General features: G+C 37.4%; 1 protein-coding gene across 4 annotated transcripts; it reads right to left on the reverse strand.

Annotated features, from left to right (window-relative positions):
- Positions 1–9,503: 9,503 nt before the first annotated feature.
- U2SURP (U2 snRNP associated SURP domain containing) lies at positions 9,504–56,973 on the reverse strand. Of its 4 annotated transcripts, none has more exons than XM_054700756.1 (28): positions 56,843–56,973; positions 47,781–47,825; positions 46,110–46,241; positions 43,647–43,745; positions 41,605–41,719; positions 41,041–41,171; positions 38,082–38,149; positions 37,118–37,212; positions 37,002–37,037; positions 36,831–36,913; positions 35,688–35,853; positions 35,296–35,507; positions 34,321–34,364; positions 31,106–31,210; positions 29,666–29,732; positions 29,396–29,559; positions 27,946–28,108; positions 27,479–27,558; positions 26,216–26,303; positions 25,103–25,225; positions 23,581–23,737; positions 22,275–22,370; positions 21,549–21,615; positions 17,916–18,075; positions 14,550–14,660; positions 12,523–12,641; positions 11,182–11,358; positions 9,504–10,042 (listed from the first exon to the last, which is right to left on the reverse strand). In XM_054700756.1, the coding sequence occupies exons 1-28, from the start codon at positions 56,885–56,887 to the stop codon at positions 9,904–9,906; spliced, it is 3,087 nt and encodes a 1,028-aa protein (XP_054556731.1). In that variant the 5' UTR covers positions 56,888–56,973; the 3' UTR covers positions 9,504–9,903. The 4 variants fall into 4 exon arrangements, with proteins under 4 accessions (XP_054556731.1, XP_054556729.1, XP_037381735.1 ...); XM_054700754.1 differs by having other exon boundaries at positions 37,005–37,037; positions 41,041–41,174; XM_037525838.2 differs by having other exon boundaries at positions 41,041–41,174.
- Between the last annotated feature and the right edge of the window lie 15,116 nt (positions 56,974–72,089).

Consider the following 72,089-nt stretch of genomic DNA (forward strand, 5'->3'; position numbering starts at 1 on the left):
CACACCACAAAAAGAAAATCTGTCACCAGAACTCAACAATGGCATGGAAGAACTTTCCTGTCTGTCAGATAAGAGAATTAATAATAATCATGATTAAAAAGTATAATGAGATGAGACAAATAATCAATGAACTGAAGAATAAAAATGAGACCTTAAGAAAGGAAATAAAAGGAGGAGACTAAAAGATTACTAGAGACAAAGAGCTCTTGGAAAAGCATTGAAAACAGAACTAAGGAAGTGGGAGATCGGATCAGTACTCTTGAAGATACAGAAACAAAAAGAACCAAAAGAGAGAGGAGAGAGAAAAGTGCCAAGGAAGAAGAATGAGAATACCCTTAGACAATTATCAGACTTCATAAGGAAATATAAGAGTTATAGGCATTCCAGAAGGTGAGGAGACAAAGGATCCGAGAAATTATTCAAGGAGATAATTAAAGAAAACTTCCCAAGTATGAAAAAGGAGACAAATATAGACATGCAAGAAGCGAGAACACCCAATTACCACAATGAAAAGAAAACTTTAGCAAGACACATAATAGTAAAGTTTGCAAGAGTCCAAGACTAAGAAAAAATGAAACTGGCAAGGGGGAAGAAACAGGTAACTTATAAGGGAAAATCAATCAGGTTAACCTCAGACTTCTCCAAAGAAACACACTATAGGCAAGAAGAGAATAAAGTAATATATTCAACAAACATCAAGACAGCAAAGGCTAACCAAGAATACTTCACCCTGCAAAGCTCTCCTTCCTCTATAAAGAAAAAATATGGACCTTCTCAGACAAACAGAAACTCCAGAAATTCATTACAACTAAACCCCCACTCCAAAAAATTCTACAAGAAGTCCTAAAGCCAAAACCAACAGAGGAATGATCAAGAAGACCAGGCTTCTATGATCTTAAAGGCATCACTAGAAATAAATCATGAAAAGAAAACGAGGACCATCTCACATCATGGACATTGAAATCCACATTACTGAAGACAACTGGACTAATGAGGAGATCAAAGAAGACATTAAAAAATACTTTGAGTTGAACTACAAAGAGGACACCCCACTTTCCAGAATATATGGGATGCAGCAAAAACAGTAATAAGAGGAAAATAAATAGCAATACAGGCTCACATCAAGAAACAAGAAATCTTGAACTCAAAGAAACAACCTAATCTCACATCTCAAAGAGCTAGAAAAAGAACAACAGAAAAACCCTAAAGCCAGTAGAAGGAAATAATAAAAATCAAAGCAGAAATAAATGAAATGAAAATTAAAAAAACAATTCAAAAGATCAATGAAACCAAAAGTTTGTTCTTTGAAAAAATAAACAAAATAGACAAACCTCTACCCAGGCTCACAAAGAAAAAACAGCAGAAAACACAAATACATATGATTATAAATGAAAGAGGAGAAATCACAACAGACTCAGTAGACATCAAAAGAATAATCAGAAATAACTAAGAACACTTATATACAAACAAATTCAACAACCTAGAAGAGATGGACAAATGCTTAGAACAATATAATCATCCAAAGCTGGACAAAGAAGAAATAGAACACCTAAACAGACCAATTACAAGCAGTGAAATTGAGGCAGTAATCAAAGCACTCCCCCAAAACAAAAGCCCAGGCCCAGACAGCTTCACAAATAAATTCTACCAAACGTTCAGCAGTGCATTAGTGCCTAGCCTACACAAACTCTTTCAAAAAATTGAAAAAGAAGGAATACTACCAAATACATTCTACGAAGCCAACATTACACTAATACCAAAACCAAACAAAGACAGAACAAAAAAAGAAAATTCCAGGCCAATCTCCCTAATGAACACTGATGCAAAAATTCTCAACAAAATCCTTGCCAACAGAATCCAACAATGCATCAAAGGGATAATACACCATGATCAAGTGGGATTCCTCCCAGGGGCACAAGGATGGTTCAACATACGAAAATCGATCAGTGTAATTCAACACATCAACAAAAAGAAAAATAAAAACCATATGATCTTATCAATAGATGCTGAGAAAGCATCTGACAATGTCCAACATCCATTTATGATGAAGGCCCTTGAAATTCTCGGGATAGAAGGAACATACCTTAACATGATAAAAGCCATATGCAACAAACCCACCACCAATATTATTCTCAATGGCAAAATGCTGAAGGCCTTTCCTTTAAGATCAGGAACAAGACAAGGATGCCCCCTCTCACCACTGCTCTTCAGTATAAAACTAGAGGTCCTAGCCAGGGCAATAAGACAAGAGAAAGACATACAAGAAATCCAGACAGGGGAAAAAGAACTATCACTATTTGCAGATGATATAATATACGTAGAGGACCCTAAAAACTCCACAGAAAAACTACTCGAAATAATCAACCAGTTCAGTAAAGTAGCAGGATACAAAATCAATACACAAAAATCAGTAGCCTTCCTATACACAATCAAACTGAAGAAGAAACCAAGAAAACCATCCCTTTTATAACTGAAACAAAAAAAGATCAAATACTTGGGAATAAACTTAACCAAAGAGATGAAAGACCTATACAAAGAAAATTATAAAACACTGTTAAAAGAAAGAGAAGACACAAAGAAATGGAAAGACATCCACTGCTCATGGATTGGAAGAATTAACATTATTAAAATGTCCATCCTACCAAAAGCAATATACAGATTCAATGCTATTCCAATGAAAATCTCAATGACTTTCTTCAAAGAAATAGAACAAATACTGATGAAATTTATATGGAACCACAAAAAAAAATATGAATAGCCAAAGCCCTATTGATGAAAACAAAGGAGAAAGGAGGTATCACACTTCCAATCTTCAATCTATACTGCAAAGCCATAATAATTAAGTTTGGAATTGGAACAAAAACAGACACACAGACCAATGGAACCGAATAGAGCGCCCAGAAATAAAGCCACACTTATATGAACAACTAATCTTTGACAAAGGAGCAAAGAATATGCAATGGAACACAATTTGTTCAATAAATGGTGCTGGGAAAACTGGACTTCCACATGCAAAAAAATGAAACTAGACCACTATCTTTCACTGTGCACAAAAATCAACTCAAAATGGATAAAAGAACTGGACATAAGACCTGAAACCATAAAATGTATAGAAGAAAATATAGGTAAAACACTACAAAACATACATCACAATAACATCTTTTTTTTTTTAAAGATTTATTTATTATTTATACAAGCACTGGGTACAGTCAGAAGTGTAGGAGGGTGAGAGAATTCACCAGAGCCAGAGTGGGGAGCAGAGCAGGCAGAAGGATCAAAGGGGAGCAGCTGAGGGGAGCAGCGGGCGGCAGGAGAGGTCTGCGCGCCATGTGGGATCCTCCTCTGGGTGGCCGGGGAGCAGCCGGGGATCAAACCGGCACTGCAGAGGCTGCGGGCAGCTTCGCAACCCAGTGCTCAACCGCTGCGCCACCAGGGAGGCCCCACAATAACATCTTTAAAGACTCATAACTCAAAGCAAAGTCAAGGAAAAGATAAATACCTGGGATTACATCAAACTGAAAAGCTTCTGCACAGCAAGAGACATTAACCAAAACAGAGAGACACCCCACTGAGTGGGAAAAAATTTTTGCACTCCAGTCAACTGATAAGAGACTTATCACAAAGATATACAAAGAACGCACACAAAAACCAAACAATCCAGTCAAAAAATGGGCAGAAGAACTTAAAAGACATTTCTCCAAAGAGGAAACGCAAATGGCCAACTGGCATATGAACAAATGTTCAACATCCCTTATCATCAGGGAAATGCAAATCAAAAACACATTGAGATACCCCCTTACACCAGTAAGAATGGCACATATCAAAAAACTAGCAACAACAAATGTTGGCAAGGATGTGGTAAAAAAGGAACTCTCTGACATTGCTGGTGGGAGTGCAAACTGGTCCAATCACTATGGAAAGCTGCTTGGAGGTTCCTCGGGTCTACTAAAAATGGAGCTACCGTATGATCCGGCAATTCCACTACTAGGGATCTACCCAAAGGACACAAAAACAGTGATTCAAAAGAACACCTGTACCCTTATGTTTATTGCAGCACTATTTACAATAGGCAAAACCTGGAAACAACCCAAATGCCCAAAAATAGATGACTAGATCAAGATGAGGCATATATACAATGGATGGAATATTATTCAGCAATCATAAAAGATAAACTCACACCATTCGCTGCAACGTGTATGGTACTAGAAGGAATTATGCTCCATGAAATAAGCCAGAAGGAAAAAGAAAAATATTGGATGGTTTCACTTATAGCAAGAATATAGGGGAACCAAATAAGACATCAATGTAAAAAAAATAATAACAGTACAAAACACAACAAAGCAAAAACAGACAATTATAAATCAGCGACATACTAAAGGGGAGAAGGGAAAGGGATCAGAGGGAGGGAGGGAGGAGCACAAGGGACTGAGGTGATGGTGCACGGGTGCATTGGTGAAGGAAACTCTATGGGGACTATACCTGTGGGGGTGGGGGGAAGCAAATAGTTTAAAAATAAAAATGATGTAAAAAATAAAAAAATTAATATAATCAAAATTTAAAAAAACGGGCAAAGGGAAAAAAAACCCACAATGCAATACCACCTCACTCCAGTGAGAATGCCCCATATCAAAAACCTAAAGACAACAAATGTTGACAAAGGTGTGGGAAAAAGGGAACCATCAGATACTATTGGTGGGAGTGCAAACTAGTTCAGCCATTATGGAAAACATTATGGGGGTTCTCAAAATTAAAAATAGATATATCATATGATCCAGTAATTGCATTTCTTGGCATGTAGTCAAAGAATGCAAAAAACCTTAATTTGAAGGCATATATACACTCCTCTTTTCATCACAGCACTATTTATAACAGCCAAATTGAGGAAACAACCTAGGTGCCCAAAGACAGATGACTGGATTAAGATGTACATACAAACAATGCACTACTACTCTGCTATAAAGAGATGGCCTCTTACATTTGCAACAACATGGATGGAACTGGAGGGGATTATGCTAAGCGAAAAAGTCAGAAGAAAACAAATACAGGATGACTTCACTCATATTTACAATTTACAGAAACAAAGCAAATGAATTGATTAAACCAAAACAAACCCTAAAAATATGACTGCAGAATTGACTCTATTAAAGGGAAAGAGAACAAAGTGGGAGAGGCGTCCAGTGATCTATGGCAAAAGACTGGGTGTTTTGGTGGGTTTGTGTGATGACATACATCTGAGGAATTGTGAACCTGTTCTAAATCATACACAATGTTGTAAATCAATGCTGCTTCCATAAATAAATTTTAATCAAAATTGTGGTGATGGGAAAGATTAGGGATGAAGGAATGGAGAGTTAATAAGTTTCAATTTTGAATGATGAAAAAACTCAGGAGACTGGCTGCACACCAAGGTGAATACTTAACTATAACCATAAAAGTAATTTAGATAATAAATTTTGCTATGAGTATTTTATAATTAAAAATAAAAATTTTTAAAAGAACCAATGAATTTTTTAATGTGCTAATGATACTATAGTTATGTTTGAAAATAAAATAGAGATACATACTATTAAGTTGATACTTGCAGGTAGATGGGTACAGGGATATTGATTTCACTCTCCTACTTTTGTATATGTCTGAAATTTGCTAACAAAATAACTCTTTGAAACATAGGGAACCAATAACAAAACGGAGTTTCCTAATCAAGAGAATAATTACCCTGAAAATATGTTTAACAAAATACAGCAATGTTTTGACTACAACTGCTAAATGCAGCGCATCATTTATTTTTCACATTTGGGAGAAAGCTGCTGAAACCTAGATAATGGTTTACTGGCTTGCATTAGAAAAACTACATGTAGAAAATTACATGAGTCTAAAGTTTGCTATGAAAACAATGTATTTTTATTAAAGTAATTAAGTCAAAAACAACAACAAAAGGCAAATTCCACAACCTTTGCAACTATATAATCTTTATGTAGAAAAACTATAAAGTGACAGTTTGGAAAGCAGCTCCACAATAAACTTAATCCTTACATTAAGAGTAACTAAATATGGAATCAGTTCACCCAAAAGAAATTGTCTTGCTGTAGAATATTTCAGCTGAGCTGATTTCAACTATATTATTCTCATTTCTGAAAAAAATGTTAAATTGTCTTTCCTGGTATTTCAAGCCACCAGAAATATAACATACAAGAGCCTGTGGAAGTAAAATGATAAACACAAATACTCCAAGCACAATTACATGACAAATGAGGGCATTTTATCTATAGGTCTACAAAACTATATAAATAACCAATTATACATATAACCCATTTACACTGAAGCTCCATGAGGTGGTACTGAGTAAACACTGAGGCATTGAATTTTTAACAATGGACATGGCTCACCCTGAACAGCAGCACATTCCCACCTTTTAGTCTAGCATCACAACACTTCCCCTGGGATTTGTATATACCTAAGTCCTGGGAGTTCAATAACAAAAATAGGAAAAAAAAAAAAAAAGGAATAATGAATTAAGCATCTTCTAAAATCTATTCATGCATATGAAATCAGAAAACAAGCACTCTGTGTTTTTACAGTTACATGTTCCTTGAAACTTCATTAGTATCTGCACTGAATTTGCTTCAACCTCTTCCATTAAAATAGCAGAAAAAACAACAAAGAAAAAAAAGTTCTCTTAAATGTACAATCTTCAAAATATGGTACTATTTAAAAACAAACTTCAGCAGAAATTACTGTTGTGGCCTTCAGAACAGGTCAAGTGACTGACAATAGATTTGCTCTCATTTTTAATAATCATAATAAGCTATTATCATGCTCATGTAATTTTTTGGAAATTGTACGATCACAAAGACAAATGTGTACAGAATATTTCCAATAACAAAAACTAGATCATGATTGAAATGTCTTAAAAAAAATGTTTATTTTTGAGCTGGAGAAAATAAAAAGTTTGGGAGGAAAAATACAGTTATCATAATCAAGTATTTCCTCCCTCTTAAGCCTCTTTAATAGGGATAAAAGTCTCAGGATATGCCCACAGGAATGGTCTGCAATAAAGAAAAATTAGGTCACTGTATAGTAATTTCTGCAAACTGTAGCAGAAAAGCCAAGAACATTCTGAGCCAAATAAAAGCTCTCTTTTAGGTCAGGGCTTTTTTTGTTTTAGTTCTTTAATCCCTTATTTCTTAACATATTACAGCTCAAAAATGCCTATACACTTTACTAAGGATAATAAGGAAACACAATGTCAAAAAAATTTCACAAACATAATCCTTTTTAATTACAGGTCTCTCTTTGGTAAGAAACAGACCGCCTCTTATTTACTTTCACGTACATAGGAGAGGGAGACTAAATGGTATTAACCTGGTAAAGAAACACTGTATATAAACGTTGGTGGAAGGGTAAAGAGTTTTAAGTCACACCCTTTTTAAGAAGAGTAGACAACAGAGGATTTCCTCTTACATGTAGCTATGGTAGAGGATATTAAGTATTGCAGAGCTGGAACAGGGTATTTCCTGTAGCCAGAAGGCCATGCCTATGAACATTTCAGTCAACTGGTAGAAAATTTGCTATCTAAGAGCGCTTTTTAGAAAGGAAACAGATGAACAATAGGCTATTATAAAAATATGGTAGAACTTCACCTTTAAATTCACCATTTTTTTATTCCATTGAATTTTCATAGAATCCATGGAGAATAGACAGGTTTATTCTATTTATTTTCTCATTAAAATTAGAAATAACCTATCTAATACCATTTGCAATTCCAGGGGAAAAACTCAATACAAACTAATACACACATTAACAAACTTCACAGAATATATATTCTATCAACCTTAAGCAACACCCACCCACCCACAAGGAAGCCAAGTCTGAACTGCTATAAAATAACCATTCTTCATTATAGCTGGATCCAGATTAAAAGAACCACTAAGATCCATTGCAATGGGAAAATATTACAAATAAGCACACAAAACTGACGTAACAAACTTCTCTACTGACTCCTGCTTCTCCAACGTATTTTTTAAGAGAGAAATAAGCATTTTTTGAAACTTGAATAGCAAAATTATTACCCAACCAAGTATTTCTAAGCCTATACTATTAAAGATAGCAAATGACAGATGCCCAAATCACCAGCAACTCAACGTTGTTATTTTTGAAAAGAAAGGTAACTATATAAAATTGCATTCTCCCAAGCAATGAACAGGGGAGAAAAAAATGTTAGTTTTAAAATGGCTCTATTTGTAGGTTTTTTTTTTTTTTAAAAAAACCAGCACCAAATGTTCATATTTAATCATTCTGAGCAACACTCATGAGTTAACATTTCCTAACAATATGGACAAACAAGAGTGAACATTAAGGGAATTAACTTTCAAGTAATACTGTATGTTGATAAGAACCATTAAGTAAAATAATCTGATTGGCTTATTTGTAAAACTACTGTAGGTTTGCCCAATTTGGAAACAGCATGCCTCACTGCACAGCTAATATACCTACACCCCAAATCATGGGTACAGCATATTTTATTATGCTATTAGGCAAGATTTAGTAAAACAATGTGAAAAAAACATTTTTTTTTTAAAAAGCAAGATAACTCAAAACAATCCATTAATAGTTTTCTATTCTTCCTGTTAGGGGAGAAAAAACAACCCATCAAACCACTACATGAAGTATCTAAATGAAAAACTGAAAACAAGATTCACAAGTACTAGTGTCAGGTCAAGTCTACATAACCCTTTATTATACTATATTTACAGCAATAGTATGATCAACATTATACAAGTTTTCTTATTTCTTCCTCATACTGTGGCAATTTTATTCCCACTTGTAAAACAGATTTCAACTGTGCAAATGATCTAGATTAACTTTTTGCACTTTAAATTACAACCCACTGGATGTTAAGTTTCCTGAAATCTATTTTAAATTTTACTTAAGGCTAAACCTAAAAGTAAATTCTTTTAAAAATACGGTACTTTAAAACAGAACCTTGTAGAAATATACTGATACCAGTGTTTGAAAGCTAGCCTACAGAGGAGGGTAACTATCATACAAAAAACTATGGCTAACTCCTGTTAGAAGACTCATAAATAAATTTATCATGATAGATAAAATCAAAAGATGGAGATTTAGGTTTTCCTAAAATGAAGCAGTTGCTCAGGACACAAGTTGTGTGTATTTAAATCATATTGCTTCTTTGAAAAAAGAAACATGTTTCAGCCAGGCATTCCATTAACAAGACGTCATGCCATTTTCACCTAGTACTTTGATCACTGGGTACTAGTATTACCCAAGAGAACCTTATCAAAGAAACTGGTTGGCAAACCTACTAAATGTTCTCAGGTCCCTTAATTTTGATAGTCATCTTAGTAAATATAAAACTTTAGTTACTTGAGCAATGGAGCTTGTAAAGTGCATTAGGTATAAGAAACAACAGAAATGCCAAACTCACTTAAGTAGGACTTCAAGGGACTTGATGTCACCAGCAGGGCAAAAAAACAACATTATAGTTTTCTGTTGAGATTTTATTTGAAATCTAATTTAAATTGTCAAAGCTACAAAATGGGGGAAGACATCTGTATTATTTTTGCTAAGTCACAACATCCTAAAACAAAAAACTACTACTGCCAGCAGATCCATTATACACATTTCTGATGAAATTCATTAGCACAATAAAAATTTCATCTTGAAAAACAGCCACAATGAAAGTAATTTATACAATATAAAACAATGACATGTCTACAGATGCAGTTACTCATGAGTTTACACATGCATTCACAAACAAATAAACAAAAACCCCAGGAATGCTCTTTCATTTGATTTTTTGTTTTTTTTTTTTTTAAAAACAGACTGTTCAGGCACAAAACAAAATCGCATTTCCAATAAGTGACAGCATCTTAAAAACTTATGTCAGTGTTTGTTTTTCTTTGACTTTTTATGAGACCTGTGTGGAGACCGGGACTGAGATCTGGATTTCTTCCCTGATTTCTTAGGGGATCTAGACCGTGATCGCCTAGATCTTTTAGGTGTCCTTGAACCAGATGGTGATCTGAGGAAACAAACAAAAACAACTTATCAAAGAGTTCATGTGATCAACAATGACTGTCCTTAAATTATCTAAAAACAATCTTTGACAGAGGACAATAAAAACGGCTGCAAACTTCTCAATGTATACTTTGCCTACTATACACAAACACAACAGATTTTGTACTTACGATGCAACACATCAGTGATCACCAGTGGTGTGTTTGCTTAAAAGGGCAAATTCTCCAGTCTATCACTGATTTACTGAACTAGAATTTCAAGAGGTAGAAACTGGGAGTATGCATTTTCAACACGCTCCTCCAGGATTTTGACATACCACAAAGTTACCACTAAATCCACACATTCAAAATGGTATTTAAGTCACAAAATTTTAAAAGAAGTTTTGCAGCCTTATCTTCTTGAGGGAAAAAGTACCAACCACTGCAGCATCATTCAAGGGATTTATAAAAGACAGCTAATTTTGTAAGTGGTCTTTGTAAAGATTACCAAAACAAATATATTTCACATGTGTGAGTGTTTATATACACATACATACACATACATGTATACACCCAGATCCCATTTAGAAAACAGGAAAGTTATAAAAGATTTTACTAAAAAATAGTCACAGTAATTAGGTTTTAGAACATAAAGCAATTTTAGTGCTCAGGAAAATTCCTCAATATAACACCAGATAAATAAAACATGTCTAAATTACTTTTCCAGAACTACAAAAAAAAACTCTCTCTATATATATAAAAAAGCATACTAAAATACACAGTGAAGAAATGGTATTTGAGGTATTTATTTTCACAAGTCTCTACCCAAGAACTTGCTAATAAGATTGCTGGGAGGAGCTTGGGGTATTTTTCTTTCAACCTTGACAAAGTCAAAGAACACTATAGAAACGAAAGAACAGAAGGAAAAGTAAAGCAGCTAACCCTATTCCATACAAAACAATGAACGTGACGTTTGAAATTCTTGACTGATCTTTACTTGTTATAAGCTTTCTGGGCTTTAGTCATTAGGAGACTGGGGTGGGGAGGTATCACTTTGGTTTTCTAAAATTCTTTAAAATGACTGCCAAGCAAATTATTTTCAAAAGCTGTTAGAACAAGAAGGAAACTGGCATTTGAAATATGACAAAGAATGACTTTCATTTACCTTTTGGCCTTTTTGCTAACATCTCTAGGAGAATCTTTGTGAGATGACCTGGACCGTGAGCTCTCTTTATGAGATCGTTCTGAACGCTCTGATCGCTCCGATTTTGGTGATGGGGATTTCACTCGTCTACCACTGCTACTGCGAGATGGGCTAGGGGAGGTACTGTGTCGCCTTTTCCTATGGAACAAAGCCCCCAAAACATTCCATACATGAGCAAAGGATCAGGTATTCATTTTCCTTCTACTAAATTAGCTACCAATTTACACTAGCTTTATTTTCACTAACCTTATTAATGTGATTTTCCAGCAACATTCAAAGTCCTTTATACTAAGAACAAGTAAGTCTTAAAAATAGGTTGATGGAGATAGAAACTGAATTCAACCAAAATGGATTTACTTTTGCTTTAAGTGAGATTATTTGGACAATGGACAAAATTTCCTTAAGGTCTCCGATTAGATAATACTGGTTTTTTATGTTAATTTCCCAATCATGAAACTTTTATTATAGTTATGTAAGAAAACAGGGCATCATACGGACAAATTACTTTTAAAAGCTTGGTGGGGAAGGAGAAGGGTAAAAAAGCTTAAGTAGAACTATTTTAACATTTTGGGGATATGGGTGAAGGATTGACCTGAAAATTCTTTATACTACTCTTCCAACTTTTCTGTAGATTTGAAATTACAACAAATTAACTTAAGAAAAAAAAGTGATAATTTATTATTTAACCAGTTAGTATAACTATATTATCTGTAATCAGAGTATTACCTCTATAATAGCTAAACCAGATGTTCTTTTCCTCATTCGCTTGCTTTTTATTAGGAAAACCTCAATTCTGTTAACTGAATCCATTTTCTCTACTAAATCAGAGATTCAGAACTATGAAAGTAAGAAAAAAAATCTAGAAGAAATGATCCTGGCTAGAATGAAGACTTGAAGTAAGAAGCAAGTTCCAGCGGACTATGTATACAATCTTTAGACACAGGATTAGGAAACTCAAGTTTATAGGTAGCAGCCTCAGCACACAGAGTCTGGAAGAAATGCTGATGTAAGAGGCAACACGGAAGATCTAGCACGCTGTTTGTTATTTAATCCTTAGGTTTGATACCTAATACAGTAACTAAATTCTCACACTGAACTAAGGCTAAGGTACCATATTAACCATGCAAAAGGATGATGTCCCAGTTAAGTCAAGTATCAACTAAATACATCCCATTTTAAACTAACTCTGCCTCCTGCAGGTAGGAAAAATTCTGTTTGTTGGCATCAGTCATAAAATAGTTACAAAATAAACACTACTTCAAATTTTGAAATCAGTATAGGCATTAAATGACAATGTTATACCTTTCTTTCCGTGTTGGAGTACACTCATCTTTTTCCTTCTTATCTTTGGATCGAGATTCCATTTTTTCCTTATCTTTCTTATCTCTTTCTCGTTCTCTTTCTAATTCTTTTTCTTTCTCCTGTTTTTTTTTTAAAGAAAGATTAGTCATTAAAAATATACCAATCTGGGTTAGTCGCATTTATGTAACATTATTTTCTCTTCTAGCCAACTATCTTTTAAATCACAACTGCAGATGTTGTACCGTTTTAAAAAAAAAATACCTACTCTTCCAGGAAAAAAAGTCTTTTCTTCTGCTTGTATTGAATAGTAACACTGACACAAGTGACAGTTAAATATTTACTGAGTGCTTATCATATGCCAAGGTATAACTAAATAATGTGTCATATACCAATTCATATAATTCTTCAAAATACTCTCAGGCACAGTACTATTATTCTCATTCTAGAGATGAAAATTAAGACTCAAATGTTAAACACCATACCCACAGTCTCACAGGATGGTTAAGTCAGAATTGAGCCCAAGCTTCAGAGCCAGAGTTCTCTACCACCTATAAAGCACTATCTTTACACTTTTAAAAAATTTGAAAATGCTAACTCCATTCTGACCCTTCCATCTCAGACTACAATAAAATGGTAGTGACTCTAACTCTATAGCAAGTTGATTTAATCAGAAGAGAGTGCTTTTACTAAAGCAATAGGCTGAAAGGGGGAGATGGCTATTTGCAATAATCACCCATCAGAAAATCTTATTACTAAGAAGTCACCAATTGTATTAGAAACTTTAAATCTTAATTTATAAAAGAATTAATTATATGATTATGACATAATATAAACCAGAAAAGTAACTTAGTTGCTTTATCCCCAGCTACTATAATTGCTACTTCTAATTAGAAACTATGATTTTTGTTGATAGTGTAATTAATGGAGTGGGCTACCAACAATGAACCCACAAACACAACTTAACACTTCACTATCAGGAATTTAATTTCTCTGTAATTCTTATGCATCAAGAAAGCTACCTGATTAGCTGCTAAAAAGCCTATACTAGGCATTGGCAAACACTTTCTGTGAAGAGCTAGATAGTACATACTTGCTTTGTGGACTACTTAGAGTCTCTGTCACAAGTATTCAACTCTGCCACTTTAGTACAAAAACCACCACAGACAATATATTAAGTGAAGGGGCATGGGCTGTGCTCCAGAAAGTTTATTTACAAAAATCAGAAAATGACCATGGTTTACTGAACCCAAGCATATACTTTCAAGAAATAGGTCCTTCCTTCCAATTATAATCATGGACTACAAGGAGACTAAAATGTTAATATATTCAGTGCTACCATTAAGACATCTCAAACTACATAGTCCTCCCTGCAGATCAAACCCCATCTCCAAAGGACACAGGGAGTACAAATACATAACGTCTCCTTGAAAATCTCATTTGCATCTTTTCTACCAGTTCTGCATCACTGACAGTTTCACAGTGATTGTAAACTCCCCTCTAGTTTTATCCTGTTCCTCTCTCATCCTATATAATATTTCTGTAATGACAATAAACATAAAGGTAGAAGTAGCAGCAATCCCAATAAAATTCTGGGTTCTCTCAACAATTATCTGTGGGGTTCCTTGTTCTAAAATTCTCTTTATATTACTCCACTTTTTTTTTAAATGTACAAGAATACAATGTCCCTCAAAGGTTTAAAATTCATCAATGAGGCTTTCTACTTGCTGTTCCTCCTTGCAAACAATGGAAAAGGAGTGCTACGTGAACTCCCCAACCCCAGAACTGCCCAAACTCTAACACCATCTTTGTGTCTGTGCCATTTCTCAGAGTTGTTTGTTGTCTATAGGATCTCCCAGTTTTGAAGGTATGCTCTCAGCAGGATTTTCTAATAGTCTAGCAATACTTCTGCAATTATACATCAAAGGAAATATGTATACTTTTCTTTAAGTATACCAAATTCCAATATTCTAGTTAGTTAAACAACTAGACTGGAAAAAAACATATTAATGAGTAAACTTATTCCTTACTCGTTGAAGAAGTTTATCTCTATAGTGTTCTACTTGCTCCTGAAAGCTTTGGCCTGGTTTTTTAGGTCTTTTTCCAGATTCTAATTCATCTTGGAACTTCATAACTTTGAGCTGTGAAAAAAGACATTTTAAAAATGCATCTTTTCATCACTATAGCTTCTCAAGCAGTGCTTTACTCCTTGTTAAAAAATAAAAATCTTTTCTCAGGAACAAGTGTGTAAAAAGGAAAAACATAATAAATACAGCAAAGTAGTACATAATTAGGACTCAGTCAAAATACAACCTCAAACACTCTTATCTGAGGGGCAACTTGTCAGACAAGGCCAACTAAGCAAAATTCAAGTGACAGGCATGGATTATAGGAAATGATAGTGTAATGATTCGGAAACCAAGAACTGTGGTGCATGCCTTTAAGAACTCACTCTCTCAACACCATGATCATCAATTTGGTATATGGTTCCCCAAATTACAAAGGTAATGATACTAAAGGCAAGCATAACTCCAGTATGACGACAGGCAATAGAACATAAGGACCTAAACGCAAATTAAAAAAAAAAAAAAAAAAGGTTTAACTCTATTTACAGTACAGGGCAATCACTGGACATTAAAAAAAGGATTCAGGGGCCTCCCCGGTGGCTCAGCGGTTGGGCACTGGGTTGCGAAGCTGTCTGCTGCCTTTGCGGCACCAGTTCGATCCCCGGCTGCTCCCAGGCCACCGGAGGAGGGTCCCACATGGCGCGCAGACCTGTCCTGCCACCCGCTGCTCCCCTCAGCAGTGTACTTCGGTCCTTCTGCCTGCTCTGCTCCCCGCTCTGGCTCTGGTGAATTCTCTCACCCTCCCGTACCTCTGACTGTACCCAGTGCTTGTATAAATAAATAAATAAGTCTAAAAAAAATTAAAAAAAAAAAAGATTCAGAAAGTACTTTTTTAGATAGTATTTACTGATTTTAAAAAAAGTCCCACAAAAAAGTTCCAATTCCATTTCTTAGTTATCCTTCAGAATGTTCATATATGAGCATAAAGCTACTTATACAAAAATATTCATGACAAGGCTGTTTGCAAAAGAATGTAGGTTGTTGGCTGATACATATTTTACACATATATAAAATATACACAACACACATACATACGCTTAAATCCTTACTGAACTAAGGGAGGACAAATAAGGTGAAAAATATGAAAATTCAGAGGATGTCCAAGACAAAAGTGGAAAGCACCCAAATCCTGGGTAATACCATCAGGCTGCAGATCAAACCTCAAAGAAAAGAGGTAAAAACACTCTTTATAGAATTACCGTAGATGCAAACCTCTTAAGTGATTTTATTCAGACATTGAGAAGTTCTTTAAATGCTATTTTATAGTTTAAAATAAGACATCACTTGTACTTATTTCCCCCCTTCATTACAAATGAGGCTTTCCAATTGCTTGCAACAAGCTACAAAAAAAAAATTTCTTTCCATTCTAAGTGGCAATTTCATTACTTCTGACTTCATTAACATTTCTAGTATGGTCTCTGATTTTTGCCCTTTTTCTAACTAATTCCACTTTCATAATCAAGGTCATTTCTTTTTCTTTTTTTTTTTTTAAGATTTATTTATTTTTATACAAGAGCTGGGGTACAGGTCAGAGGCGCAGGAGAGTAAGAAGATTCACCAGAGGCAGAACAGGGAGCAGAACAGGCAGAGTGACTGAAATACAATGCTGAGGGGAGCAGTGGGCGAGGCTGGAGAGGTCTGCCATGTGGGAGTCTTCCTGGCCAGCTGGGGATAGAACTCGTGCTGAAGAGGCTGTGGATTGCTTCACAGTGTGGTGCTCAACCCACTGTGCCACCAGGGAGGCACCGCAAGATCATTTCTAATCAGAGCTTTGAGGTTCTCTCCTCTTCTTTCAAAACTCTTAGAAAGTGTTAAGATTTTTTTTTTTTTTTTGGCTTTAACGATGATTTCAAGTACTAAGATAATGGTAAAAATGATGGGAAGGGGATTGGGGTAGAATGTAAACCTTTGAATTCACCACCACATGAAGATCCCCATAATTACAGTGACTCTTTTCTATAGACTGTAAACCAGTCTCATTGTGGTAAATCATTTTTTTAAGAGTTAAGCATTCACAAGTCAAACAACAGATCTGAATGTTATTTGGAGGGCAAAAGGCATTCCTAGAGAAACATTTAAAAATCCCTTGGGCCTCCCTCTTGGCACAGGCAGCTGAGCGCAGCGCTGTGAAGCTGTCCGCAGCCTCTGCAGTGCCGGTTCGATCCCCACCGGCCGCGGAGATGCCCACCTGGCGGGCAGACCTCTCCTGTCTCGCCCGCTGCTCCCCTCAGCAGTGTATTTCATCAGTTTGCCTGTTCTGTTCTCCACTCTGTCTCTGGTGAATTCTCTCACCCTCCCACACATCTGGCCTGTACCCCAGTTCTTGTATAAAAAAAAAAAATCATTAAAAAAAAAAATCCCTAAGTTATAGCTTCTGATGATACAGCTGAAGTCAGGTACAAGTCCAGAGTACCCAGAACACAGGTAAAAAAGGGTCCCAACTCAAAAAAGAGCAGTGCATATAATGGCTGGTTAGTCTTTTTTACCTTTCTGTTGCTCTGGGACAGTGACCAGCTATCATTTTCTTACTCAACTATTCCCCCTTTTCACAGGATCAGGACAGAAACATCTACTGGGGATGCTTCATTTGGAACAAGAAAAAAAGAAAGTTTGCATTACAATACCCTTCCCTCTCTGACATGTCTGAATACCTTTGGTAACCAAAAGAGACATTAAAAAAGGAGAGGGAACAGAGTGAGGGAGAGAAGTTTCCTTGAGATTATTTGGATACTCCTGTGTGCTTTTCCCCCTTGTCTTATTAAGCCTCATTCACTGTCCACTCTCTCCCATCAATAAAGGGTTCAGACATTTAAAATGAGGCTACTATAATAAAATACGAAGATAATTTGGAGCACCAGAAAATATCTCTCATCCTTGCTACATATTATGTACACTCAAAATATTTCAAAGGCTCTCCCTATGAGCCATTCACTAGAAATACATGGATGAACAGACAAAGATATGGTCTTTTTTCATCTAGAATTCAGTATATCATATATAGAGCCTAGATATCAAACAATCAAGTCAGGAAAAAAATAATACATACACAATATACACACAAAATCACAAGACATAGAGAAGCAAGCAAATCCGGGGGATAAGGAAAGAATACCACAAAAGAAGGGATACTTCAACTTAAAAGGCCCAAACTGAGGGTTGTAGGCAAAAAGGAAAACAGTATGGACAACACATGATGCCAAAAGGGAATCTAGTTTGTTGAAAAAAGTGAAAGTCTCTGAAGTGTAGCTTAAACTTCAATGCCACACTAACCTCAATTTCACGAAGTTTAGCTCGCTTTTCCTCACTCATTTCAGGATACTTAGAGAACTTGGACTCAGTTATTTCTTCTTTGATGGGATTAGAGTACAGATGATGTTCTTCAGATTTGGAACTTTGAGTATCATCTTCATCTTCACTTTCTTCTTCCTGACTTTAAAAAGAAGTGAAATACATTGTCAAGTAAATAAAAGAAATGTCAATTTTTTAAATCTGGTTATTTTCTTTTCCACTGCCTTAGACTCTAAATAATACTGTCACTATTTAACCTTATGTTTGTAAGAGGAAAATTTACCACTAAAACATTTCCTATAAAATATTGGATAAAACAGACGAATGTTTAAAAATTATTTTCTTCAGAAAAATTGAGCTTCAACATATAATTTAAAATATCTTACTTCTGTGTTAATGTTATCTGTGTGCCTTTCATCCTGCAAGTTAAATGAAATGAATAATCAATGCTTTCTGGAAACTCCACAGTTCAGAGTGATTTCATGAAACAATGCTTAAAAAACCAAATGTTCACCTTTCCTTTAGCAGAGCCTATAAACTAAAAATTACATGAGTTTGTATCACACAGAATTACTAGAAACAATCAATGCTGCATGTAAAGACTATCTGATCAACATGCAATCCTAGGAGCAATATATAAACTTTTAATGTTTAGCACACATTAGTACTCATGTCATAGCTCAATATGAAAATTGAGCTGGTTCTATGTCAGATAAGAAGAAAATGAAAAGCTGAGTGATTACCATGGGTAAGGATACAAGGAAAAAAAATTCTCCTGCCCTAGGGCCTCCCCGGTGGCGCAGCGGTTGAGCGCTGGGTTGCGAAGCTGCCCGCAGCCTCTGCAGCGCCAGTTCGATCCCTGGCTGCTCCCAGGCCACAGGAGGAGGGTCCCACATGGCGCGCAGACCTGTCCTGCCACCCGCTGCTCCCCTCAGCAGTGTACTTCGGTCCTTCTGCCTGCTCTGCTCCCCGCTCTGGCTCTGGTGAATTCTCTCACCCTCCCGCGCTTCTGACTGTACCCAGTGCTTGTATAAATAAATAAAATAAATAAATAAAAGTAAAAATCTTTAAAAAAAAAAATTCTCCTCCCCTTCTAGAAACAATTGAGTGGAAACTGGCAGGCAACTATGTGTAAAGTGGTGATCACTGCAAGAAAAGAATAAGACATTTCTGCAGCACAAAGGATGAAGGGGCTTTAAAAAAAAATCTGTATTCTAGAACTGAGCTTTGTGTGTGTATATGGGCAAAATCTGGTAAAATCAAGTCATCCATGCACAAACTAACTCAGAATATTTATGTATACACCAAATTTCTTTTAAACAATATTTTGGTAATAATGTTACTAGCCTAAAAAACATACCATTTTCCCTTTAACATCTGAACCTGTTAAGTCTTTATATGTTGGTATTTGGGTACTTAATAGTCTACCATAAGTAAAAGTCCTTACCAACTTCTTCGCAAATAAAATTAAATTTGAGAGTCTGCTAAGACTCACACACTGAATAACAAAAAATTAAGTAAAGGCAGGATAAAAATAAAGTGCCAGTAACACATATTCAAAAAAAACATGGTAAAAAGAGCACACTGCTAGCATTTTAATTTCTCATCCAAAGGTATTCTGCAAAACATTACTAAAATGTTCTACAAACTTTATACTCTCAGAGTCCCACAAATTATTAGTACCATATACAGGTACAAACTAATATAAAACTGAAATAGTCAAAATCATTCATAAAAGATAAAACCATATTCCCTTTGGGAATAAGTCTTTTACTTAGTATTTTTTACCAATTTGCCAGTTACTTCCTAAATGGTTTTAATTATTTAAAACAAAAAAATGACTTGTTTTATGGTGCATAAAAGTTTTACAAGTATTTCAGATGTTCTTAAATAAGCTGCATGTATAAATATAAATATTTACTGAAGTATTCTGGAAATGATCAATCACTAAGGATGTGTCACAGATAATTAAATTGTGGTATGAGTGCAATGGAAATTTCTTAACAGATTCCAGTCTGTTGTTTACAATTCCCCCCCAATTTTTTTTTTTTTTTTGCAGTATCAAATATGCCTTGGTAAACATCCTTGTGTACTTGTCTGAATACTTGCTTCCAACCATAGATTAGTATAGAGCAGATAAATATATGGAATGACATGGGTTAATACCCACAGAACTTGAGTGAAAAGCCTGGATCACAGAATAGTATATATATTATATAATTTATATTTAAAATAGATATGCATGTTTTTATATACAGAGACTTAAATGGCTGCACACTAAATAATCACATAATTTAAGGCTTTAAGTGAGCTATCCTTTGATAATTTAAAATATAAATATTTTGCAACTCATATAATTTTTCAGGGTCTGAGCAGATAAACAGTTTTGACTTCAACTCTTAGTTACCAATTCTAAATTCAGGTATCAATTTCATCTTGCTTGTCTAAAAAAATGGAAAGTTAAGATTTCAAATCCAAATTTCTTCACAGAAGAAATTAAATTACTACTTGGAAATTTTCTCCAAAGCATCTGTCATACAAGTACCTATATATTCAATCATATTTCTGCCACAAATGCAATTAAGTACTAGTTTCTGGGATTCAGTCACTAGAGAGCAGTAGTGAGGTATAAGAAAATATCAAGGGACAGAAAATTGTACATGAAAAGTATTTTTCGGTGGCTACATACGTTCATCAAGTTATTTTTATTATCAGAATTTGTTTGGAGTTCCTGAGAAAACTGAAAATATAAATTTCTCGTAATCCAATGCTTCACTGTTAACATTAAAATGCATTCACATTCCAAATATTAACATAAATATCAAATGTATGCAAAAAGAAATTTAATACCTTTGGAAATAAAACCAATTGAACTTTGAGTTCTGCGATGGCTTTTGTACTTTTTCTTTCCTCTAAATTAAATAATTATCTTGTGAGTTCACATACTCATTTTAAAACTGATTCTATGATGGTAAGAGATGTTGTTAATGATGGGATTACAGACATTAAAAAAAAGTTAAGAAAAACACTATTTAAAGCAAACTATTCTCAATTCCTATATTCCTAAACAGCCTTCCATAGCTCTTTCCATCAGCACACCATAGTTTTATTTTGTAAATATTTTGTCACAATAATTGCTGACTTGGTCTGATCACACCACTTCTGGAAAGATATCACTGTTGCCAAGTGTGTCTCATTATATCAAAACTTAATAGCATCGTCATAAAGCAGAGTTTTTCTTGGTAAGGTATAAACAAAAAGAAAAGCATTAACTTCTCATTCCATTTAAAAAACCACTTTTTTTGTAGAACCAAAACAATATTAGATGACAAAGATTTGAAAAAAATGCAGCTGACCATTTAGTAACTACAAAGTGAAAATGCAAAACCTAGTGTAGAAAAATAAACTCAAAAACAAAGTGAAACAAGATGCATCAAGACCAGAAACCAAAAGCTCTTTAATTCACTGGAAAAACAATGGCACACTGAAAGTGATACTCTTCACAAGATTTTATAAAAAGTGAAGTTTTCTTCTTCACTATTATTTCAAGCATACCTCTTAACGCATAAGGGAACACAGAAGCAAGAAACAGTATATTCAAACTTAGATTCTTACTTTTGATTTTCTTCTTCTTCTGATTCTTCATGCTGGTCAAATAACTCCCATTTAGAAGTTGTAACAGCTGAATGGAGGGGGAAAAAGGATGTAATTTTATAAGGTAAATTAGCATTTTTCCAGTAGCATGGTAGAGGTCCTGCTTTAGAATTAAGTGTTTCTATCACTAAAGTTTTTATCTACATTCATTTTTTCTTTGAATAGCCACTAAATCTATTTCTTCCCTTATACCTACAATAAAATTTTATTTTAATTCATGAACAAATTGTGTTGTCACCCTTATTTTTGTGTTGGATAGTTACAATTTATTTCATTGGAACCTTCAAATTTTCACAATTATAGATTGTATGGGCTACGTATCCAACTAAGTATAAAAGGAAGGTCCAAACACTTCCCATAAAGTCAAGCATTATGGGAAGGTAACGCTTGATGTCTTTGAAACTGACCTCTAAACAGATTTCCATAAGTTTCCACCTACATTGTCTACTGAAATCCCTTAATCTAAAACGTTCAGAGGTCTCTCCAATTACCCTTACAGGTTCCAAACTGAAGGATTTAAAAAATATAACTGTTAACAGCAACAACAAAAAGCCACTAAGCGTAATACAGTAATGTTGGGTCTTAAGGTTGAAACATGTTATAAAACATAAAACACACACAAACACCAATGATTAATTTTAAACACCCAATTTCTTAAAGCTCGATATTTACTGTTCTTCTACTCACCCTGTGCTTCCAATTCAGATTCATCTACAGCTTCCCATTTTGATGGGGCAACTTTAAATATAGGTTCATTCTTCTTTGAGTCTTCAGTCGCATCCACTATTGGGGAAAAAATGAGCCATTAACCCTACTAGAGGATGAGTTAACTTGAAGAGTTCGTGGATATTCACTATTATTAAAAAGTAAAATAAAACAACACAGACTAATAATGCTAGTTCATGAACAAAGACTACGATTAACACAATGATGTGCATCCGAGGTACAATTTTTAAAAGTATATACACACGATTTTTATGTAGATATGGTATTCGTGTGTGTGTGTGTGTGTGTATAAAAAAATTCAGAACAGGTTATTTTAGTCAAAAGGAGAAGTTAAGGAAGTAAATAAAATCCTTAATACTCTTACTTATTTTTAAACTATTAAATTAATTTACTATTCAGTATTTTAACATATAATTAATTCAAATGTACTGAAGATTGTGTACATTTTCTATATCCAAAAATGAGTTTAGGAAGTTAGGAAAACTGAACCTATAATTAAGGAAAATAAAAACTGACAGAACCAGGCACCTGGGATTATAAATACAATTGAGCACAAGACTTTGCCTATAGTTTTTTCTGACAAGTATGACAAAACTTGAAGCCCTCCCTGGTGGCCTAGGGTTTGACTCTCAGGGCTATCACCTCTACGGCCTAAGTTCGATCCCCAGGCAGGGAGTTAACCCACATATGGTGCAGCAGATGTCTCCTGTCTTGCCCGCTGCTCCCCTTAGCAGTTTATTTCAGTAATCTGTCTGGTCTGCTCCCCTCTCTGTCTCTAGTGAATCCTCTCACACACACCCCAACACCTCTGGCCTACACCCCAGTTCTTCTATGAAAAATTAAAAAAAAAAATAAATAGAACTTGGTAATATTTGAAGAGGCTGACCAAACTAACTAGAAATCCTGAAAACCCTTTTCTTGACACAGTCATATATATTACAGGACAGTGAAAAGCCAAAAACAAGACAGAAAAAATTAACACCTGATACCATAATCAGTAATGACAACCCCTTTCCTTATTAGCATGTATAGCAATTAAGAGTTTTGGAATGGGGGGGGGGGGAGGAGAGGAGGGATTAGGATCAAATAAAGGGGGGTGGGAATTGTTTGGGGAATATAACCAAAATGAAAATGCATACATTGTGCAAAAATGAAAAAAGATATAAGAATTATATATAAAATTAAATTAAATTAAAAAGCAAAACAAAAAAAAAGTTTTGGAATCAATTTATTAGCCAGATTTAATCAGATTGAAATCTGAACTTACAAGGCACTCCATCAAGATCATCATCAAGATTCTTTATAGGGACTCCATCAAGATCATCGATGGGAGTAGCATCAATAGGAATTCCATCCACATCCTCTAGAGGTGCACCATCAAGCTCTTCCTCAATGGGAGCACCATCCAGATCATCTGGTACATCCTATGAAAACACACATACTATTGTAACATTTTCTTTTACTTGCTAAAGTCATATTGCTACAATTTTGCAATCCAGTACAAGCCAAACAGGTGGCTATTCATATTCCCAAATCCAATGTGAAGACACAGTAAGAATATATTTAATTATCTAGTCTGACCAAAGAAGCAGTCATTTGTGCACTATTTACCAAATATTTACAAAGTGCTGATTGATGCTAGATAACATAAGCAGTGCTGCAGATACAGTAACAAGCAAAAATGAACTTGGTTTCTTGGTGCTACTTCTTGTTATTGAATACAGTGTAACTGAGGGGTGTGGAGAGTAAGGGCCAGTTGGTAGCCAGGCAATCAGACAATCACAATGATATACACATATTATAATTACAGTGACTGCTATTAGACTATAAATAGGTTTTACCTGAAGTGGTCAGAGAAGGCTCTATGAAGTTATTGCTTAACCGGAGATCTGAAGGATCCCAAATAAAGACAAGTTCGAGAAAGAGGGAAGAACGTGTACAAAAGTCTATGGTAGGAGGAAGCACTGTACACTTAAGAAATTGGAACAGGAGGCCTCCCCAGTGGCCTAGAGGTTTGAGCACAGCGCTATGAAGCTGTCTGCAGCCTCTGCAGCGCGAATTCGATTCCCGGCCAGCCAGGGAGATTCCCACAGAGAGGCAGACCTCTCCTGTCTTGCCTGCTGCTCCCCTCAGCAGTGCTTTCGGTCCGTCTGCCTGTTCTGCTCCCACTCTGTCTCTGGTAAATCCTCTCACCCTCCCGTGCCTCTGGCCTGTACCCCAGCTATTATATAAATAAAAAATAAATCTTTAAAAAAAAAAGAAAAGAAATCGGAACAGGGACTATGTGGTTGGACAAGAGAGGTCACTGAGGAGGAGCTTATAGGAATGAAAATGAAAATACAATAGCTGGACTAGGGCAGTAGAAATGAAGAGGAAGGATTCAAGAACCACTAAGAAGGTAAAAAGCAACAGAATAGTGATGAACAGAATCTGCTGCTGTTGCAGTACATACTTTCATGTACATATTTACTTAAAGTGCTATCTCTAACAAAATGCAATCATACTATACGTATATATACTGCTCTATTACTTGGATTTTTTTCCTACTAACATAAACTTTTCCGTGTCATCAAATAAAAAAAGTCATCAATTTTCACGTAAGGACACAACAGAGAATTCCTGTTATCGTGAACTTCAAGTTCTGGGCTCTGGAATTTCACCAACAAAAATCTGCTCTTTAGCGGTAATCAATCGTTTTTCCACAAAGAAATTTACTTGTATCTGTATCATATCGCATCCACAGTGCCCCAGAAATTTAAAATAATCAGACAAATACAACAAATGCCTACCTCTGTTTCCTTTTCTTCAATAATATTTACAAGTCCTAAGAAAATATTTTGTAGTTTGATCAAAAATGGCTCTGGATAAATTGCCCAATCTTCCCATGCTCTGAAGCAGGTCATTACTCGTTGCTAAATCAATAAGAAAAAAATAACCAATTATTATTTAGGGCTGTATGTCTCAAACGTCTCATGAGAATGACCATCACAGTTTGCTAATTTTCCTTTATAAACCAACATCTTTTTAAAATTTAAAGAAAATAACTTACTATTACCATATTTTAAAGAAATCAATGCCATCTTCCAATTAAAAAGTACAAACTAAAATTAAAAGTAGTGAAAAATAATTAATAACTGATCAGACCACCTAAGATCAATGTCCCATGCCACTAGTAGATACATATGAAGCCATGTTCTGGGAAACACTAGCTTAGAAACTAAATGAAAACCTGTCTATATCAAGTAGACAAATCAAGTAGCCAGGTTTTGATCCAAAGTCTTGAATGGTCCAAAGAAGGACTTTCTAATGCTGGCTAACACTACTCTCTATTACATCCCTAAACTCTTCCTTAAACCTGACTTTTTGTCAAAAATTTAAGGTTAAAAAAAAAAAAAAAAAAAAAAGGCAGTGGAATTGCTTGTTTGAATCCCCTAAATAGTGGGGAGCACTAGACATCTTCCAAATTGAAAAAATTTCCTTAGTAAATCTATTTATTAAATTTTAATTAAATATTTTGAGTGGTTTCTCTTAACAGTGATCCACAGCTTAAGAGGCTATTAAAAATTAGTACCTGGATATACTTCCTAAACATGAATAATGAAAATGTTCCTAATGCAGCCAAATTACATACAGCATTACAAAAAAGTGAGCTGCTGACTGTGTCTTATGACTAATATTTAAAATATTTAAATAAAACACTTCAAACTAAAGCAAATATACTAGGATATTATATTCTTAAATTTCAGACTGAAGATAAAATGGCAGTACATTTTCAAACAAGTTTCTCAAACATGCCAGTTGTCTTAGCTGATGTACTTTCCTAGTCCTCCATTGTGCTTCCCAGTTCCCATCCCATTTAAAACACTAAAGCAAAAAATAAATAAATAAAACAGTGAACATACCTTAAAATTTTCAGACTGCAAATGGCCTTGAATCGTACGATAGGTAGCATTGAGGTCTGAAAATATCTGACATAACTTTGTTTCAAAACTGAAATTTAAATAATATACTCTTTACAATAAAATTTGTTTCAAAATCCCCATTCATTTCATTATGGTAGCCCTCTTAAGCTTAAAAAGAAAAAACTTAGAATTACTTAAAAAAAAAAATCAAGAAATGGGTAAACTCAAAAACTGTAACTGAATTACTTTAACACCTATTATTTTGAACTTTATGCCTGAAAATAACCTAAAGAGCCTTAAAAATGAGTTCTCTTTGGGGCCTCCCCGGTGGCGCAGCGGTTGAGCGCTGGGTTGCGAAGCTGCCCACGGCCCCTGCGGCGCCGGTTCAATCCCCGGCTGCTCCCCGGCCACCAGAGGAGGGTCCCACATGGCGCGCAGACCTCTCCTGCCGCCCGCTGCTCCCCTCAGCAGTGTACTTCGGTCCTTCTGCCCGCTCTGCTCCCCACTCTGGCTCTGGTGAATTCTCTCACCCTCCCGCGCTTCTGACTGTACCCAGTACTTGTATAAACAAACAAATAAATAAAAATCTTTAAAAAAAAAAAATGAGTTCTCTTGATTAGTAAGGAATTTCACACATCTAAGATACTTTGAGCCATCTTATCCAACCTCTTTGTTTTATAAAATTAGAAATGGGAAAGTGACCTGAGGCAAAAAAAAAAAAAAAATACTCCAACAGCAGAGTACAGATTATTACCTGAAAAACATCAGGTATCACGGGGAACTCAGGAAGAATTCTATATTAATTACAGTACAGCAACATATTGCCAACATATTGCCTTCCTATTGCCTTGGGAAACATTAACAATGAACTAAAATCAATACAGGGATGAGCAGAGAGAACACAGAGCCTATGAATAATTAATGTTCTGTCTTTGGTCTTTTTATGTTTTCCATTATTTTTATTATTTCACCTATTTATTATACTCATGAGTATATGCAACAAAAATAAAATGTTTTACATTTTCCCACTTTTTCTTTATCAATAGCTAAATCAGGAAACTTTTATGAAAACTTTCAAAACACTAATATAGCTTAAAGTGGTTTAGACCAATGAATATAATTCAATTTATTAGAAAATTCTATAAACTATGAAGAAATTTAAATTATTTCTTATTATTGAAGGGTGATAATTAAAACAATCCTCGAATTATTTACCTTTAAATATTTTATTTCAGGAATACCAACTTACATCATCATACTTACAATTTTCTATAATATGAAGCATTGGCAACTTTGGCTGAAGAATTGTACAAAACATCAGAAACCAAATATAATCTGGCAATCTAGAATATGAAAAGATTAACATCAAATAGATTAAAATTTAAAATTATCAGCAAATCCACCTAGAAAAGTCCCACAATGAATTTTTTTTTAATTAGTGACACACAGTTGATGTTTCACTGTAATTTAATCATCACCACTAATTAGTAACAGTCATAAGAAATTCATCACCATAATGATGACTGTGGAAAGGATAAAATATGTAGCTCATTTATATTCCAACCTGTTGATTGATTTGTTAATTAACATAGCAAGTTTCCCAGGCAGAAGAAAAATAAGACTGCATGGGATGGGAAAGATTTCTTTAGTTTGTTTCTTCAAGCAAAAAAAGAAGTCAACTATTACCTCTCCTTTACTTAACTGTTTCATAAAGAGAAATGATGCCATACCTTTTTGGGAAGGGGAGTCTTTAAGATGGATAATGACTCAGTAATGCAATCCACTATTTCTTCAGCAGCTTCAGCATTATTAAGACAGAAAACCATTGCATCTCCAATATCATTTTTTCTTGGGGTCAACCCCCGCAAGATTTCTTCTAATTTATCCCTCTGTCTGAATACAAATTTTAATTTATAAATATATTTACAGATACAAATTTCAAATGCCATTAGTTTTTACTCAGAAACTAGTTTCTTGAAATCCCGCTCAGATTTCTGAAGGCTAAAATGTGTTAAATCTGATTTGTGCTAAAGTTTCCAAAATATATAACACTTTTTTGGGAAGAACTTACATAGAGAAAAATACTTTTCCTGTAATAAAGAGTTCCAGCAATTTTTAATTTACAAATGCCTGTACAATGCATTACAGGCATTTTTTCCAAAAGTCTCCGCGAGTGCCCTTGCCTTATAACCTCATCACATCAAAAAAGAATCTTCATATTCTTTACTGTCCTTTGATACAAGTCTATGTGCTCCTTTAACACTTCTGCACAGGACAGTCTAAAGCAGAGGTTGATAAACTTTTTCTGGAAAGGATCAGAAAATAAGTATTTTAGGCTCTGCAAGCATATGATCTCTGCTGCAGTTACTCAACTGTCACTCTAACGAAGCAGCCCTGGACATGTAAAGGAATGGGCATGATGGTGTTCCAATAAAACTATGCAAAAATAAAAGTCGCCAGATTTAGCTTATAGACGGAGTTTGCAGATCTCTAAAAGAATGTAACAAGGACTATAAACCTTCAAAAGCAAATGTATTCTCAAATACTATAGGTTCACCCTTAGAAAATGCTCACTAAAAAAGGGCAACAATGCAACTAGTATTGGTTCATAGATTATGCAGAGAAATATATAATCCTGTATGATAAAAATTCTTTTAACCCATCTTTCCTATCAAGTATACAGACTTCCTCTGAACATGCAATCATTAAATTTGTATTCACTTCTTAAACCAGGCTAAGTGCACTATTTCAGTGCTGACTGAGTACTAGCAGTAACAAACATTTAGAGTGGCCACATATTGCAAACTCTGCGGAGAGGGTTTACACAGTCAACCATCTCATCCACTAAACCACACAGTAACTTCTACTCTTCATGTTGCATTCAGAGGCAAGAATTCTATGAGTTCCTATATAATTTCCGTATTTCACAGCTAGAGAAAGAAGTCAACCACAGCTTTAGTGATACTAATTTTAATCAGTAAAGAGATCAAGGTCAGCAGAACATACATTAATACTTGCCAAGATGTTTAAAATTACATGGCATTTGATGAAAGCTGTTTCTAATTTACACACTCACAAGTTAAAAAAAAAATTTCACTTTAGATTTAATATCTTAAGATTATTAATTGAGGTAACCATTAAGGCAACTTTTCTGAATATGAGAAAGGAAAAGAATCTTACTCTTCCTTAAGTGCTCCCTTTTTACTAGGTTCCTCTACAAAAGCTTCTGTTTCTTGCTCTTCTGACATCCCATGCAGATATGGATTTAATGGTGGTGGTCTCCAAAAAGATCCATTTTTGAACATACGAAAATCTTCCGTCCGCCACTTAGTTGGAGAATCCCCCTATCAAACATCCAGACTGTTGTTAGAAAGAGCTAAAATTACCTGCATTACAATGAAGGGTCTAAACCTCAGAATCAAAATAAACAAAGTAACTGATTCTACTTGCCTGCAGAATAGAATAAAGTTTCCACCTATAGTAAACATGGGCTGGTGTCTGGTTTTCAAATAAGAACCTAAAATAAAAAAAATCAAACATTCTTTAGTGAAGCCCTGCCTTGAATATAAAACATTTAAATGAGAACTATTATTTACCTACTTAGTTCTAAAGAAAACCAAAAACAAAGATCACTGAAAAGAAATAGTCACCCACTGCCATCTACCCTCTTTCTCACCTCACTTCAAGTGGCTCTGTGACTGACTTTAACACTCAGGAGATCTGCACACATTTTGCTGAGTCTTACAATCAATTTTACCAAACACTTCTGTGATAGATACTGTGACTAGCAATGAAAAAATTTTCCCAAAATAAATTTGATAAGTACTGGCTTTAAACTACTGAAGAATGTTAAATGAATGTCAGCAATACCATGGCTATTCTGAAGATAAGCAATTTCCTATAATCATATGTTCTACTCTATCTCACTTATGAAAGTTTCTTTCATTAAAAAGCATAAGAAAAAGTAATTTCCTTCACAGAAATGCTAAGAACAATGCTATTTATTTAATTAAATCAAAGTCAGAGATAAAAGACCCAAGTCCATTCTACAGACATACCTCAGAGATAATACAGTTCAGTTTCAGATCACAATAAAGCTTATGTTATTATAAAGCGAGTCACACTAAATTTTTGGTTTCCCAATGCATATATAAAAGTTCTGCTTACACTACACTATAATCTAAAATGTGTAACAGCATAATTTTTTTTCAAAAAGTACATAACTTAATATAAAAATACTTTATTGCTAAAATATGAAAAAGCAAGCACACTGTTGGAAAATGGCACCAAGAGACTTTTTACAAACACTCAATTTGTAAAATGCGCCAGTATCTGTGAAGTGCAATGAAACAAAACACAATAAAACAAAATACCTGGCAGTCTTATTAAACCTGCCTCTCATCTCATTGAAAAGATAACCCATACTTTTAGCTTTCTTCTTAGAAATATCTTTAATTGCCAAAAATAAGTTAAAATATTTTTAAATGCATACCTGAGAACAAAATGTGCTATATAAATGCAATGGAATATTATTCAGCATTAAAAAGTAATGACATCTGCTATAAAATGGATACACCTCGAAGACATTATGCTGTGTGAAATAAATCAGTCTCAATAGTACAAGCACTAGCTACATGAGGTACCTAGAGTAGTCCAATTCAAAGAGACAGAAAGGAGAATTGTGGCTGCCAGAAGCTGGGGCACAAGGAAATGGGGATTTTAAGGTGCACAAAGTTCCAGTTATGAAATATAGGAAAAGTTCTGGAGATGGATAATAGTAATGACTGCACAACAGTGTGAATGTACTTTATGCCAATGAAGTGCACGTGTAATAATGGTAAATTTCATGTTATTTGTATCTATTATAATAAAAAAAAAAAAACCACACACCTGAACATAGGATTGTTGATTTCTCTGTTCATAATCATAGCTTCAAACATTGGCCCTTCACGTACAACAAACTCTATCATTCGATGTATCAGGGCGAGCAAATTCCTACAACAACAACACAGTTAAAGAAAATGGATTCAGACCTACCACTATATAAAACTACACTTCACCTAAGTTACTATAATTGTGCAGAAAAAGATTATTCTGCTGACTAATACAGACTTTTATACCAAAAATGTAACCTGGAGCATTTGTTAATGTCTTGTGCATTAAGGAGTGGGGCAGTGGGGGCAGGGGACTGGAAGGGGAAGGAAAGGTGAAGGGAGGGTGGAACACCACAACACAGATTCATAGTAATAAAGATTTAATTTTCTAAATACCACTTAATTTTATTTACCAAATGTAAAACATTAAATTATGAATCACAACTAACTGGAAAGCTGCAAATATATACAATCAGTAACTTGGAGCTCACATATTATCATAGCCATCTAAACACTTGCACACTATCTCAATTTTAAAATATTCCTAAATCAAGTACTTTTGAGGTGGTACTGAAATATTTTAAACATAACTATAATTTATAAAAATGCAAAACTATTTAACAAGTGTAAGGCCTGATTTAATAAAAAAAAAATCCATCCAACTCCTGTACTTTTCTTGTACACATATAGCAGATGGAGTTTTTATTGAATCTGACCTTTTATGAGGCAATATCCCTTTGGACCACAGTTCAAACTTGACACAATTCATGACATGAATAATTCTGTGTATGATCAATCAATGAAGGCAATTATATTTCCAAAGTCTTAAATAAATGGAGTCCTCTCTCCAAAGTATTAAAAAATAAGGGACATGGTGAGATGCCTTCTCCAATGTAAGTTAAAAATAAACATGTGAATAACTTTTTAGTGTAGTCATTTTATTGGCTGGGCTCATACAGAGTCTTTATTTTTTAAATCTAAAGCTGGGTTGTAAGTCATATTAGATACTTTATTAGATTCCAAATACAATTTTAGACACTGATAACAGTCAGGCAAAAATGACTCAGCTGCTTTTGATTTCTCATTTCACCAGTCCCCCCTTCTACATAGAGTTGGCAAATAACAATTGGGAAAAGCAAAAGGATATTGGCTCTTGGTACAAGGTACATACTAAATAAAACCTTTAGCATTCCCAGTTCAAATTAAATTCAGGTAAGTGCTAGAATGTAAATAAATATATAGTTATATAGAGTAAGACAGATTTTTTTTTAGCTCTATAAAGCTCTGTTTCAGAGTACATAAACAGTAAAATAATTTATCTCAATGTGATTATAATTTTTTTTCTCACATTTTCCAAACCAAGTTACTTAGGTGGACACTAATTCTCTACATAGTGAAAAAAGTGAATTTTTTGGACCCCCCCCCCCAAGGAACCTAAGTGAGGTCAAAAAAATCATATGAAAGTTTGAATCTTTACAAAGGGGAACTATAGATATATTTAAAACTATTAATTCAACCTCATTTTGTTATAACAAAAAACCAAAAACATCACTTAATTTTAAATCTAAAAATTTTTTCTGAGAATTATTAATTGTTCTGCAAATATGCAATTTTTGATATAGTAATCAGAATGTATTCTCAGCATCCATATAGTTACTTGACATAACTTTGAAGGAAGGGAGATAATGTAAAGTTATCATTCAATTCCAAAACTCCCACTGGTGAGTGTCAAACTAAAGTGAAGGGAAATTTTATGTATCATAATATATAGAATCAATTCCTAGATGGACAAATACTATACATCCAGAAACTTATATATGAATTAAGTCAAAAGCAACTTGACTTCAGTATTAAAGATAGATGAAAAATGGTTTAGCAAGTTTAAAACAATGGATTCATTGTAACGAGTCAAGACTTTTCAGCAAAATGTATACTCAAAATTTTATTTAGAATAAGCTGAGCCACTGTGAAGCTACTGCTGGATATGTGCCCTTTGAATGCTACAAAAATACTTTCCTGTGAATGCTTTATCAGTGGAAAAAAAAAAACTCACTAGTTTTAAACAGGCTTGTAACTGGTAAATCTCTTTTTAGAAAATTTAAAGTTTAAAAGAAGTTTTAAATTGTTTTATCTGATTACTTAAAATCAAAATCTGACAATTATTTGCTGCTAACCTGAATTCAAAACTACTAAAGAATTGTAATTACTGTTTTTCCTTAAGGATTTTGTGTTTAATTTCTTATTTAAAAAAGGATGACTTTTCTATCAGAATGGAACAGTGTAGTACAAAAAGATGATATACTTTAAAGTGCATTATTTTATTTTTAAATGGTAATTATCTTATTCTGGGCAACAACAACAACAAAAAAAAAAAAACAAAAAAAAATGTCTCTCAGTTATAATAAAACCACATTTATTGGAGTCGATCGTACCAATGTCTGGTCAAAAACTGTATACTTTCCCAATCCATCCCATGATGTTTTCCTGGTCCCCCGCTGCCGCAGACAGTTCAGCTGGTGTTGCTCACCAAGGCCAATGTCAAAGAGAATTTGGTATTCTTTTGTGTTCATTTATTATTCAACCAGTGTTGTGTTCCTGTGTTTGGGAAAAGGCTTAGCTTGACTGAGCAAGAGCATACCTAGAGCATGAATTATCCTGCTTTAACTTTATGTTCAAAAAGAAAAAAGATGAAAAAAGGAAAATGAAAGAATTCCAAAGACTTCTGTTATTTAAAAAAAAGTTTCTAGTATGTTCAATGTTCATGAAAATAGGAATCTCTTCAAAAATTCAATTAGGAAAAAACAAAGCTATGTCTGCAAGTGAGATCTCAAACTAAGGTTGCATCATTAGACATAGATAATTCAAAAACCAAGATAAAGTAACAATTGGGTGAAATTGTAACATTATCTAAAATTTATGATACATTTAAAACACCTATATTCCTCATAGTAGTCTAAAACAATACTAACAACTCCAGGTTAAATCTATTAAACACATTCTAACTACTAATGACATAAAATTCCCTTCATTGTTAACAAAAACAAAAAAAGATAATGACATAAAATTGCAAAGTATACTAAAGTTAAATTTCACATATCCCCCCAAAAAAAGTAGTGGGAAGGAACCATTGCTCAGTCAAGATACCACCTTTTCCTCAACACCATTTTTTTTTAAATTCAGAAGGGGATATTGTCTATATTTAGATCAGTAATAATAAAGAAAAACATGTACCTTTCTGTTGGGATAACCACTTTGACTATGGCTTGCGACAGAGTCTGTATATGAAGTCACATCAGATAATAAACATAGAATATGTGAGTATTGTTAACAAGTAACAAGCAAAAATATACATATGCATTGAAAATACTACACATCTAATCACAAGTTTTGCAGGCAATCACTGCATTTGAAGTAATTATACACTAAGCAATTACATAAATGCAAATGGATGTGTTCAGTGAACAATAAATGTTCACCAAATGCAAAGAATCAGAACATTCCTGCCAGAATGCACATCAATGCACTGGAATAAGTACTACACTGAGAATTATCAGATAAAGATTTTAATTTGTGAAATAATTACTGTTTGCCTCTGACCACACATTTTGCTACTTTGTTCCCAAGCCTTTAAAACCAGCCCTGCCATTTTAAGTGTAATTAATTCATAATAGAACCAACAAATTCTTATAGCTTGAAATTAAGTTGGTTTTATGTTTAATAAAAAGAAAATACTCACCCTTTGCTTTTACTAGAGTAGTTAACTGTTTTTTAAAAAAAACCACATATGCTCTCAAATAGTCTTAATATCTCAGATCTTGAGAACTAAGTTATCTAGCTGCCATCCAAACAGTTTTAACTATTTAGGAGGTCTTTCTAATTGAAAAGCCACTTAGCCAAATACAAAGTACCACTTTTTCAGAACAAAGTAAATTTAGATAGTGCACTTAAGCAAACCTGGATACAACAATGGACAAAGGGAAAAAAACTTTTAAGTAGTCAAAAAAGGAATGATAGCCACAAATAAAAATATGACCTAGTATTTCAATATAGGGTCTCCATGGGCTAAGGCAGGGAACACATCTACTTATTTAAGAGTTGCCAAACAGAATTACACACACATTTTCTATGAAATTGTTGAAAAGAAATACTACCACAGATTTAGTATTTACAAATTAGATGCAGCCCTATGTACATTTTTTTAATTACCTTCTCAAAATCCTCCTTGTTTTTAGGTGGTGGTAACATGGGAGCATTAGGGTTTTTTAACCGTTCTCTAGGCTGCGCATTAAAAGGCAGTCCTGATGGAGGTGGGGGAAGCGTATGTTCCATCATAGAAGGCGGAATGTATATTGGATGTGGAGGAATAGGTACAGCTTTTCCCCAACCTAACTTCATTTCAAAAGACATAATCATCTTTCCTACAAGAAAGAAAAGAAAGGTCAGCTTATTACCTCTTAAAAGATTTCTGGTGATGTACATTAATTTTCACTTTCAACCTATTTCTGGTCCCTTTTTCCCCCTTAAGAGTTTTCATAAAAACTTTTCAGAGGCAAGAGAAAGACTGAATTTTCTATAAATGGACAATAAAAACTTCTCACCATTTAAGTTTTTTAAAGCTCTTTCAGCATCTCTTCTATTCATAAAGGCCACAAAACCACAATTTCTCTCTCGCGCTCTTTCTTCATCAGTTCTAGGCCACATAATTTTCACACTGGCTAATGGTCCAAATCTTCCAAATTCTTGACACAGCATTTCTTCATTCATCTAGTACAAGATTTAAGAGTTTTTTAATATTCAAAAATGAAAGGGAAAAAATTCTAAATGACAGAACGCAAAGTCATTTTTGCAAAATGAAAATAGACACATTAAAACTACTTTCCACACAAGTACCTATAAAGGTATTATCCTGTCCTCATTTACCTGCCCTCATAAAGTATTCACAAATTATCTTACTAGAATCATTATGTGTTACATAAACAAACAGGCAAGATGAAGAGGCTGGATAGCTGGAGAAATCAAAAGTACGCCTTTACCTCACCCTTCTCCATTTTCTCAAGTCTTTGCATCTAAAATAAGCTGTTCTAAAGCAAATGATGATCTGCTTAGGGATTTAACAGCTTTTTTCCAGGCAGCAATGATTACCACATTTAAAGCAAAAAGGAAAATATTTGTTGGTAATGAAAAAAGGGTTCTGATCACCTTCTCTTTTTCTATCACCTAGCTACCAGTTGAATCAAAAACAGAAAACGGGAAGCATGCAATGAGGTCCAATAAATGTGATTTTTAAAAAGAACATTAGTATGTATAACCACCACTACATTCCCAATAACACAAAAGCAGTGAAGCAGGAAAAATTAAAAGATAAAATATAATACCACAAAATACTAGTTTGCTATCATGAGAAGAAAAAGGAAAACCATAAGGAAGCAAGCTATGAGTCACAAAAGGGTAGTTTCAAATACTGTCTACCACTGGTTAACAGAATCAGCATCTAGTAAAACATTTAAAATTGACATTACAGTCCAATTTCAGAAAAAGGATATAAGCCCTTAACAATTACAGCAAGATAATTTGGACCAGACCATTAAGTCTCAATTTTACAAGATAATTTTAGGGACTATTTAGTTTCATGAAATTTGCTTTCTTCATTTTCTTGACTTCACTTTTTGACTGAATGAGTGTCATTTTCTTCCAAAAGTACAAAGTATTATCAAACAACACTTATCTTAATTTTATATTACCTGTGGATTAATGTTTCCAAGGTATAAATTAGTAGTGCTTGGGTCTCCTACATCATGTGAGCCCGGTGCATAATCATCAAGAACTAGAGCAAAGACAAAAACAGATTACAACCTGCAAAATACAAAGTCTGGATAATTTCTATTAATCAAAAAAGCAAAAAACTGTATTACCACCAGATGATCTATTTCTTCTTGAAGGTGCATCCACTTTAAAAGAAAGGAAAACAAATTCTTAGTTTTTAGAATAATTAACCACAAATATCAACATTAAAATAAATGTCACTTACTAGAACGACGCTGACCATCAGAATCTGACTGAGGAGGCTCAAATCGACTTAACCTGCCTTTTGTTTTATGTCGCTCATCACGTTCTTCTTGAATTCTGTTGAAAATATTTATAATAACTAATAATGAGCCAAAATGTGTTTGTTCACATTTAGTTAAGAAGAGAACGTATCCAAATACCATTTAATAAGAATAAAACTTATCCAGGTACCATATTAAATAAACTGAAATACTTTTTAATTAAATGCTACTTCACAAGATTAGTGAGTCCCTCAGCTGTAATAGCAAAAAGCATGTCTATGACATATCATACAAGCAATGGCATGCAAAGTCCACTTTTAAGATTAAAAGGAAATTCAACATTAAAACTATTTTTTTTTCTTTGCTAAATTCAATTACTCACCTCTCAGTGAGTATAATGTTTTCACTGCAAACAAGACTCCAGATATTAAATAAATCAAGTGAACTGCATCCACATACTACAGGCAATCCAGATGTTGGCCTAAATGCTAATCACTTAAAAACATACCACACAAGGGCCTCCCCTGGTGGCGCAGTGGTTGAGCACTGGGCTGCAAAGCTTGCCTGCAGCCTCTGCAGCGCTGTTTCAGTCCCCGGCCACCCAAGAGGGTCCCACATGGCACGACAGACCTCTCCTGCCGTGCCTGCTACTCCCCTCAGCAGTGTATTTCTTTGTCAGTCTGCCTGTTCTGTTCCCCACTCTGGCTCTGGTGAATTCTCTCACCCTCCCCACGCTTCTGACTGTATCCAGTACTTGCATAAATAAACAAATAAATATCTTTTTTAAGAATTAAAAAAAAAATACCACACAAAATATCACTGTAGTATCTAAACCTCACTGTAAGCCAGTTAGTAACAACTAATTGTACACAACATTCGTCATACCTGCAAGTGCCAGCACAATAAAAACCTTGTATCAGCCATTCTTGTCACTATAAAACTTACTGTTTCAATTCTTCTTTGAAGAGTTCCAAATTGCTTTTTTTCTTTTCTTTCTCCCCTTTCTTCAGTGGCTATGAAGATATGATAAGTTATACTTCAAACAAAAGAAAATTAAATAAAACCAATGATTCAATAATCGTATCACTAAATATTTTAGTGCCATTATGTTCTAGTATTTAAATTAAAAAAAATTTTAAATGCTTCTGTTATTACTGAGTTTCCCTTCCTCAAACTAAGTACTTCATAATTACATAAAAAACAAAATGACAAACAGAAATCCCAGAGTAAGAGTCACTGACTTTACAACCCAAAAACCTCCCATACTCAAGCCGGCTACTATAAGATGGAAGAGGGGACAAAAATCAATGAACACAGTAATTGAACTTCCATGTAAAACTACTGCCATGAACAACTACCAAAAATATGCACTCTTCAAATCACCTTAGGAGGATATGAATTATCGAAACAATCAATAACATGTTTGGAATTTCTCTTTTTAAATGACTTTCTAAAGTCTTGGGATCCTTCTTTTAGACACTGAAATAATTTAATGGGGCAGAATAATCTTCAACAAATGGTGCTGGGACAAGTATCACATGGGAAAAAAAGGTAGCAGCAGTTGGAATTCTACTTCACACCATAAACAAAAATTAATTCAAATAGTTTGTAGATCTAAATGTAAGTGCTTATAACTATAAACCCCTCAGAGAAAAACACTGGATCTTCACGGCCTTGAATTAGACCAGTTTCTTAAAGAACAAATTTCAAGAGCACGGTGACAGAAAAAAAATGGATAGACTGAACATCATAATCAAAAACTTGCTCTTCAAGTATACTATTAAGAAAGTACAAAGTCAAACCACAGAATGGGGGGGAAACATTTGCAAACACAGATAAGAGAACTGATTGCAAAGATGTAAAACACTCTTGTAATGCAACAATAAAAAAAAAAGGCAATTAAAAATGGGCCACAGACCTGAATGGACATTTCTCAGAAGACTACAGATGATAAAGACATAGAAAGATGCTCAATGTAACAGGAAAGTACAAATCAAAACCACAATTAAGTACAACTCCACAACCACTAAGATGACTAAGATAAATTTGTTATAAAACATACAATTTGGGGCTCCGTGGTGGTCTAGGGGTTAAGTATCAGCACTTCTTTTTTTTTTTTAGATTTATTTATTTATACAAGCACTGGGGTACAGGCCAGAGGCACAGAGAATTCACCAGAGACAGAGTAGGGAGCAGAACAGACAGAAGGACCGAAATACACTGCTAAGCAAAGTCCACTTTTAAGGTTAAGAGGACAGCAGCGGGCGAGGCAGAAGGGGTCTGCCACACCTTGTGGGAATCTCCCTGGCTGGCCGGGAATCGAACCAGCGCTGCAGACAGCTTCACAGCGCTGAGTTTTAACCAGCTGAGACAACAGGGAGGCCCAAGTCTCCGCACTATTACCACTATGGCCTGAGTTGGATCTCCAGGCAGGTAGCTAACAGACATACAGGTCAAAAGACCTCTCCACTGCTCACCTTAGCAGTGTATTTCAGCAGATCCACCTGTTCCACTGCCTACTGTCTCTGGTGAATCCTCTCAGCCCCTACACCTCTGGCCTATACCCCAGTTCTATAAAATAAATATTTTTTTAAAAAGCTAAATTGAAAAAAAAAATAAATATACAATTTACAAGTGTTGACAAAGATGAAAGAAGTGGAACCCTCAGACATTGCTGATGGGCCATGAAACAGAATAGCTACTTTGGAAAATAGTCTGGCCGTTTGAAAAAATAGTTAAACACAGTTGCCATATGACCCACAAATTCTACTCCTAGGTATACGTAAGAGAATTGAAAATATATGTTCAAACAAAAGTCTATACATGAATCTTTATAGCAGTGTTATCCATTATACGCAAAAAGTAGGCATAACCCAAATATCTGTCACAATATGCTATATCCATAAAATAGATTATTCAACCATAAAAATGAATGAGGTACTGATATATGTCACAACATAAATGAAATTTGAAACATGCTAAGAAAAGTCAGACACACAAGGCTACATATTGTATGACTCCATTTACACAAAATGTCCAGAATAGGTAAACCCAAAGAAACAGAAAGAAGATCATTGGTTGCAGGGGTATGGAGCAGGAAGAAATACAGATGACTGAAAATAGGTATAAAGCATTTTTCTGAAACAAGAAAATGCTGTGTCTAAAGAACACAAAACTGTTCTGAAATTAGAGATTAGTGACTAATGTACAACTGAATGTATTCAAAAAACACAACTGCATTACTTTATACTGTAAAACTGTAAGATTTTAAAGGGTGAATTTTATGGCATATTAATTAAATCTCAACAAAGTTGTTTTTTTAATTGCTTTCAGAGTTATTTTAAGTCTCATAAGAAAAGTCAGTTTTACTATTCACTTACTATTCCTTCATCAAATTTGGCTACAAATTTCATGACAGACAGCTACCATTCCCTATAAATACCCCCAACTAAAAATTTTTCTAACACTGAGACTATTTAAAAGAATGTATCACTAATTCTCATACTTATTCCAAGTAAATTTCCAATAAGCAACAGACACATATTGGAGTACACAGTTTTCAAGGTAACTGAAACTCCACATGCTGATATAATTTAAATAGCTCAGTCCAAAATTGTTTAAAAAGACAATCCCAATATTTTACATTTACATCTAAAACACAGTCAACTTCTTACTTCTATACTCTGAGTACAGTAAGAGCAACTGTTCCCTGCTCAAAGAGCACCAAAAGCATGTCATCTACATGTCCTACTCTTATCATTTATCTGGGAAGAGTAGGCACCAAAATACAACATTTACCACCCCCATATTAAAAAGAAACCAATGTCCTGCTTACAGTGGAAGTACTGACAGTATCATTAACAGTGCCATTTTTACCATAAATGGTGAATTATTCATGACTTACAGGTTTTTTAGTTTCTATCACAAGAAGAGATGGTGGTCTTTCATTGGATGACTGGTTTGGAGGATTTTTTTGATCTGCAAATCTTGAAGATGGCTTATAAATTTTACCTCTTTTTTCATCTGTTTCATGTTCTTCTGAAATTAAAAAGTGTTTGAAAAATGGTTTCACATTATTTGGATTTTCACTACCAATTTTATTAATTAATAAAATGGTTTTATTAAGATTTATCACTACTGAGGAAATAAGAAGTTAAATTCAAATACTGTTGACTAATTCTCCAAAATACTAATTTAATCACTATACAGTAAACTATAATATATTTAAGTTTTGCAAGGTACTCTGTTCTCTTAAAACCTGAAAGGTACTTAACATTTTTAAAACATATCTGGCCCCAATTTCTCATTAATCACATGAGGTCATTAATTTTGCTAATTAATATCACCACTAGAGGGTGCTGACAGAAGGCAAATGTGAAATTAAAAGCAAATAAACATTCATAATTATCTGCAGTCATACAACTAAGACTTTTTGGTTTTACTCAAAGACTACATTATACACACTTACCTTTAGCTGCATTAACAACACCTCCACGCACAAATGTTTTCACCTTATTACCATCACTTCCTTCAAAAGCAGCAAGAAATTCTTCATAAATCTCAGCAGCTGCTTTTTCATCCTCCTAAATACATATGAAGATATTAGTGTCACTTACTGTAGCGATTATTATACATATGGTGAAATTCCTCAAGGAATAATGTAAATTATTGAAGGCACTCCCTTCCCTGGGGAAAGTCAGTTAAGCAATCCAAGTAGGTAGTAACTGATCTAGACATTAGATATTAATTAACACTGAAACTAAGAAAGGCTTTGTTCCTCCACTGGTGAATTTTATGGGACCAGAAAAGGACCAACTCAATAAACCTCTTTAGAGACAATTCAAGGATCAAACTGTATGACAACTGACCATATATAAAATATATTATTGTACCAATGTTTATAACATTCTCAAGACAAAAAATGTTTTAACTCGATAAAGATTTCTTTTACAAACCAACAAAGATACTAGTATTAATTAAAAGCTGATATCTCCTGACAGTTGATATTAAAAAGAATAGCTCAGAAGAAACTTGACAATTTCAATTACAACTATTCTAAATGTTCCCAGAACATACATGAATAGAAAAAGTCAATGGAATAAAAATTTTAAAAATACAGAAATAAATCCAACAGCATGTGAAAACTTAGAATGCAGTAAAAAGAGCACTTCAAATCAGTGGGGAATAGGCTCTTTCTGCCCACTTGTGTCTGTGCAAGTGTCTTTCACTTTCCCTTTTAATAACAAACCTACCCTTTTGGATATTAAAATAAATCAGTGAGGAATAGATTGATGACTTCAATGACTTCAATGAACCATGTCTGGAATACTATGACAGCTATTTGAAAAAGGTAAAAACGAACCAATTAATCCCATACCTGGAGTAGCTGCAAATGAAATCAGGTTTGTTTGTTTTTTTTTTTTAAATAAACTATGTTAAGTATTAGGAAAAACACGGGGAAATTTATAAACTGGGAATACGGAAAACTTGATTGGGAAAAAAAAAAATCAAAAGGAAAGCCAGTAAATCTGATCACATAAGTTTCTATATGCAAAAAACCACCAAAAGCAAAATTAAAAGATAATCAGCAAACTGGAAAAAAACTGCACCTTTTATCACTAAGGATCAATACACTAAAACAGTTCTAAAAATGGAAATAATACTTATAGGAAGACTGGTTTAGATATAAGCACCCAAGCAGACAGTTCACAGAAACAAGTACAAGAAAAGCTGTTTAAACTTAGTTATAAAAGAAAGTAATTTTAAAACTATGCTGATACCATTTTTCAACTAGCAGATTGGCAAAACTCCTTCAATAACATCCTTTGTTGACAAGGTTATGAGGAAACAACTGCTCATTACACTGCTGATAGATAAAAAATATCCCTGTCTTTATAGAAAATAGCTAAAAATAGCTAGCTGAATTAAAGTTATGCATTTATGATACAATCCAGTAATCTCACTTATGAGACTATATCCCAAAGCATAAACCTATTCATACTACTATTGTTTGTTAAGGCAAAAACCCAAAACACATCTGCCCCTCAATAGGATTTTAGTTGCATAAACAACTGTACATCTATACAATTATAAAAAATAAAGACTATCATTTTTGCAGGAATATCTGCTATATAGTGGTAAGAGAAAAAAAGTGGAAAAGTGTACTGTATACAGCACGAAAGATACTGTACCCACTTCTCCCTTTTTGTTCATCCAAGAAAGGAGAGTGGGTTCAACAGATATGTATAAATATAGCTGCTCATACAAAAAAATAGACCAGAAAATAATCACAACTACTACACAGAAGAGCGGAAATCGTGAAAGGAGCAGAAACAGAAGCTGGAATCCTCTGACTATAGCTTGTGTTAGACCTAACATAGGGGTAAGAGCTGAGAATACCCTGAAGGTCAAGAATCTTTTGAAACACATTTCCTTACTGCCCATACACTTACTGTCTCCTTAGCTACAGTTATGTCCAAGAATTAACTCAAAATACATTTTAAACATTACCTTTTTCTTCAGTTCTTCTTGCTCCTTCTTACTTAGAGTTCGCTTGGCTGTACTCATTTTTCCAATACTGAATGCTTTGAGTTTGTTTTCTAGAAGAGGCTAGAAAATAAAAAGCATTACTTTACATATACATTCTTATCTACAGCATACACACACATCAACTCACAATCAATTCTTCAGAATAGATGACTATTTTTTAAAATTTTCACTATGAAAGCTGAGGCTACACTATATAGATTAGACACCTACCTTGATGTTGAGTCTGATGTAAGCATTCATTATAGAATGTCTTCATTTTCTAGCTCAATGTTACTAACAAGACTTTTAATTTTTTTACCGAAGTAAAAATAAAACAGATTAACAAGGCTTTGAACTCATTCCACCTACTGCGTCACAGCAAGAAAAGTTACTAAGAGGGATAGACAAATGTTTCAGGGCAAACTCAAAGAGGAGACATACTGTACCATGGTTAGCAGCAATAATCTAAATACCATCTATAACCTCATTTAATCACAGTTGCTGTTAAAATTGAGTAAATTATGTCATTCTTCATCAACAATGCTGAAGTCTATAAACATAATATTTTTCTTTGCTGGGAATACATCATATACAGTATTTAAGATTTCAGCAAAAGCATCGATTAATTTTGACTATGAGAAAATAGTATTTTAATGAAGTCTTTATGTAACTTAGAAGCAATTTCCTTCTGAAATAGGGCTTGAACAAGTTGTCTATAGACCTTCAATTGTTCAGTTATTCATCTGAATGTTAGATTTTGATTCACAAACTTAAGAAAAATGTTTATTAAATATAACCCAAAATTTTAATCTGTAACTGAAATCTGAAGGCTTCTCTCACCAAAATGAAAAATTAACCAATTACAAAATTAGACTTTATTAACTGCCAGGTTATTAAACAGGTTTGCCCTGGAGATAAGCAGAATGGAAAAGTAATTTTGTTCCAAACTCTTACTTTTTCTTTATTGAAGTAACACTGGCTTACTTCAAACTATTTGAAAGTTACATTAAAATGTTACATTGAAGAATAAAATAGTTTATAACCCAAGTCAATACTGGGTTTCAGGAATAGATTCAAGTAAGTTTTTCCCCTAAAACAGAATGCCATCATTCATCCTTCAACTTCAAAAGTTTAAACAAATCATAAAATTACATATAAATTGAATGAAAACCATTTAATAAAGCAAAATTTTACTTATATGCTAAAAGCTAAAGTCAGACATGCAAGAGAGAAATAGTTGAAGAAATAAGAATGTTTACTCAAAGAAATATCACCTATTTTTGAAAATTTGCAGAGTTTTTGCCAAAACTTTAAAAAATTAGAACCAATAACAGAATATTTAAAATGTGTTACTGGGCCTCCCTGGTGGCGCAAGGGGTTAAGATGCAACCTATAAAGCTATCCGCAGCCACTGCAGCACAAGTTCGAACCCTGGCCAGGCGCTACCGACATGGCGCAGATCTCTCCTGACTCACCCGCTGTTCCCCTCAGCAGTGTATTTCGTCAATTTTCCTGTTCTGTTCCCCACTCTGTCTCTGCCGAATCCTCTCACCACCCCCCTGGCCTGTACCCCAGTTCTTGTGTGCATAAATAAATAAATCTTTAAAAAAAAAAATTGTTACTATAAAAAGAGCCATAGCAAAATAAACACACATTTATACTTAGAATTATTAAGAAACATTGTCAGCAATAACTACTAAAAGCTGGTGACAACTGTCTTTATTTTCCAACAGCACTTTGCAGATATGCACAGCAAAGATCCTTCTGTGGGTTCTTTTATTGCCCTGGGCATAGCACTAACCAGGGTGAATGGCACCTGCTTCTGTTTGCTTCCAAGGTGAGATCAAGATCTCTAAGAACCAGGACTGCGTATTTCCAGTGACTAGTCTTCGGCACTTGGTTTAGTAAAAGAAAGGACACTAAATCTGACCATTTGCCATTTTACATAACAGATGCTTTTTTTTTTTTTAATTTTTTTTTAATTTTATTTTATTTATACAAGCACTGGGTACAGTCAGAAGCGCGGGGGGGTGAGAGAATTCACCAGAGCCAGAGCGGGGAACAGAACAGGCAGAAGGATAGAAGTACACTGCTGAGGGGAGCAGTGGGCGGCAGGAGAGGTCTGCGAGCCATGTGGGACCCTCGTCCAGCGGCCGGGGATCGAACCAGTGCTGCAGAGGCTGCGGGCAGCTTCGCAACCCAGCGCTCAACTGCTGCGGCACCGGGGAGGCCCCAATAGATGCTTTTTTTTTTAAATAACTCACATGATATAAAAAAAAATCCTTAGATGAACTTCAATTTATCTTTAACTCAAAGACAAAACATAATGCTATTTTTCTAACTGTATAAGATGAAACAAGTATAAAACTAAGATAGTCAACAAGGGAATATTCAAGGGCATATTAAAATCATTAACTATCCTTTCTTATCTTTACCAATACTTACTCTTGAAAGATTCTGATGAGGAGAATCACAAAGGGTCTCACGGTTACTTTCATTCCTATAATTATGTTTTCTTGGGCTCTTAGGTCGTGTCCGACTTGGCATGTCACTATCTGAGGGTCCAGATGCATCCATCTTCAGGAAAAGTAAAACAAGTTTTTTAAAAAATCACATATATAGTCCTGAAAACTAGCAACAACCCAAATGTCCAAATACTGATAAATTTCATTATATGGTATCAAACGTCACATTCCTTAAGATCACCCCTGATTTCATCAAAAGGTCCTTAATTACAGGAAAGTTATCATTATTTCTAACTTTCACTTGAAATTTTCTGTCAACAGCTGTTCTCCTTGACGCAAACAATTCATTTCCTTAATTTTAAAGAATGACCTACCAAACATCAAACTTTGATTACGTTTGTCAAATATTCCTTCAAGTAAAATGCTCGTCCATGAAAAAAGCAACCAAGTTCATTTCTCAACTCAAACAATCCTTCATTTTTTTTTAAAGATTTATTTATTTATTTATACAAGGACTGGGTACAGTCAGAGGCATGCGAGGGTAAGAGAATTCACCAGAGCCAGAGTGGAGAGTAGAACAGGCAGAGTGACAAAGTACACTGCTGAGGGGAGCAGTGGACACGGCAGGAGAGGTCTGCGCGCCATGTGGGACCCTCGCCCTGAGGCCGGGGATCTAACTGGTGCTACAGAGGCTGCGGGCAGCCTCGCAACCCCGCGCTCAACCGCTGTGCTACCCGGGAGGCCCTCAAACAATCTTTTAAATACTTTTCCTCAAGAAAACCCCTATACCTTGGTAAGCAGAACTGCCTTACATGTACTTCCATTTCATCACACAGAACATTTAAGACACAAGTACAAGATTGAATATTATTACTAAATTTTTTAATGTTAATTAATTTTTACTAGTTCATCTATCTATAATATTAAGTGAAACCAGCATGTCTTTACTGGGTCCAGTGGGGAAGAAAACAATTACTAGTAAATTCAGATGACAATGCCTTGATTCATGGTGCCAACAGCTTATGCACCATTAGTGCAAATGTCAACACGGTGAAAAGGGAAATGTCTTACTTACTATAAAATAATTAAGAACTCACAGACCACCTCCCCATTCCCAGCCCCCTCAAATTCTCAGCAACTCACAGGAAGCTGAAGACCACACCGGAACACTGTTGTAATAACATATGTAAAGGAATGCTTATTGCATTATTATTCAAAAAACTTTAAAGTGTATGTCCATCAGTAGAGAAATCTTAATAATCAATTGCACCGCCGCTGTGGAATATCATGATGTCATCAAAAAGACTAGATTAGAGCTAAGTCAACTGACTTGCAGGGATTTCCAATAGGTGCACTGTGCAGTGAAAAAAGAATGTGTGCATATAATGCAACCTCACAACTAATGTACAAGTACACACATTTATGTAGGTACAGAATTTTATAAGCACAATTTAAAAATAAGGAAACATAAATATAGGTTTTAATATGATTGAAGGGGCCAACTTATGTGAATGGAACACACACACAAAAAGGTTAGAGAAAACAGACATACAATAATCATATTCATTTATCAAGTAAAGCTATAAATGTAGGTATATAAAGAGAAATTAAATTTTAAAGAAAAGATAAAAAGATAGACTTTTATACTCACGTGTGCATCTGAAGATCCAGATGAATGAACATCTGATGATCTGGTCTGCAAGTATTGAAAGTAAAAGTCAATATTTAAAAACCCACAGAAAATGTCTTATCATACTAGCAAAACAAGTGTTTTTCATGTTATACAGACAAAACCTTTCCAAATGTGTAGCAATTTCTTCTCAGAAGTAAAACCAAATAAGGGCATTCTCTGACTGAAAAGTTTGTGATACAAAATACATGAGCAAGTGTTCCTTCAAAATTTCAGAAGCATATTTCCCCAAAACATGACACAAATGATATACTGCAGAGTGGAAAAGCTCTTTCCAAGTCAAAAGACACCGTTTACTGCCAAAATACAGCAAAGAAACCTCCCCTCCTTTCTCCAGCCAACCATCATATAAGAAGCAGATTCTAATGACAAAAATACTCACATAAATCCTTAATACTTAGTAAGAGGTACAAATACTACTGCAGAAATGGTTAAAGGAATAGAAAATCCTAATATCAAATCCCCAGAGGGGTCACTATTTGCAAACTGTTTCCAAGGGATTGCTTCTATTCAGCATGCCACTGCTGCTGACTGTTGCTCAAGGGTTTTCTTCTAATAATGGCACTTCCCAACAATCTCAACTATTAATATTTCCTCTTATTTTTTTAACTTACCTACATTTCAGGTTTTATAGATGCAGCATATAATAATTTGGTTTTTCTCTATGCGTTCAAAGACAAAGAAGCAAGCTGCAAGGCCATATCTAACATGTGGCATCTTTCTGAAATCTTTCATTTGGAGGCTCAGAATTTATGTCAAAGAGTTTATTTTTTTAAGTTATCAGTGAGCATCTTGAAATCACAAATATCTCACTTGACCCTAGTTTCCAGTTGTAGATTTCAAGTAAAATGCATTAAATATTTATTTTCAAGAGAAAACCAAAGAGATGCATGTTACAGAAAACAACAAATATAAGAAGATTCACATGGATACACATGGTATTAATTTATCTTATCTAAACATAAACTAGTAAGAGCTGGTCAGATTTTCATATTGAATCAATTTAGTCCTCTGAACACCACCGTACTGTCTGGGCCATAGGCAAAATCAATTCAAGCATTGAAATAACCTCCCTATCCCTATTCTTTCTATCTATCTTTTTTCTGTTACCAACGTTTATTGTGTCCCTCCTCATTCTCTTTATTCTGGTCAACTTTTCTTAAAAGGCAATATTATATGGAAAAAAAATTTTGATATTTAAATTTAAGTCTGTGAAACACACCTGGATAGCATGAACTGTGCCTTTATGCAAACACTTAGAGAATAAAAAATGAATAATCCCTCTTAGAAAAGGGGTGGGAAAAGTTCAATCATTGGCTCAATTGCCTGGAAAGGGGAAAAAAAAAAAAAAGCTCTTTCCAATATATAATAACCTAACCTTCTAGGTTAAAATATCCTGATAAAACAGTAACAAAAACTGTAAAACACCTAGAAACTAAAGAAATGTATACAATTTTTTTTTTTTTTTTGTGGTAAGAAAATACAAACTTTACATACATAAAGATTCAGTTATTCAATTCACCTTTTGGGGGAAACACCTCTATTTTCTGGATAGCAAAGCTCATTAAGACAAATGTTAACAACAGGGCCTCCCTGGTAGCACAAGGGGTTAAGCACAGCACTAGGAAGCTATCCACAGCCAGTGCAATACGAGTTTGATGCCCCCACAGCCAGGGAGCTACCCACATGGCACAGCAGACCTCTCCTGTCTTGCCTGCTGCTCCCCTCAGCAGTGTATTTCATTCAGTCTGCCTGTTCTGTTCCCCACTGTCTCTGCTGAATCCTCTCACTTCCCATACCTCTGGCCTGTACCCCAGTTCTTATATGCGTAAGTAAATCTTTTTTAAAAAGACAAATGTCGGGCCTCCCCTGGTGGCACAGGAGGTTGAACGCAACGCTGTGAAGCTGTCCACAGCCTCTGCAGCGCTGGCTCGATCCCGGCTGGCCAGCGAGAATCCCACATGGCATGGCAGACCTCTCCTGTCTCGCCCGCTGCTCCCCTCAGCAGTGTATTTCATCAGTCTGCCTGTTCTTTTCCCTGCTCTGTCTCTGGTGAATTGTCTCACTCTCCTGCGCATCTGGCCTATACCCCGGTTCTTGTATAAAATAAATAAATCGGGCCTCCCCTGGTGGCACAGCGGTTGAGCACTGGGTTGCGAGGCTGCCTGCAGCCTCTGCAGCGCCAGTTTGATCTCCGGCCACCAGCGAGGGTCCCACAAAAAATAAAATAAAATAAAATAAAATAAAATAAAATAAAATAAAATAAATAAATCTTTAAAAAAAAAAAAAAAGACAAATGTCAACCCTGCCCAAATTTACTTACGTATTTAATGCAATTGCATACAACAGCTCAAAACCCCTAAGAGAAATCTTTGCAAGGGGACAAAGAAAGTTGCCAAAAACAATTCTAAAGTTTGCTCAGAGAAATAAATAGAATATCTATGCAAGAACAGATAAGAAAGTGCTAGGCTTTAAATTTCCATGCTGCTACACCAAATCATCATTTCTAGGGCTTAAAAGTAATGACATGGGGCCTCCCCGGTGGCACAGCGGTTGAGCGCTGGGTTGCGAAGCTGCCCGCGGCCTCTGCGGCGCCGGTTCGATCCCCGGCTGCTCCCCGGCCACCAGAGGAGGGTCCCACATGGCGCGCAGACCTCTCCTGCCGCCCGCTGCTCCCCTCAGCAGTGCACTTCGGTCCTTCTGCCTGTTCTCCTCCCCGCTCTGGCTCTGGTGAATTCTCTCACCCTCCCGCGCTTCTGACTGTACCCAGTGCATGTATAAACAAAACAAACAAACAAACAAAATAAATAAATAAATCATGCCTCTATAAAAAAAAAATAAAAAGATTTAAAAAAAAAAAAAAAGTAATGACATGGCTTAAAAATATACATCAAGTAGCTCTCATCCCACAACTGCCCACCTATGTCTATGCAGGCATCTCTTTTAACAAACACATTTCTTTCAAATGCAGCTCTCTGCCCACCTATGTCTTTGCAGATGATTTCTTGTCCCTTCTTTTTCCTAATAAACCTGCCCTTCAGAATTGTGGGGTGGGGGGGTGGTAGTGAAGGACTATGCATAAGTTGATTTCAATTAACCTAAAATGGCACTTACAAAACAAGTATTTCCCACTGATACACAGCTATTGCTACAACTCACTCAGAACTCTTTAAAAGGTTTAAGAATAATTACAGATGCAAACAGTAATTAGCGGAATGCAAACAGTAGTTAAGATTTTAAAAATAACCAACTTCTAAAGGTAGTAGTCCAGGTAAACAGTAAATATAACTTTAGAAGTTAAGCCTCTCACTCTTCTCAATCTGGAACTGCACTGTTATTTGTCTTGGTTTGGAGTGGTGGGTTTTTTTGTTTTTTAACTGAAGAACAACAAATTAACAATGCTTAATGATATTCTGAAGTTTTGTTTTTTTTTTTTAAAGATTCATTAATTTATTTATACAAGCACTGGGTACAGTGAGAAGCGCGGGAAGGTGAGAAAATTCACCAGAGCCAAAGCGGGGAATACAACAGGCAGACTGAGGAAATACACTGCTGAGGGGAGCAGCGGGCGTGGCAGGAGAGGTCTGCGTGCCATGTGGGACCCTCGCGGTGGCCAGGGATTGAACCAGCGCTGCAGAGGCTGCGGGCAGCCTCACAGCCCAGCGGTCAACCACTGCACCACCAGGGGAGGCCCGATATTCTGAAGTCTTAAGAACAATTTTTCATCCAAAGAAAAAGACTCAAAAACCAAGAAATGAAAGAGCAGAATAAGGGAGGCTTCAAGCAATAATCAGAAGCAGAAACATGAGAAATTTATCTCAGGACATAAATAGATATGGGGAAAGATAGTAAGAAAATCTAAAGAGAGAAAAAAAAGGTCACTGATGGCTGTTGAGATAAAGGTTAAACCAACTTTACTATTACCATATAGCCCTGTATCTTGGTGGCTGCGAATAAAAACATTTCTCTGAATGCTCCTACTTTACTTCAAATGAAAAGTCCCACACCTTAATTTTTATTTTTTTAAAGATTTATTTATTTATACAAAAACTGGGGCACAGGCCAGAGGCAGGGGAGGGTGAGATGATTCACCAGAGACACAGCCAAGAGCAGAACAGGCAGAATGACTGGAAACACTGCTGAGGGGAGCAGCGGGCTAGACAGGAGTGGTCTGCCATGCCATGTGGTTATCTCCCTGGCCGGCCAGGAATCGAACCTGCACTGCAGAGGCTGCGGACAGCTTCACAGTGCTGCGCTCAACCTGCTGCACCACCAGGGAGGCCCCCCCACCTTAATTTTTAAATTATCAAGCAGTTTATCCATAGCAACCTTCCTCCAACACCACCATTCTGCCTAGTCAACTCATTTCTGTTGAACGACTTCTTGTCCACTCACCCTCTAAAGCATTAACTTACCTCTCCACAAGCTTCACAATCTCTCCTAGAGTAAGCACACCAACACCTTTATTGTACTGAGTTGACACCCAATTCTTGGTCTTCAATCTTGGTGACAATCCATTCTCAAACTACCTCCTGGTTATCTTCACCTGAATGTCTGTCTGCAAGTTTATCAAATTCCACATAATCTAAAATTCCTCCCCAACTTACATTTCATCTTGATCTTATTTCTAACACTGGATTTTAACTCTCAAGCACTCAAAATCTGTAAGTAGTAAAATGTTAAAAGCACAGATTCTGGAATCAGACTTCCTGGTTTACCACTTAACAGCTTTATAATCTGGGGTCTAATACCCCCTTCATTTGTAAAGTTGAATAGCACCTGCCTCATAGAATTATTTTGTGGGACAAATATGGAGAAGCCCTTAGAAGAGTGGCACATAATAATTGCCCAACAAGGACTAGCCATCAGCAACATTATAACATCACCCTGAACTCCTTCCTTATACTGCGTAATCAACTTAGTCAAATTCTGCCCATCTTACCGCTAACATAATTCATCTATGGGGAAACTTCTTTTTCTAAAGATGCTTCTTTTTCAGAGCTTCCCTTTATTCAACCGTTTACTGGTCCTGTACCTTGCATTTAAATTATAAAGAAAATTAAGACACAGATCTTGTCCTGAGGAGTTGACAAAACAATGTGGCTATGCCACAAGAACCCCAAAAACACAATCTTGGGCCTCCCCAGTGGCGCAGCAGGTTGAACACAATGCTGTGAAGCTGTCCGCAGCCTCAATTCCCGGCCGGCCAGGGAGATACCCAAACGGTGCAACAGACCTCTCCTGTCTCACCCACTGCTCCCCTCAGAAGCGTTTTCGGTCCTCTGCCTGTTCTGTTCCCTGCTCTGTCTCTGATGAATTCTCTTACCCTCCCGCACCTCTGACCTGTTCTTGTATAAATAAATAAATCTTTAAAAAAAAAAAAAAAAAACCACAATCTTCCACCCATGAAACCACCCTGTATTTTAAGATAAAAATTAGAATAAAGATTCAGTTTGAACTAAAACTGGCAAACTATAAAGAGCCTAATTCTCAAGGTTTGTTTTTTATCTGGAGTTTTTCATCATATTTAAATTTAATGTACCTTCAGGTACCACACACACACAAAAAATACACTGTCAATAACAAATATCTGAAGATTATACATTTTTAACAGGTCCTCATTACCCATACTTCTTACAAATGAAATACTCTGCCAATCACTAGTCGACGAAAATATTTCCCAAACCAATTCATGACTGGATGTCCAAGGAAGTAGCATTATTTTCTACTTTAATCATTCACCTCTCTAAACCAATTTTTTTGACAATATCGCAAAAAATAAACAATGTCTCAGAATGAAATAACAGCATGTTATTCCATTATAATAGCAGTATTACCCATACAGGAAGGGCAGAGAGAGAAAAACAGTCTCTTCGTATCCCCATTTTGCTGGGCAAGCATACAAAACAAGTCTTAAAATCAAAATAGTCATGTTAAGGAAGTGTGTTTAACAATTTTCTAACCAAAGACTTCCCTTTGTCTCTCCTCCCAAAAAGCAAAGCTACAACATGACACCAATACCCTTCTCCCCAAGACAGTATTTTTAGTCAGGTAACAAGCAACAATATTCCAGTTCATTTCCAGCACATTTACTGAATTTCTACATCTGCCAAACTTTAAATAAAAATGGCAAATTACATAGAAAATAAAAGGACAAGGGGCCTTTTCATTTGGGACAACTACACATAAAGAAAGGTAAGTCATTTGACTAAGCATAGATAAAATATAATTTTATATCTAGAAGAAAGTGTTGAGGTTATCTGAATCTATTTTAGAATTAAGACACATTCAATAATTCTGTCATTGTCAAATGACAAAATTCCTACATCGTACATTTTAAAATTAACATTTCCCTCAAGGTGCAGAAACATAATCAACAAGCATTCCTACCCACATTAATAGGACCTTAACTACCAAAGAATAATGAGCTTAAAATAAAAGAATCTGTTCATTCCGTAAATAATGCAAAATGTGTCACTTAACTGTTCTCCCCAGTGGAAAGAAAATCAAACCTCAACACTAATGGCTAGAAATTCCAAATACTGTGGAATTAGCCAAAATTATCTTATCCTCTCTCCAATAAATTCTGACCTTGTATTAGAAATTAAAAGTTACCCGGGCTATGAGAGTAAATGATTTAGATTCTAAATCTCAGGATAAGAATTTATCCTGATACTTCTGAAAAGTAAGTACTTTTTATTTCGTCTAAAAACAAAAAGAAGAGGGGTAAAGAGATTAAACTTACTGATATTAACACCACATATCAGCCCGTTTTTTAAAAAAGGGATTATACCCATATTATAAACAAGGGAGTAGAGAGTTTAAGCAATTTGCCTTAATTAATATAATTACCAACTAAGGATCTGACCCCAAATCTCCTTCGCTTATTAGCAAATTCCGTAATCTTTCCATTATTTGATACCATATTAATGGTGGCACAAAGGGTTAAAATGCAACCTATGAAGCGATGGGCAGTCACTGCAGCACAAGTTCTATTCCCAGGCCAGGGAGCTACCCAAGTGGCACAGCAGACCTCTCCTGACTTGCCCACTGTTCCCCTCAGCAGTATATTTCAGTGGATCTGCCTGTTCTGTTCCCCCCACTGTCTCTGGTGAATCCTCTCACCCCCACCACACCTCTGGCCTATACCCCAGTTCTTGTATGCATAAATAAATAAACCTTTTTAAAAAAACTCAATAGCGGGCCTCCCCCGTGGCGCAGCGGTTGAGTGCTGGGTTGCGAAGCTGCGCAGACCTCTCCTGCTGTGTCCGCTGCTCCCCTCAGCAGTGCACTTCGTCAGGCTGCCTGCTCTGCTCTCCCCTCTGGCTCTGTTGAATTCTCTCACCCTCCCGTGCTTCTGACTGTACCCAGTGCTTGTATAAAATAAATAAATAAATCTTAAAAAAAAAAAGGAAAAGGAAATTAAAAAAAAAAAAACTCAATAGCATCAACTAATGATATACAATCTGAACAATTTTATTACTATAAGATGCAGTTTATTATTTACAGGGAATAGTCACAAACAACCATAATGGCAGTTATAAATAAAGCCAAGTCTGAACATACACTTCAAAATGTTTTCAATGTATCCAACGCCTCGAATAAGAGATACTTACAGTATTACTTTGAAAACAAAAATTGTGACGCTAGTATACGAATTATGAACGTAGCTAGCTATAGTAATAGATCGCCAATAGTAAGTGAAGGCTGTTTTTGTCCTAAGTGGACAGATACCCTACTATTCCCCTCCCCCACTCCGACGGCCCAACAGAGGAAATTTATATTGGAGAGGGGACAAGGAATAAAGGTAACACATAATGTAGCTAAAATTGGTCCTTTACCACAGTTTCTACATAACTAAAGAATTACAGTCATCACTAATAAAGAACTAATTACGAACATCATTCAGGAAGAGACATAAAGACTACTACAACTTAATTAGAAACTGAACAAGGAAGTTTAAAACAGGTTACTTCTCAAGCAAACTGTTAAGACAGGCTCGGTAAAGTTAACTTTCTGAAAACCAGCGAATAACCGTATTATACACAATTCTCTAAGATGTAACAGTTTCTAGAACCTGTAAGTGTTACACAACTCCTTGCATCAGCATCAAGAAGCTTAACTATTTCAGCAGTACCTGTTATTTTTAGTATCACGTTCGAGTTGAGAAACTCAAAGCAAAAAGGAGAAAATTATCCACTCAACATGGCAACAAAGATCTAATGTTAACCACAACTTTACTAAAGCAAGACTACTGTACAGCTCACTAGTTTCACAGTACTTGCACAGGGTTCCCAGTAAACTCAAAAGCAATTAATCAGGTGGCTTCCAAGTCTACGGAAGTTTCAGTAGAACACACAACAAGGAGATTCAAGAGACCCGAAATCCTCAAAAATGAAGCCCCAAAAGAAGTGCTCATTTTATACTTCCTCTTAAGTAAGACCACGTGGGGAGTGTAATATTAACCTTGCAAAGGAGAGCTGCTCCCGCCTCTGCACTTCCCACCCAGCGTTCCTCCACTACCGGCCTTTCCCTCACAACCAGCCACGCCAGAGGTTATTTATTTCCCGGGGAGCAAAAGGGAAATCGAGACACCAAAGCATGTGAAATCCAAAATCCAAAGAACGAGGAAAACGAGTAAGACACTTAAGCGACGGGAGACGATTCCCGCCTCTTCCAGGCACTGTCCCGCGGCCTCAGGGAGCAACAAGCGGAGATACAGGGGCGCGTGTTCACGGCTTCGGGCCTCAATTAAAACCCTTAACTTCACTCCAATGCAAGTGCGGACCGAACTGCTCTCGCCAGCGTCCCCGGGGCCGCCAGTCCGAGCCAAACCCAGGCTGGGACTACGAGGACATAGCAGGCCTCTCAACCTGCGCACCACGGTGCGTTGGCGTCCCGGCCTACCGTCGCCACCAGGACGCGGATTCCCACCCCAACCCCCTACCGCTGGCCAGAAGCATCTGTAGGTCCCAGGCGACCGTGGCTGACTCACTGACTTACGGAGACCTCTAAGAAATTACCTTTGAACTGGTCTTCTGAGATCCGCCTGGCGTTTTGTCCGCCATCTTGCGCTTTGCCCCTCCTTCGGCGGCCGCAGCAGCACGGGGGAGTCAAGCGCCGAAAGAGCGGATCTCAGCAGAGCCCGCCAGAGGCGCCTGCGAGGCTGAATAGTCGATAGCCGAGAGAGTGGATTCGCGAGGGGCCACGCCACGTGACTTCCGGTGCCAGTCATTCCCCAGCCCCGCCTGCAGCCGGGTTGCTTGCGCTCTGGTAGTCTGCGGCCTTTGGCGTTATTGGGCCCCGGGAATTTAGAGAATCTCCTTGTCCTGACTTTCACGGCCGGCTGATGTTTCACTCTTTTCCCAGCGCCACCACTTGATAGGTCCGAGCCAGCTGTATTTGCTGGGCGAGGAGGGAACGGCTCCTTACGGGAGAAATGCCCGGGTGCGCTGGGCGGAAGCTTCTGTTTCAACTCTGAAAATGAGCGTGGAGCAGACTGGGGGGGTCCGCGCCCCAAGGACAAAGACGGTGTTCGCGCCACCTCGGGAACTCACACCCTAGTGGGAGAAGCAGACTTGTAATCTGCTTAAGATAGAATTGTTTCTCTGGAGCGGAGAAAGGAACATTTGACCAGAACCTGAGAATTGGGCTGTCAGTTCGTTAGACTCTGCTTAGGGTATAAACAAAGTGGGTACATGCAGAGTGAGTGAGAGAAAAAATTATTAATAGACGGTGTTCTAAATCTAGCTTACAAAAGTTGTGTGTGAGTTAAAACTTATATTTCATGGTTTAGTATTTATTTTTTCATTTTTAATCACAAATGAAGGGGAGCATTGTGAACTTTTCTGTTTTTTTAAAAAACTCTTACGGCGGATCTGTGTTCAAAGAGCTTGCTTGAGAAGGCTATAGCTGAGTCGAGTTAGGCAAAATATGGAAAGGACATTTCAGGCCGAAAGAGTAGTTCAAATAAAACCGGGTGACCTTTTCCCCCCTAACAACACTACAGTGCATTGTGCGGGTCATCACGTTTTATTAGATCAGGTTTTTGAGCGGGACGTGACTGGAGAGGTGAATGGAAGCAATTTTGCACAACAAATGTTCTCAGGGGTAAGAATTATTTCTATTCTGAGGATAAAGCACGCCTTCAACAATGTTAAATAGAGCTACGATGTGTCAGATTTTTTAGATGTTGCTGTGAGGACTGGGAGAAAAGAGGCAGAAGGAAAAAAAATCATGATCTCTTTCTAGTTTATTCCAAATATTTTTAAGCCCATTTTCTTGTATAAAAGCCTGCCCAAAGTGTTAAGAGGTTTCCAAAAACAAATGAAAATGCATTGTCTTCATTTAAAACTTAATGAGGGGCCTCCCCGGTGGCGCAGCAGTTGAGCGCTGGGCTGCGAAGCTGCCCCAGCCTCTGCAGCACCAGTTCAATCCCCGGCTGCTCCCCGGCTACCAGAGGAGGGTCCCACATGGCGCACAGACCTCTCCTGCCGCCCGCTGCTCCCCTCAGCAGTGTACTTCGGTCCTTCTGCCTGCTCTGCTCCCCGCTCTGGCTCTGGTGAATTCTCTCACCCTCCCGCGCTTCTGACTGTACCCAGTGCTTGTATAAATAAATAAACAAACAAATAAATAAATAAATCTTTAAAAAAAAAAAATAAAAAAATAAAACTTAATGAGGATTGGAGGGGACCAGAGAATAGCAAGTGTAGAGTAAGAAAAAATGTCAGGCTTTTCTGCCCTCCTGCCATCAGGATAGATGATGGATCCTTGCGGTCCTGAATGCATGCTTGATGGCAGACACCTGGAATAGGGTGTGGGCATAGGTAGATGGGATTCACCTGGGCTAAGAGTGCTTTTAAGGGCAGCGTCACAGGGAAGCCAGCAGAAGCCTAGAGAGAAGCTCAGAAGCAGAACCACAAGACAGCAGAGCCGCAGAGAGCCCAGACAGAGTGAAGACTTGCTAGGGGCTGGGAGGCCTGCCAGCCTCCCGCTCCCCCCCCCCCCAGCATCCCTGCCTGCTGTGTACCCAGTAAACCCCAATAAAAGCCTGAAAACCAGCTGAGGGCTCTAGGACTCTGACTCCTCCTTTACCCAATCTGCTGGATTAGAAAACCTGCTCCATGTCCTGACCTGCCCTTACCACAAGCTAATGCTATGCAGAATCAAACTAATGCAATAGAGAAGGCTCAATAGCTGTGGGAATTGTGTGCCCTGTAACAAAAGAATAAATTCTGAAGGTAGGGAGTCGGGTAGAAGGTAGGAACCATATGACCCAGATTAGAAGTAGAATTTTGTCTGTTGGGTGGTATAGGCAGAGAGGGAGGGAAGGTCCCTGTGCTGGTAAGGGAAGCACTTAGAACAAGATCAGGTCTGACACATGGCCTGGTCTAGGAAAGGAAAATGGTCATATATGCCAGGCACTGAGGAGGAATCAGGTTAACACTCCTGTGTGGATTGGGATTAGTATAGAACAACAAACAAATAAACAAATCAGTGCTATACATAAAAATAAAAATGTAATGGTGCTTTGCAGCCTCTTAATCCAATTGAATTTATTTCCAATCTCAGATCTTGTCACACCTTTTCAATTTTGGACTTCTTACCCGCTTTGGCCTGAGAGTTTACTCTTATTGAAGATTCCACTTCCTCCAGGAAGCCTTACATCCTCCCTCCACCAAACCCAAGTTTAAAATTCTTCCTCTGTTTCCATTGGAATCTATATTTTCCCACCCAAGGAGCTCATCACACTAGCTCTTAATTGTTTACAATTTAGGTTCCAAGGTGAAATGGCTGAGAAGAGAGAAGTGGAATCAGCTGTGCTAATTAAGTTCTGGCCCTGCTGCAGGCTAACTTTGTTCCTATAAAGTAATTGTATGCATGCTTTTCCTCCAACTCCCTGAAGTCTTGCATCTCATAAAGAGTTTTCAGCAAGGGCCTCCCCGGTGGCGCAGCGGTTGAGCGCGAGCTTGCGAAGCTGCCCGTGGCCTCTGCGGCGCCGGTTCGATCCCCGGCTGCTCCCCGGCCACCGGAGGAGTGTCCCACATGGCTTGCAGACCTGCCCTGCTGCCCTGCTGCCCTCAGCAGTGTACCTCTGTCCCCCTGCCCGCTCTGCTCCTCGCTCTGGCTCTGGTGAATTCTCTCACCCTCCCGCGCTTCTGACTGTACCCAGTGCATGTATAAAAAAACAAATAAATAAATAAAACATGCCTTAATAAAAAAAAGCTTTAAAAAAAAAATAGAGTTTTCAGTAAATGTTTATCCCTAACCAGGTAAAAAGAAAGGAACACAGACTTCTTTCTTTTAAATACAGTAATGCCCCAAAGGAAGTCAGACAAATGTGAGCTGAAGTAATACCTAGGTCTTTATTAAAGGGTAATTAAGTACAATTTTAAAACGTATTAATCACAGTGTAGGGTAAGGAAAAATGTCAGGCTTTTCTGCCCTCCCGCCATCAGGATAGATGATGGATCATTGCGGTCCTGAATGCATGCTTGATGGCAGACACCTGGAATAGGGTGTGGGCATAAGTAGATGGGATTCACCTGGGCTGAGACTGGGCTTTTAAGGGTGGCATCATGGGGACGCCAGCAGAAGCCGAAGAGAAGCCGAGCTATGAGAAGAGCAGAGAGAAGGCCGAAGAGCCCAGTAGAGTGAAGACCTGCTGGGGGCTGGGAGGCCTGTCAGCCTCCCGGCCCCCCAGCATCCCTGCCTGCTGTGTACAGGGCATATCCCAATAAAAGACCTGCAAAAAGCCACTGAGGACTCTGACTCCTCCTTTACCTGGTCTGCTGGATCAGAAAACCTGCACCGTGTCCATTCCTGCCACTACACACAGGTATAAGCCAAGTTTTTTTTGTTTTTTTTTTAACACATATGAATTATAAAATCTTGGTGTAGTGGACAGGAAGGGGCACTTAGCAGGTTTTCTGATCCAGCAGACCAGGTAAAGGAGGAGAGAGTCCTGGAGCCCTCGGTGTCTTTTCAGGCTTTTATTGGGATTTACCAGGTACACAGCAGGCAGGGGTGCTGGGGGGCTGGCAAGCTGGCAGGCCTCCCAGCTCCCAGCAAGTCTTCACTCTTTCTGGGCTCTCCGGTGTTCTCTGGTGGTCTCTGCTGCTCTGCTCTCTGCTTCTACTCAGTGGTTCTTCTTTCATTCTGTTTCTCTTCTGCTGGCATCCCCGGGATGCCGCCCTTAAAAGCTCAGTCTTAGCCCAGGTGAATCCCATCTACCTATGCCCACACCCTGTTCAAGGTGCCCACTATCAGGCATGAATTCAGGACCGCGGTGTTCAGTCATCTATCCTAATGGCGGGAAGGCAGAAAAGCCTGATACTTTTTACTTTACCCTACACTTGGCCTAGTTACTCAAACTACATATTAGGAGGGTGAGATAGCATGAGTATAATCCAAGTATTGTATAGATCTAAAATTTTTCATTATATTGTCAAAAGACTACACATAAATATTAAAAATACAATTAGTGCATTAGTATTTTTTACAATTATACTAAAATCATGCCATCTCTCTTCTGAATATGTTGGGTCTCTAGTCCTCACACCTGTCAGCTGTTTTTAGGGTTTTCCCCACAGCTATAATAAATACAAAAGAGATTACAAAGTAGTGCCAGTTACAGTCCAAGGACAGTTTTGTTTGGTATAAGCAAGTAGACTTTTTTTCTTTGTACGACCAGAGAAGGGTGGGGAGAGAACACAGTGGACTATGGTGAAAATAGGTGCTTTGGTGATGGGAGTGCTAAGGTGACCACACCTATGGGGGGAAATTCTATACAGTCAAAACATTAGCAAGGATGTAAAATAACAGTGCTTCAACAATATTTTTTAAAAAGAAAAATAAATGTCTCATACATACTGATGAAAACAGGCATCTATGATTTGGAGGATTAATGCACTCAATATTTCTCCTAAGGCTGAATAAAAACAAAATGTAACAACACAGCAAAAAAAAAAAATAAGTTGCAAGTATTGATGACTTCACCCCTGAACATTTCAGTATGCACATCATTGAACCAGAATTCAATATTTGTTTACAGTTGGTTTTTTTTGAGACAGACACAATGTCAAGTATAAATTGTAAATATATCTTTAGATGTATATTGGCAAATGTATACAACTCTGTAACTCAAATGACTTTCAATATCTGGAATATTGTCATCATCCCAAAGAGTTCCCTTATGCCCAGCCTAGCCTATCCCTTCCCATCCTTCCATAGACAAGCATTGTTCTGATGTCTTTATTTCACCACAGATAAGTTTTGGCTATTTTAGAATTTCATAGATACAATTATACCATAAGAATGTTGTCTGTAAGGTTTTTACTCAGCATAATGGTTTACAAATTCATTCATGTAGCTAGGTGGCTGGGTAGTTTGTTGTGTTGCTTTATTTTTAATTGTGAGATAGTATTCTATGGTATGGATATACCATATGCAGGGTAAGTGATTTTCAGGCTTTTCTGCCCTAGGCCATTAGGATTGCCCTGCATGATGGGGCACCTGCATTTTTTTACATTGTTGTAGTTGTGTTGTTTACTTCTGGGAGCCATGGGTGCAGTGCCAAGAGAAGCAGAGGCAGGAGAGAGAGAGGGGAGAAAGCATGCCAGAGAAGACCAGACCAAAGACTGGACCACGGCTTGAAGGCCATCCAGCCTCCTGCTCCGCCCCTCCCCACCCCCCTGCTGTGTACCTGGTTGCACTACATGTAAAAGCTCAATAAAAGTCTAAGAAAGCCACGGAGGACTCCAGGCCTCTCCTCTACTCGTCTGCTCCAAATATAAAAATCCTGCTCTGTGCCCTTCCTGGCACTATACCATGGGACACTAAGAAAGATAGAATAGGTGGTACTGTTAGGGGGAAATGATGTCCTGAGTTAATCCCATACAGGCTTTGTGGACTCCACCCCCACTCCAGACTAAAGCCATCAAGACATTGGGAAAGACAAATCCCATCACCACCAAGGGAGAGTGGCTGGGACCTGAGGGTGGAGTTGGGCAGCCAGGTTGGATATAAAAAACCAAACACGTGGGCCTTGGGCTCTCTCTGGCTCGCGATCGCTCGCCTCCTGGCTTCACGGCTCCTGGCTGGCGGCCAACTCTGAGAGCGCCATTTTGGGATTCCTGATCGGCGGATCGGGTAGGACTCATTTAAAACTTTGTCTCCCACTTTTCTCCCTGAGCTGTACATTTCCTCATTTCCCCTTCCCTTGTAAATAAACCTTTTATTAACCTTTCACGTGTGCCTGTGTTATAGGACAGGGAGAGGGGCAGCCCAAACCCCGCGCCAAATCTGTTATAGGACAGGGAGAGGAGTAGCCCAAGCCCCGCAAACCTGCCTATTCTAAATGGGTTCTGCCATCCGCCGCATCAACACAAAACATATGAGATTTTAATGGGAAGGAACTTTAATAAAACTAGGAAACAATACAGGTAAGGCAAAGAGTCTAGTTTCTAAATGAAGCACCCAAAGTTACCCGTCCCCTCGTGGGTAAAAGTCCATCCATATGGGATTGGCCCAGAACAAGGCCCCAAAGCCTGCCACAAGTCTAAAGCATCTTCCTGTGGGGACCCACAGAAAAGGGTCAGAAACAACCAGACAAGCCCGGAAGGAAAAGAGCAAAATCAACATCAAGATAAAAGCTGCCATTGTCACCTCCCCATGGGTCTCACCCACATCTGTGTCACCCAGTCCACGACCAAAAGACAAGCGCAGTTTCTTCACATGTCTCTAGGCTCCATGCGCCTCCTCCAGGTCTCCTTCTGGCTCCATCCTGCTTCCTTCCTTCCTCAGTCTCTTCTGCAGCTTCTCCTCTTCCTGCTCAGCTCCACCCTCCCTTGGGTGGGGCAGGGAACCTCCCCCTTTCCTGGGGACCACCCTGTTACACCTGCAGTAGAGCATTGATAAGTCCTTTTAAGCGCGCGGGTGAGGACCCACAGTCAGGCACCCCGTTTTGTATCGGGGTTGCTCTACAACAGTACCAAAGAAATTCCAGAGCAAAGTTTCCAGGATGATGAGAGGTTGGGGAAGGAAGGGAGACTCCAAATATTACCATTAAAGAGAAAAAGCACATTTAGGAAAGGACATGAGAATCACCTTCAAATATTTAAAGTAGGGGGTCAGCAGATATTTTGGTAAGGAACCAGATCATAACTATTTTAGGCTTTGTGGAGCCTACTTTATTCTGACTTTGCAGTAAAGTGAGAATAGCCACAGTTCATATATAAATAAAGAAGTGTGGCTATGTCCCAATACAACTTTATTTATCAATGCTGAAAAAAAATTTAATTTGAGCTAGCATTCTAAAATTGGGATAGTTTAGTCTTGCATTCAGGATATCTGGCTTTTCTTGAAAGTGGACAAGTCTGGCAACAATGTGGAGAAGGTAAGCCACAACAAGCTCTTGGGAAGAGGGCTGTGCACTCCACTGGGTCCTGACCCCACACATAGTGCACCATGCCACACATGAAGCTTTCCTGTAGGCATTTGAGCTTTCTACTTCTCATGTACAATATAAGTCTTACCTAGGGTTAATAATCAAAACATGTATCCATCAGTGCTGCACCTCCCCCTGCAGTGACCTTTAGGGTTAACCGTCCCTAGGTCCGGCTGGGCAACCAGCGCGCAGGGGGAGAACAGCATAACACCCTGAAGCAGAGGAAGTACAGCGGAAGTTCCCTGAAAAGACAGAAGCTTATTAAAAGATAACGACCACCAGGAACCACTACAAGAATGCAAAAAATCTTTCTAGAACTACAAACTTTAATCCCTTATTTGTCTTTCTAAACTTCCTTCTTTCTTCTATAAAAGTCATTGCTTGTTATGTAGATCACCTCCCTGATGGTGATAGACTGAGCCCATGAGCAAGCTGATTTCATTGATATTCATTGTTCCTGTGCTTTTGGAAAACATATATACTGGTCACAAACTCAAAGAAAATTACACTCAGATTTTCACTCTTGAAGTGTGTCTGTTTGTCATTTCTTTCACCGACCCCCTGACCGCCCTGCACGCTTCTGCTTCTCTCAATCCTGAGGTGGCCTCATCGTCTACTGCTGTGTTGGTCCGCGGCACATCAGTCCCCCAGAACCCCCCTTATCCATGAGGTACAGAAGGTTCACTCCTAGGGCCAACAATACTTCTAGGAGCCTTGGAAAATGTTTTCATTTCTTTTAAAAGGGGGGGGGGTGTGAAGGGAAGGATATGGAGTGAAGAGTTTGAAACAAAAGCAGCATTTGGCAATAAATACAATGAAAGATAGAGATTTTAAAAATGATTGCCCCAAAGTGAAAATCACCTTTATTGTACTAATTGACAGAAGTTACTTGGTGGCACTTTCATTCCAGAGAATTTTAAGCCGCTTCTCCCTGGTCTTTAGGTTTCAGAAAACAGTTAGTGGAAGCGCAATCCCATCCATTTATTCATTTGACAGTTAACTGAATTCTATCATGTGTTGCACTATGAAGAATGAAGAGGGAAAAGAGACAGACTATTAAAATCAGTGTTTTCTAACAGAGAGCCTAGCTATTGATACTTCTAGAAGTAGTCAAATAATCCTCAAGGAAGGTGTGGATGTATGGAGTGAAAATTCCTTTCTGATGAACTTGATTACCTACCCTGCAGGCTAGCCTTACAAGTAAGATTTCAATGGCAATGACAGCTTCCCCTCCCTCAACAATGAAAAATTACCCCATGTACTTATTGATGTTATCTAGAATTCCTTTAATAATAGTAATCAGCAGTGTCATTTTTAAAAATCACATGTGCTCAGGAGGTAAGTGGTATGTGGAAAATTGTGTCAAAGCGAATAACCCAGGAATGAGCTGGTGATCTGTTGAAGATAATAGAAACTGCTATTTTAGCTATGATGCCAGTGAGATTATCCTTACCAAGTAGCAATTATTATATCAACAAAATTAATCAAATCTAGAATAGCCCAGGTTATTTTGAAAATGGATGTTCGTGTGTGTGTGTGTGTGTGTGTGTGTGTGTGTGTGTGTGTCAATTCAACAGTACGCTTGGCTTTGGCCACCCGGAGTTCAGACCTCATTTAACCTATGATTGGCCTTCCACCATTAGGGAGCCCGCATAGCCCCATGAACCCTGAAACTCTTGGACAAGACCAGGTAATATAAAAGGTAAGAAGAAGAATGAAGTTATGAAGAGAAAATAGACATTATTTCCCTTATCAATTTCTTTGGAATACCATTAACAGAACTCCAAATGCAGTAGTCTTAAGCACATAAAGCTTTATTTTGACATTTCTATCTTGATAAGTCTTTCAATCAAAGAACATGGCCTGCCTTTCTTCTCTTTTAAGTTTTGTTCTGTTTTTTTGGGGACGCACAGAAGAGATACTACATAAGAGGCATCCTTTGTGAAGGATGCTGTAAAACATTTGGGGTGCCTATACAATCCTCAAGTATTCACCTCTAGGGCTAACTCCCAGAAGTTAGTAGAGGCTGCTCAGAGAGAAGGATGGAAACCTAAACATAATGTCTCATTGTAGGAAAATAAAAATTTGCTCAATTTAATCAGACATAAAGGCCTCCCTTCATAGGTCATGAGGATGTAATGTATAGCATGGTTTCTATAGTTAATAATAATGTATTGCATATTTGAAAGTTACTAGAAGTTTTTAACATACAAGAAAAAAAATTTTCACCTGTTACCATTTATATATTGAGACAGATGTTAACTAGATTCATTGTGGTGATTTCACTATATGCAAATATTAAATATACCAGAAATAACTATAACCCAATCACTTAATTAAAAAAATTCATGTACACATTTGAAATAGTATAAATCCCCTCTCATCCCAAATTTTCAAAAAGTGTTTTCAGGAATTGTATGATTCAGAGTCTAGCAAGATGGCAGCAGATGGAAGGTGCCAGGCTGACTCTTCCAGACAAGCACAACAAAACTGATGTACAATAAAGCCAAAAGCCCTGAGGGAAAAATTAATCATCAGGGGACACAATAAGGACATTGGCCCCACAGAAAAGGGTAGGAAAAAAATTCTAAGGGAACTTTATAGTGACAGTAGGGGCAGTAAAGATCACAAGAGGGAGGAACAGCTGCAGTGTAGAGCCCTCTACAACTATTGACTTGGGCACATGCCAACATGGGGCTCCTGAGACCCAAAACTGCACTGGAGAGTGGGTGCATGAGCAGGCACCAAGGATAGAGGGTGCCTTGTGGGAAAGCTACAGAGGTGGCAGCACAGAGCTAGTACTACTGACTGGAGTTCGAGGCTCTTAACAAAACAGTTTAGCCTGATTGAGGCTAGAGTACCTGGACTTCCTCAGAGAAGAGAATACTACTGAAACCCAGGCTGAGATATCTGAAACACCTCCCACCCACCTATACCCCCATCCCAGGTTGAGATACCAAAACACCTGCCAGCCCCTACACAAAGAAATGCTTCACCATCGGAAGTTCAATTCCTGAGTCTGGTGGAGGTGAGGGTTTTATACTTTCTACCCCTTGCCAGTACCAGTTCCCAGCTACTCCAGCAGGTGCAAAAACAACAGGTGAAAACCTATGCTTACAAAACTCATACAAAATAAAAAAATAGGAGACAGAGGAATACAGTAAAAATGCCAGAACAGAAAAACCCTGAAAGGTGCCCCAACTCAGCAAAGTTGTCGAACAGGGCCGAATGGAAACTTAAGGCCATAGTCTTGGGAATGCTCATGGAACTGTAAAAACCAATGGAGGATATAACCAACAACAGAGTAAAGATATGAAAATATGAGGCAGCTACACTCAGAAATAATGACGTCAAAACCAATATAGTTGATTCTAAAAATATAATTGAGGGCCTCAATAGCAGACAGACAGAAGCACTGGAGAGAATGAGTTGGAAAACACAGTATTGGAGAACACAACAATAGAATAACATATAGAAAAAAGAATAAAATACAATGAAAACAGTATAAGATTTTTCTGGGAAATCTTAGAGAGAAATAATATCCCTATTATGGTGGTCCCAGGAGAAGAAAAAGAGAAAGGAATAGAAAACCTACATAAAGAAATAATCACTGAACACCATCTCAGTTTAGGAAATGAAGTAGAAGTTGTGGTCTAAGATTATCACAGAGCTCCAAGCAAAACAATACCAGACAGACATATACTAAGACAATAATAAAGCTGTCTAGGAGCAATAACAAGGACAGAATAGTCAAAATATCAAGAGAAAAAAGTGTAACCTATAAGGAAACACCAATCAGACTGTAAACAGACTTTTTACAGAAACATTACAAGCACAAAGGTACTGGAAAGAGCTATTTAAGGTACTTAAAGAAAAAATCTCTAGCCCAGAGCCCTTTACCTAGCAAGATTAACAATCAAGATAGAAGGAAGAGTAAGGAGCTTCACTGAAAAGCAAAAACTGAAAGAATTTCTCAATGTCAAGCTGCATATAAGAGAAATCCTAAAGAGGGATTATAGAAGTAATAGAACAATAAATATGAAGGCAACACACACCTAAATAACTTAAATGAAGGAGGATGAGGAATGTAACAAAGGCTCCCAGCAGAATTAGCCAGAGACCAGATCATCCAATAGGCCACACGAATAGCCCTTCACATACTAACCTCAAAAAACAGAGGCAAAATTGTGAAGAAAAATAGGCGTTTATTTGGGGTGTGGAGGGTAGGGGATAAGGTATCTTAGGAACTGCAATTTGGAAACAGAGTCAGTATAAATCTGAACTATATGCCACTCAGATAGCTCTGGGGAAGAGGATAATAGTATTCATAGGTTTAAAAGGCAGTCTCATTCAATTATTTTGAACAGATATGATTGATGGTATACAACCAAGAAATGTCTGTCTCTGTATGACTGGTCAGTTACATATTCTCTCCAGCCATTACCAAAACTCATAATTGTGTGCCAGGTTTCTAGCATGCTTGTTGGCAGTGACTGTTTTATTAGACCAGGTAGTGACACGTTTAAGTTACACTTCCTTTATGGCGTCTTCAGTTCTAGTTCAGATTCCCTTAACATGTGTAACTCCATTTTGTCTCCTTATTTCCACAGCAGCAAAGGATTGAAAAAATGCCCTAAACGTCTATCAATGAGGCATTGACTGTGTAACAAAGAATGATCAGTGTGGAGGCAATAGGAAAATGCTATGCATTGCTACAAGAATGAAAGAGATCTTCATGTCCTGTTTGGAAATCTGTTCCAAGGCAAACTGGTGCATGATAAAAGCAAGGTAGGAAGCCTCTTGCTTAAACAATGAAGGCAGCTATAGATCACAATATAGTATACACCAGTGTAAGAGGCAGCTCTAAATGGCCCCCAGAGTGATCTCCAAACTCTGGTTACCATGCCTTCTGTAATCTACCACTCAGTCCTCCCCTGACCCCCCATCAACCAAGGGTCCAACTATGACTTAATTCTAATGAAGAGAACACAGAAAAAGATAGAATATCCTTTCTGAGATTTGAGATGACCCACAAGTTACCCAAATACCTTTGATTTCTTGTCTTTAACTTTTCTGGGTCTTCTTTCCTGTTTGCTCAGATGAAGCCAACTGCCATGCTTAGGTGCCTTATAGAGAGGCCCACCCAGATGACAAGAAACTGGTGGAGACTTCAGTTCAAAAGACAGCAAAGAAAGGAGGTTGTGAGCTCACAGTCCATCAGCAAATAAATCCTGTCCACAAGCCCTGTGTGAGCTTGGAAGCAGGTCCTCTCTTGTGGAGTTATGAAATGGCAACTTGGTGAGTATCTGGGAGAAACTCCCAACCCCAGGGGCCCACCTAAGCCTCTGGATTCCTGATGCCAGCAAATGCAAGACAATAAATATCTGTTGTTTTAAGCCACTAAGTTTGGGGGTAATTTGTTACATGACGTAGATAATAATACAAGATGTATGTTTGCTTACGCATATTCAAAATATATTTCTTTAAAAACTTGCCACTCATTCTTGCTCCCCTGATGCAGCAATTCTTTTCCTAGCCACATCCCAGTCAAATTGTCTCCTCCCTCCTTGGGTCTGTCCCTGTATTTTGACACTTAGTTCCAGGTAGGTCTTTGCCCACGGCATTGTGGTGTTTGTCTTCCCTACTAGACAGTAAGCTCCATGGCAATGAGGGACTGAAACAGGGCTATAGCTCTGCTGTAGCATGTCACAGGACGGGTCCAAAGTAGAGAACAGGTCACTGTCTATGGGTTCTCACCTGTGCACGAAATTGCAAGAACACGCAGGTTTGGGGAACAACGATGCGGTTTATTTAAAAAAGAAACAAAGAGTTTATAAGGCCACAAGTGATCAGCTATCTCATCCCAGATAGTGTCCACAGTATCCAGAAGTTCCAAGAAAAGGCCACTCATTCAAGATGGCCCTGTCCCATCAACGATGGCCTGGAGCTCGTGACACACTGGCAAGCAGTGGGCGAAGATCCAATTCACAGTTAGAAGTGCTCACAGATGGGGCTGCTGAGGTGACACTGCACTTGCCCACAGCAACAGTCTGAGGCCAGGCTGGACAGGCCAAGCTGGACAGCACCGGCTGCTGGACCAGACAGCAGTGAAGGCAACAGCAGCACAAGGCAGAGGAGGTGGGAAGGTGGGGGCTTGAGGGTGGTGGAGAGGTGAGGGGAGGTGGAGAAATGGGGGAATTGGACATGGTGAGGCTGTGGCACTCAAACCTGGCCAGTGCCAGGACCAGCCATCAAGCCCTGCCCTCTGAGATGGGCCTCCACGTAGTTGTCCTGTAGCCTCTGCAGCAGGTTATCCTGGGTTCTGCCCAGAGGCAGGACTCTGGGAGGCCTGTGGGAAACTCCCACTGCTACCACCGGAGCTCCAGGGCCCCGGCACTTAAATCCAGCTTGTATCAGAGAAGGGGCTGCCCACAGGCAACAACTCCAGTGGCTGGCAGAAGCTCCCACCACCACTGCCACTCTCAGAGCTGTGTGACCAGCTGTTGCAGCAGCAGGATGGGAAACCACCACGGCTGTTGCCAGCTGCTTTCAGAGCTTTGCGCAGCTATGGCTGCTGCTAGCATGAGTGCTGGAGGTGGGAAGGGAACTCACGGCTGGCACTCAGCCTCCAAGTACTCAGCCCAGGTGGTAGGTGGCAGCAAAGCCAGTCATGCCCCCTGGCTTATGCTGTGGGGCTCTGGTTTCAGGAAGAGATGGAAAGCACGAATGTGGGACTCAGGTGCAGCCTGCATTTTTCACTTCCCATTCCCAGGGCAAAAGCTTATCCAGAGCAGAGCATTGGTGTGTCTCTCCCAGATAATCCTCACTTACATTCCTGACATGAACTCACAAGAGATACTCAAGGATGTACATGTGCAACACATAGGATACACATATAGCATGCTGCATTTTACAAGTCTCCTTACTTATGTGACTTAAACAATATGAAAATTTTATTATTTTAAGTTCAGAGGTAACACTGTTTCAGGACTTGTTAATTAGCAACTCAGCCTCATCAGGGACCCAGGTTCTCTCCATCCCTTTCTTCTGCCAGCTTCAGCTGATAACACTTCTAGTCACAAAGTGGCTCATACACCTCCAGGTGTCACACCAGAGGAAGAAGTGTTCCTTTCTTCCTGAAAGCTTTTATATCTGTTTTTATTAAGACAGACAGAAAAACTTCCACAAAGTCACCCCGTACACTTCCCCTTCTACCATTGGCCAAAAATGGGTTGATACCCATTCCTAAAACAACTGATGGCAAAGGAGTAAGATAATAGACACACTCATAACATGTTATTCCTTAAGCTCACAGAAGAGTCCTTGTCAATTAGAAAAGGGGAAAAATTCAGCTATGGAACACTGGGTTGACTAGGGAGTGCATTATCTGAATAAAATCTGAGTTCTACCAAACAGAAGAAGGGGGAATGTCAACACACTCTTTTATATTGTGAAGTCCTGAAAGTTCACTGACTTATTTTTTAAACTAAATTGCATCTATTGGGCCTCCCCGGTGGCGCAGCGGTTGAGCGCTGGGTTGCGAAGCTGCCCGCGGCCTCTGCGGCGCCGGTTCGATCCCCAGCTGCTTCCCGGCCACCGGAGGAGGGTCCCGCATGGCGCGCAGACCTCTCCTGCCGCCCGCTGCTCCCCTCAGCAGTGTACTTCGGTCCTTCTGCCTGCTCTGCTCCCCGCTCTGGCTCTGGTGAATTCTCTCACCCTCCCGCGCTTCTGACTGTACCCAGTGCATGTATAAACAAACAAACAAACAAACAAGCAAACAAATAAATAAATAAGCATGCCTCTATAAAAAAAAAAATAAATAA

The sequence above is a fragment of the Talpa occidentalis genome, unplaced genomic scaffold, assembly GCF_014898055.3.
Source record: "Talpa occidentalis isolate TD23 unplaced genomic scaffold, MPIMG_talOcc4v2.1 talOcc4.4, whole genome shotgun sequence".
Lineage (NCBI taxonomy): Eukaryota > Metazoa > Chordata > Mammalia > Eulipotyphla > Talpidae > Talpa > Talpa occidentalis.

What these genes read in the sequence shown, in the direction of transcription:
- U2SURP (XM_037525838.2), bottom strand. Translation starts at nt 56,887, where the DNA reads ATGGCGGACAAAACGCCAGGCGGATCTCAGAAGACCAGTTCAAAG. An exon ending in AACTTTATTCTATTCTGCAG is followed by an intron (nt 29,560 to 29,665) that starts GCAAGTAGAATC and finishes GATGTTTGATAG; the next exon opens with GGGGATTCTCCAACTAAGTG. An exon ending in GCTTCATATTATAGAAAATT is followed by an intron (nt 26,304 to 27,478) that starts GTAAGTATGATG and finishes TTTAAATTTCAG; the next exon opens with TTTTGAAACAAAGTTATGTC.